This window comes from Pygocentrus nattereri, chromosome 16 (assembly GCF_015220715.1).
Source record: "Pygocentrus nattereri isolate fPygNat1 chromosome 16, fPygNat1.pri, whole genome shotgun sequence".
In the NCBI taxonomy this organism is placed as follows: domain Eukaryota; kingdom Metazoa; phylum Chordata; class Actinopteri; order Characiformes; family Serrasalmidae; genus Pygocentrus; species Pygocentrus nattereri.
This window is the reverse complement of record NC_051226.1, coordinates 31208506-31280594: the sequence shown is the minus strand read 5'-3', so window position 1 is coordinate 31280594 and position 72089 is coordinate 31208506. Positions and strand designations below refer to the sequence as shown.

Below are 72089 nucleotides of genomic sequence, written 5' to 3'. Positions count from 1 at the left end.
AGAGTTTTTCTTGTGAAAACAAATATGTTTGGTACATCAGTACATTCGGATTACTATTCCGATTGCAAAAATGGCCAGACATGACAGGTTAAAAAAAAAAAAGAAAAAAAAAGAAAGGACAAGACACTAAATAGAAGGTCTACAGTTAAAGATCTGATGTATTCTGTAGTGCAGTTTAGTGGTTTTCATTTGTAAAAAGAGGAGATGCAAAGTACACATCAAAAAAAAAATGACAAAATGTTGAAATAAAAGTATGTAGTCCTGACGGACAAAAATAATACTTTTAAATGTATTTGAGTATCAAGGTATCAGAAATGTCTAGGTATTTATTAATAATAATAATAATAATAATAATAATAATAATAATGAAAAAAATTATTATTGTAATGATTAGTAATTATTGTATATATTTGTTTTACTGCAGAGACATTATTTTGAATATCCATTAAGAATATACAACAGCTAGAGTTTGCAAAATACATACTTTCCTCTCCTGGTGTATTATTGACTAGTGACGTTCATTTCTGATTCTGGAGTACCTTTACAATTTAAATTCTGTAACATGATGGACAGTGGTAGTCCATAGACCAAGATAAACACAGTGCTTCAATTAATTGCTGAAAGTGTGCTTGGGAAGATTTACACCAATTGCTCTGCTACCCCAACATTTGATTAAAACCTGAAGGAAATAGATTTGAATATGGGGAAATGCAGGGTGTGTATATGTCACATGATGAAGCAGTAATAAGTGTTGTCGCAGTTTGATGCTTGGTTATTGTGAGAGTGAATACATGTGCTGTCATCAAACAGGGCTCGTGGTTTGTGCTTATTGACTCGCACGCACGAAACACACGCCCTGAAGGTAACGGTGTTTCTGTCACTGACGTTACGGAAACCCCACAGACGGGTGGTGTTGCACATCCAGTGGACTGTTTCTGTACAGTGATGCAGTGAAATGTAAACGCACAGCACCTAATGCTGAACATGTAGCTGTGATAAATACTGAAACTTGGTTGGTTGGTGTAATGGGTAACACCCCTGCCTTCTATGCTGTAGACGGGGGTTCAATCCCCTGCCTGGGTAACCACCCTGCACTATTGGCTCTTACTGGTAAGAGTCCTTTGGCAAGACTCCTAAAACTGCCTTAGCCTCCCTGTGTAAAATAATCAAATTGTAAGTCGCTCTGGATAAGAGCATCAGTCAAATACCATAAATGTAAAAATGAAACTAAAGTCTTGGCAGATGAATGAGCTAAACGGGACGGCCGCAGTGTGGAGGTGTTTGTCAGTGTCAGTGATTGTAAGTGAGAAAGAACATGGGAAAATCAGACGGTCTGCTGTTACATATATGATACAAAATGAATCCAAAATGAATCCATTATGTAGCTACTTCACGGATGAAATACGTGGGAACCTGGGCTACTGAAGTGGAAATCCAAGCTTTTGCTGATCTGCTGGGTGTTGATATATTTACCTACACTGAGAATAAATGACTAAAATACTCAAAATGTCATCATGACACACAACATTATGATCAAGGAGCAGGAATTTACCTGATAGACTGTAATCAGTGCCATTATGAAGTGTTTATATGTGTTAAGTGTAATTGTACAGAAACCTGTGCTTCTCTGTGCTCACAGTACTGCAACAACAAAATGCCAAACTGCCTCAACCCATCATGAACTTGCAAGGTGGAAAAAACAATATGAGTCAAATAAACAGAAAAAGAAGGAGAAAGTTCAGAACAGCTTGAGACGATATCATGAGGATGACCTTTACAGAAACCTTGTCATGAAAAGGACTGCTGATGAATACAGAACATATGAACAGTATAAGCAAGAAAAGAAGGACCTGAGCATTACCGAGTATGCTACAGACCTAGAATATAGAGAACGTATCAAGGAACAGAGTATAAGCAAGTATTCCACAAACCTGGAACACGGAGAACATGTCAAAGAGCTAAGTGTCTGCAAATATGTCACAAATGAAAGTCACAGGGAAGCTGTTAAAACACACTGTTTTGAAGCATACCATACAGATCCAGAGTACCAAGCAGCTAAAAAACAAAGTTGTGTGGACTTTTATGCTAATGCCACTAAAGTCCGAAATGTAGAAAGACGAAATAATGAAGTAAAATGAAGGAAAGAAATAGAATGTTACTGAACAATTTAGGCAGAAAATAAGAACAGGACTTGAACATGTCTGTTCAGTATGTCATCAAATGCTGTTCAAAAATCAAGTGCTAAAATACCAAAAAAGATTTTCTCAAAAAAAACCCACATTGCATCAGTGGCACAAAAGTGCTTTACAGACACCTATTTACATACATGCAATGACACCTGCACAGCTGACAGCACAAAGACAACTGGCGTTGCAGGATCACTCTGCTAGGATTTGCTACACATGTCAAAGAAAGATTCTTAGTGGTAAAACGCCAGAAAAGAGTGTTGCAAAGTCTGCAACCTGTCACTAGAGCCAATTCCTCCCAAGTTACACAGATTAAATTCTCTAGACCAGCATTTGGTTGGAATGCATATTCCATTCATGAGACTTGTGTGTTTGCCAAAAGGAGGGCAAAATGTTGTTCATGGTCCAGTAACATGTGTACCACCTAACATTACAGATGTCACCCAAGATCAGAAAATGCTGATCTCATGATTTGTGTGAAACTAAAGAGGAAATTAACATACAAAGAGCACTATGAATATGAATTTGTATGGCCAGAAAACATTAAGAATGCTTTGATGTACCTCAAAGCGCATAACAAATTCTAAAGTGATGAGCAGTTTAACAATGATTGGATTAATCCATTAAGTAAAGCTGAAGAGCACAATGATGAATGTGAGGAACATGTCAATGAAGACAGCACAGACAAAGACAGCTGTGAGGAAAGGATATGACACACAAAGACAAACTCACATTACCTCAGAAATGTTGACTAACAAAGAATCACTACAGAGAATTTTGAATTATGTTGAGGGCTACGAATTCATCAAACCCATAAGAGGCACGCCTGTTTTGTGGCAAAGTGTTCAGAAAGACTTGTTTGCCATGGTGAGGAAGCTGGATATTCCTACGTGGTTTTGTTCATTCTCCTCTGCTGATCTGCGATGGCCTGAACAACTGCAAACAATCCTGAAACGAGAGAAAAGAAGTAGCAATTGATGAGCTTGACTGGTCAGAACGATGTGCTCTGTTGAAGACCAACCCAGTGACAGCTGCCAGAATGTTTGACTATCGATTCCACTGTTCTCTTAAAGCCGTGATTGTCTGAAGCACAGCCAATCGGTAAAATTATTGATTACTTTTACAGAGTAGAATTTCAGCAACGTGGCTCACCTCATACTCACTGCTTGTTCTGGGTGGAAGATGCTCCTCAGACTTACAAAAATGTAGATCATGAAGTTGTTGCATTTGTTGATCATTATGTAACGTGAAATGCCAACAGAAGATGACACAGAAATGCAAGAAATTGTCTCAGGTATACAACAACACACCCAGAAACATGCAAAAAAAAGGGAACAACCTGTAGATTCAATTTCCCACGTCCTCCAAGTAACAGAACATTTATAACAAGATGTACAACTGATAATAAAAATGATGCTGTTGGGAGTTGTGACAAGGAACAGAACTCGTCAAACATAATCAGCCCTCAAATAGAAAAAGATTTAGCAGAAGCAATTATAAAAAAAGTTAAGGATGCTTTGCTAAACCCTGAGGTCAGCTTTAACTCTGTTGATGCTTTGTTTGCTTCAATTGGCATAAATCAAGAAATATTTGAAGCTGCTTACTTAAGGATGGCAAAGAAAATCAGTGTTGTTTAAAAGAGAACACCTTGTGATGTGTGGGTGAACCAGTATAATCGAGAGCTCTTACGTTGCTGGAGTGCCAATATGGATATACAATTTGTGGTTGATGCCTATTCCTGTATTGTGTACATCATCTAAATTTCAAAAGCAAAGAGAGAGATGGGATTGCTATTGTCATGCAGTCAGAAAGAGGCTTCAAGGCAAGGAAATATGGATGCAAAACAGGATTTGCAAAAGGTTGGTAGTGTTTTTCTGCACAATCTTGAGGTTCCAGCTCAGGAAAGTGTGTATCGTCTGACCAACATGAAGCATCTCGGAAAGTGCACTTTGTCCCAACTGGACATGCAATCAGATTGAGTCTACCTCTGAACATCATACAAAAGAAAGCAGAATGCAGTAATGAAAGACAGAAGATCTGGATGACCAGTATCACTAACAGATACAAAGAGAGACCAAAAAGTGAAGCATTTGCTAAAATGTGTCTGGCATCCTTTGTATCTGAGTACAGAGTATTGTCCAAATCTGAAGGCTCATCCACAGACAACATAAAGTTGGACCAAGGATTAGCATTTGTAAAGAAAAGAACACTCACTGATCCTGCTGTGATTCCGTATGCTCTGTTTTCAACCACAAAGGATCCAGAGAAATATTATCAAAGCATTTTGCAGCTCTTTTTGCCTCATTATTTGGATTGTCAGTTAAAACCATCTAAATTCAACACATCAGGAATTGTATGAAACAGGGTATATCAAATTTTGTGATGAACTTTGCTCACTAAAACTGATTGCCCTATTTGAGTCTACAATGTTTGACACAGCTGACATCATAGACTAGGCTCAAGAAGACCTAGAGATTCATGGGGTAATAGAAAATGCATGGACACAAATCTGTCCAGAGAGTGAAGTTGAACGGTTAGAGTGACTTGCTAGCAAGTCATATCAAACAACAGACATGGGAGAACATAGTGATGTGATACCATACCTACAACCAAAATCAACTTGTGCATGGTAAGATAATCCTTACTGTATGCCAAAGCAGCAAGCAATGGCTTTGATTTGTTCACTTAATGAGAAACAGTCTGAAATCTTTTATAAAATTCATCAGTGGTGTTTACAAAGGACACGTGGTGAAAATCCTGAGCCTTTTCGAGGATTCATATCTGGTCCTGGTGGTGTTGGAAAGTCTATGCTAATTAAGGCATTACATTATGAAGCATGTTGCATCCTGTCTCACTTGTCAGATAATCCTGAAGAGATTCATGTATTATTACAAGCTCCAATGGGTGTTAGTGCCTACAACATTGATGCTGCAACTATACATACCTGCCTTTCCATTGGAAAAGATGTAAAGCTGCATTATAAACCACTAGGAAGTGATAAAATAAACTCACTGAGATATAAACTAGGAAACCTGCAGATTTTAATAAGTGATGAAATTTCAATGGTCAATCACAATCTTCATGCTTACATACATAGTAGCCTGAGACAGATCTAACAAACAGGGGATTATTCATGGAAAGTTTCTATAATTGCAGTTGGAGACTTAACAGCTTGGTCCTGTAAAGGAAAAACTTCTGTATACTGAACATGCAGGTGTGAATCTATGGCAGAATCATTTTGCTTTGGCTGAGCTCACAGATATTATGAGACAAAAAGACACAGTTGCTCAGTCGGTTAAGGAAACACAAAAGAGGTGAGGATTTGCCAGAACAAGATATTAACATGCTGAAACAGTGTGAAACGGGTGAAGGAGAAGACAGTACTGATCTCCATATATATGCAACTAATGAAGAAATTGATGACTGCAACACGCATATGTTACGCAGAATGTGCTCAGATACTACTGTCATTCATGCCCAGGATTTTGAGAGGATTGCTAAAACTGGTCGACTGGAAAAGAAACATGGATATCATACCACAGTTCTCAACACGTCTGACACAGGCACTGCATATAGGTGTCAACGCACGTGTAATGCTGCTTAATTGATGTTTCAGATGGACTTGTAAACGGCACATTTGGTACAGTTAATGAAGTATGTTTCAGCAATGATCTGGATTTTCCATCAAAAATATCTTACATTTGACAATGAAAAAGCTGGCATAGCATTAAGAGCAAAATATCCTTGCTTAAAACCTGGACTGGTTAAAGCAACACCAGTGCAACCTGAAGAAGAAAGAGTAACGAAAAGTGGTGGTATACAGCGTCAGTTTCCTCTGAAATTGGCTTGAGCTTGCACTGTTCATAAAGTACAAGGCCTAATTGTGGAAAAGGCTCTTGTGTCACTTAAAAAGATATTTGCAGCAGGACAAGCATATGTGGCTTTAAGTTGTGTAACCTCTCTTGATGCACTCATAATACAGGATTTCAAAGAAAGTGCTATATATGCAAAAGAAGATATTGAACCAGTTTTTATTGAACCAGTGCTAGAAACAGCACCATCTCAGTCATCATGCAAAATTCTACTTCACAGTGTTCAAGGACTAACATGTCACCTCAAAGATATAAGGCAGAAACGTGGTTAAAATCACACAGTCCCAGGAAGGAAGTGCAACTTACTGGATTCATGTTTCATAAAGCTAAAGCAGACTGGGACCGTTTTGTTTTCACAATGCATAAATTAATCGAAAGACAAAACAAACTACAAGCGACCTGAACTGAGACCACCTCGACAGGCCGATTTTGGGCCATTTGAGTTTGTTTGGCGTGTTCACATATACAAAAGAAACCATGACTCAGTGTCCACTTCAGACGCTGAAATGACCCTGCTGGGTAGGATAGCCCTCCCACACCCCCACCCCCAATCACTAAACGCAATGCTATTCGGCGTAGGCGTCTGTTACCTGACATAACAATCTGACGGTTGCCACTTTCCTCCAAGCGATGTGAGCAGCAGATCTCCAAATTTTATGATTACTGATCAGGGCCTTTTAGCAAAGATGTTCATGGAGTTATATTCCGATTGCCATTTTTCCTGGCTATAATAAGCTGTAGTCTTTAAATAAAGTCAAAATGCCAAACAAGGAGTTCAATCTCTGACATAATATATAAAATTGAAATGATTAAGAATAGAAGCCTGAATCAAATGGCACCATTTTTTTACCAATAGACTTCAAAAAATAACTGTGATAGATTTTTATAATTGCTACATTAGTTTCTGAGTACTTTAGCTTCCCCAGAAGACTAATCTGGATCTTAATTTAGATACACTTTGTTGTTGATTTAGAAGTTACAAGGCAAAATGCATTTAGCTGTGGTTCTGCTTTATCAAATTGGTGTAGTTGTATAGGGACATGTACACAAGCTACACTTATTGAGCTGTGGTCTTTTAAAGCGATACATGCTTTTTGTATGCACTGGTCATTTGAAGTTTGTAGAGCAGTTGAAACATTCTCAACATAGATGTCAAAATGCATAACTTATGTTACATTTTCTGATATAGTTCAGTTTGCAAAGTAGTTTTGTTCCTAATGTTTAAGCCTTGCCATAATGAGTCCTAATGTACCCATAAGAGTTTTCCTCACATAAAGGAGTTAAGTAAAAGTGATTCAGAATTACTCAAAAGCTCTCACTATTATATGATTATTAATCAGGGACCATCAATGAAGAGGTTTACTGAGTTTTGTTCAGATTGACCTTTTGACCTGTGTATAATAAATGGTAGTCTTTGAAAGAATAAGCCAAAATACCAAAAACTAAGTGCAATTTCTGACATAATAAGCAATTACAAAAGTTATTCAGTTCAATGAACAGAATCAAACAGCACCACTTCTTTATCCGTAAACTTTGTAATAACCTTGTAATAGCACTTTAGCAGATTTTTTGAGTGTTTGAGTGCTAACGCTCCCTTCTAAAGGCGTATCTGGACGAAACTTTGCAGACCTCATCTGTGCCTCAATTTATATAAAGCCATGAAGTTTTGAGAGGATCAGCCCAAAGACTGTTGACTTATAACAAATCAAGCTAGCAATGCCATGGCCGCAGTGATGAATTGATAGACCAATATAAGGATGGGTTGAAAAGTCCAAATTTTATTGTTATTTACCTAGACACACACGAGAATATTTCCAGAACCAATTTCAAAAAGTTTACATCAAAAGCCAGAGACTAGTTCACGAAGCATGGTGTTCAAACAGTTAAAAATGACTAAAAACTACGCATTTTTGAAATGTAATTGCAAATTTGTTGGCACACTGTTGTACATTTGACTCATAGACTTTTGGACAAATTTATACATATGTCTTAATAACATGTGATGATTAAGTGATTTTCATGACTAGTGCTCCCCAGTGGCCAAATCTGTTGAAACTTGACTGGTTGTTAGAAAGTGACTATACAGAGATACCTTTCAAGTTTCATGATGGTTGGTCAATGTTAAGCATGTCAAAGGCCTGTCGAATGTTGTTTGGCTGATGGCGGCCATAAGTTTCAATGTATCAAATTGGCCTTCAATACTCACTTATCATATGTGTAGTAGATGATGTCTGCCAAGTTTCAGCTTGATCGGAAGCACAGATGCTGAGAAACTGTTAATTGGCAATTGCTTTTTTTTTTAGAAACTTTATTTTAGCAAAAAGTATAACAGTTTACAATTAACAAACAAACATCATCATTACATACAAAACATCAAAACAATTACAGACTTTATATTTTAAAAGGTCAGAAAGTCCCATTTCTTACCTTCTTGTTTTTTTGTATCAATAGTCCTTCTTCTTTTCAGTTCCCGTATAATATGACTAAAAACAATATCACTGGACACAAAAGCTTGATCAATCGTCATTTTCGTTCTTGTTTTCCACAGTTGACTTTTTACAATGCAAATGATTAGTCATAATAATTCCTTTTGTTGTTTTGGGAGAGAGTTTCCAAATAATCCATATGCTATTGTCTTCATATTCATTTGTATATTTATATTTAAGCTTTGTAATTTATTCCATGTTTCTTTAGATCTATAACAATCAAATAAAAAGTGTTCTAAAGTTTCTTCAGCGTCGCAGTTTGGCATGGGACATTTTATAGTCTTTACATAGCAGCTCCACCTGACTACAGTTCTTACGGGTAGTCTCCTAACAGAGATTAGCCACGATACATCTCTCAGATTTCCTGATAGAATTTTATTGTTAATATTATTGCATGCATTTTTATATTCATTTGGTTGTAAATCTTTGTAAATAATCATATTACCATATATAGAGTTACATAATAGTTTATATATTTCTTTACTATGATCATTTATCCAGTTTATATTGAGATGTTTGTTTTGCAATAAAATCTGAATACAGTAATTTAAAATATGGGAAATTGGATCTGTGGCATCCTCTTTTTTCTTTCCAGTTTGTTAATTTTCCTACCCAGGCTGCTTGTCTGTGAATGCCCCCTGCAATAACTTTGCAGGCTGCAATTTTAGTTTTGATTGCTAGGTCTATTGCTCCTAGACCTCTGAACTCAGTGCTTTTAAATAAAATATTTCTTTTGGTCACTTCTCTTGTGGTGTTCCATATAAAATTACAATTGGTCCATTTATCTGTAGGAGGAAATATAGAAGCTAAGAACATTATTTTAGATATTATATACGTTTTAATGACATTTATTCGGGTTTGGTAGCTAAAATTATGATTTTTAAACTTACCTATTTCATCTTTTATTTCTTTTTCCTTTTGTTCCCAGTTAAAATCGACACATCCTTTATTATTAAAAAATATTCCTAAGACTTTCATATTTTCTTTTTCTAAAACATTAATTGGGAATTTTTTACTTTCATCTCCAATCCATACACACTCTGATTTCTCTATATTTAATTGTGCTCCAGACACTTGTTCATATTCTTTAAACTGATTTCTTATTATGTCAAGTTCGATTTGTGATTTAATAAATACAGTAACATCATCTGCGTACGCTGTTATAATTATGTTTTTATCTCCAATATTTATTCCTTTTAATCTCAAGTCTTGTTTTATTTTTAGAATCAAAGGGTTAATGGCTAAGATGTAAAGAGCTGCACTAAGAGGACATCCCTGTTTTACTCCTCTACAAATTTTTAACTGGTCTGTCAAACTCCCATTGACATTAACTTGCACCTTGGAGTCAGAGTATAAACATTTGATCATTTTAATAAAATTTAAAGGGAAACCATACATTTCCAGAACTGCCCATAAATATTCTCTCGACACATAATCAAAAGCTTTTCTTTGATCCAGAGCTACAACATAAAAGGACTGTTTGTTTTTGTCACACACAAGTTCCCTTAAAGTGCTCAAATTGTCCCACATCCGTCTTCCTTTAATGGAGCACGTCTGTTCTTCTGTGATGACGTCATCCAGAACCTCATGTAGTCTGTTCATAATGATTTTAGCAAAGATTTTATAGTCCAAGTTCATCAGAGTCAGATGCCTCCAGTTATTAATGTCCCTTTTATCCCCTTTTTTATACAGCACTGAGAGTACACCTTCATAAAAACTGTTGTACATAAAACCCTGTTCAATTCCCTCATTATACACCCGTGTTAATAAATTGCTCAAATCACACATATTTTTACTATAAAATTCTGCTGGAAGGCCATCTTTACCTGGACATTTCTGGATTTACCTGGATTTAATTGTTTTATTGCTTCAGTGACTTCTTTTTCTAAAATTTTATCACCTAAGTATTCCAAATTATTATTATTAAATTGGATGTTTAAAAATTTGTTCATCATATTTTTGTCTATTTCTTTGTACATTTCTTCACACAAGGTTATACTCACATTTCTTATGTCTTTTGGATCAGCTATAATGTCACCATTAGTATTAAATATTTCCTGGATGTAAGAATTTTCTTTTCTTGATTTGTACAGAGACATAATTTTTTATGTTAGCTCCAGATAAAAACCTGAATATTATTATATATATTTTTATTCATTAAATCAATATTTTCTTTAAAATGTGCCAATTCGTTATTTTCAGATTCCGTTCTTATCTTTTTGCATTTTAAATCAATATATTGTCTTATCATAGAATCATATCTTTTATTATTATCTGAATTAATTTTCCGAGATTTTATTTTTAAGAAATCTTTCATTTGTATTTTTAAGGTTTCCCATAATTCTCTATTATTTCGGGCAAAAATTCCAAGAGATTTTATTCTATTAATTTCTGATTTTAACTCTAATAATACATAGTTATAATTTAATATATTTATATTTAATTTCCAATAATTATTTTTAATTTCACCCTTCAAATTAAGTTTACATATTACAGTCAAATGATCAGAATTTAGTAGCATTTTAGTTTCATATGAGCACACTTTGATTTCATTATTTATATAAATTCTGTCGATACGACTGTTACATGTAGAGCTAAACCTTGTAAAATCTATTTTATTAGGGTAAAGAATTCTAAAAGTATCATTACAGTTTTGTTCGTGCATCATGGATTTTAGAAAGGTGCCTTCTCGGCGTATTTCACACGGTTTATTAGTAAGTCTATCGTTCTGGTCTGTAACTGTATTAAAATCTCCACATACAATAACACAAAAACCTACACATAATAATACTTTAAGTTCTTTAAAAAGCTGCATTTTCCTTACTCTATCTTGAGCTGTATATATATTAATAATTCTATTTTTTTTTATAAAAACAATCCACATAGATCAATCTTCCTGGGATTAATTCCCTATAGTTTGTCATTTTAAACAGTTTGTTATAAAATAAAACACCTAAACCATCAGCCTTACAATCTCCAATAGAGAAAAAAGAGTCCCCTCTATTCCATTTATTTTTAAGATCCTCTATGTCTCTATGTGTTGATAACCTTGTTTCTTGTATACACAACACCTCTAATTTTCCATGACTTAATATATTCAATTTACTTTCTCTATTAATCTTTCATTTGTTGAGTTCCCATCTTCATCTTGATCCATGTTTCCAGCAGTTGAAATCATCAAAGTTGAAGAAGATGAGGATGTAAAAGTTGAAGAAGATGATGACAGGCATGAAGATCCTTCCTCCTTGTCCATGTTCCTTGCGCTCTTTGAATCATCCCCACTATCGTTCTCGAATGAGATGCTGATGTTGATGGGGGTCTCTGTTGTTGCTCCACCCACACAGTTGTTACTTGTGTCCAGAAGGTCTTCTTGTTCATCTTCACTTGGCTCATTTTCTTGATGACTGCTGGAACACTTTTTTTATTTAAAGGTTCACCTGGTGGAGTTTGCATAAGGCGGAAGATGCGTGGATCTTTCGCAGTCTTGTCTTTCCTCAGTTGAAGTTTTTTTTTTTCCTGGATCCCAGATACCTTCCTGGGAATCTTGTTCTTTATGTTCTGGAACAGGTACTGTAATCACCTTAGATCTGTTAGCATATGAATTTGGGCATGTGAAGTAGGTATGACCATCTTTAGCACAAAGAGTGCATTTGGCTGTAAGGGTGCACTCCTTGCCTTTATGTCCAAAAGTTCCACATTGCCAGCATTTCGTTTTGCCACAGTCTTTAGCTTGGTGATCTGTGTCTTGGCATATAAAACACCTCGAGACTTGGCCATGGTAAGTTATCTTCCCATTATGTGGACCCAAGGAAATGGAATTAGGGATACTGATCTCTCTTCCAAGATCATCATTTTTTATCTTAACTTGATATTTCCTAATTCCATACCATAAGCCATATTTGTCTACAGGTTTAATTACCGGTTTTAAAATAGTACAAAACCTGCTGAGGTAGGTTTCAATGTCTTCATCCAGGATCCGGCCAGTCCAGAACTTGACTATGATTGTCTTTTCGTCGATCTTCAAGGGGGAAAACAAGTCAAAATCTTTCCATGTTGTTGAATTCTTCTCATGGTGGTCTAAAAAGATTCTCAGGGCTCTCTCAGTCCTAAAGCATAACTCAAACTCATTTCTGTTAGGTAAACTAATAAAGGATTGAATATCCTGGACCTGGAGCCACTGAGACTGAAAAATCATGTCTGCGATAAAATCTCTGTTAGGGGTTTCTCCATGTCCATTAAAACTGATCTTCACCCAATATCTGACGCTCGCTGTATTGGCCGAGGCCATGCGGGACGCCATAATACCTTTCAAGTTTCATGATGGTTGGTCAATGTGAAGCATGTCAAAGGCCTGCCGAATGTTGTTTGGCTGATGGCCTCCATAAATTTCAATGTATCAACTTGGCCTTCAATACTCACTTATCATATGTGTAGTAGATGATGTCTGCCAAGTTTCAGCTTGATCGGAAGCACGGATGCGGAGAAACTGTTAATTGGCAATTGCCCCGCCCCTTAATGGCGTATGCTCACCGAAATTGAAAGGCATCCACACAATCTTCTCTTGAATAAGCAGATGAAGTTTCAATGATTTCAAATGTCAGGATTTTTTTTGTTGATTATAGATAAACAGACTCTTCTGACTTTTGTGATACCAGAAACATGAGGATTGAGTGAAAATTGTAGGACTAGTTCACAAAAGTAGGTTTCGCATATTATGCAAATTTGGCAAAAAAATGAAGTGGGCTCACACAGGGCATCGTTTGCTATAGGCCTAGCTGCTTGAACTGCAATTGTGCCGTCCACCACTTCATAGCTAAGTGCTCGTGTGGCACTGTACTTGGCCACACACTTGACCTTTATGAGTTCAGGACATCCATGTTGAGACTTTTGAAAACATTCTATGGAAAAAAGATAACTTAAAAAAAAACTGTCCATCGATCAAATCCATCTATAAATAAAGAAGTCGGGCTAGGGGAATAGTGACTGAGGAGATAGATCCAAGTCCATAGTATGCAAGATTGGAACCACTTTATTATAGATAATGTTGCAGTAAACTTGCTGAGAGGCCACATTTGAGTCACAATCACAGATGTTAAAATACATACGGAGCATATTCTCTTATTTGCTCATTGTTTTTGTTGTGGATTTAAGATTTTTTCAATGTAGTGATATGATTTGAAAATAAGACTTAATAAAGAGTGTTATTACTGAGCTTAACCAAAATGAACTGTGTTCTGTTCAAGTGAATGAAGAGAAAAGTCTTTGTCCTGCCCCCGTCTCCCAGGGCAACAACAGCATTTGAACAAACCCAAAACAGAACTGATTTTTAATTAAAACCAGCACATCCAAAATGTGACTAAGCTTAGAAAGTTCACAAGACAATCACATTTACAAAAATGCTCATAACTTTTGTATAATCTTGAAGGGGGCGTTATAACTGCTAACGTTTTGTGAAATGTTGTCTGCTTAAGGGGTAAGTGAGTGAGTTCCACCTCCAACTTACCAAAACTATGCTTGTGTCACCATGTAGTGACAGCAGAGTGGATACATAAAGTAGTATTAGTAGTAGTAATAGCCAAGAGTCTATGAAAACCTCAGTGTAGGGTGGGCAGCTAGTCCAAGGTAGGTTGTGGTAGCCGGGCGTGGGCAGCTTGTCTGAAGTGGGTAGCAGGAGGGCTCGACAGTCATCCTTCAGTGTCCAGCCGAACATGTGGGCGGTTGTATACTCGGAAAAAAGATGGAGAGGGAATTAGTTTTATTCGGTCTGTTTGTATGTAAAACAGGGAATGTGAACATTTCCAGAGTGTGGCTAACGACTCCAGCAGATCTGACTATGACAGCTTAGCCCAAAGGAGAGAACCAGAAGGAGACACGGACACGAGAGCGCTGTGAAACAGTTTGGCATCCCTCCGCTCCACCGTCCACAAACCTGAGTGACCGCTTACGAGCAGAGGGATGACAGCACCAGCGTCTCAGTTTACTATAATTCCCTGCTGCTGAGCCAGGTGTAACTGGAAAGTCAGCGAGATTTAAAATTATATATGGTAATTTATTTCTTGCTAATATTGGGCCCAGAAGGAGAACCTCTGTTTTGTTGCAGTTTAGTAGGAGGAAGTTCCGTAACATCCAGCTTTTCACATCTTTTACACGTTCTCTGTTTTCTTTAATCTGTATTTGTCATCAGGCTTGGCTGATATGTACAGTTGCGTATCGTCTGCGTCTAAAGTGACACTAATCATCCACACCAGCCTGCCTGTTAAACAAATGACTTTATCTGTAAGTCTTACATCACTTACGTCTAACAAGTTCTCTCTCTCATGCTTTCAAAGACTGCAGATGCTCAGTTTGAGAAAAAAGGCTTCAGTTCTTATTACAGGCAAAGTGCATTCAGCCTGGGCTTTAGGCTCTGGACCCAAAGGCAAATACAGTGTACAGAGTTTTACTTTTCAGAGATCATTAAACCATCATCCCATCATTTAACCAAAATGAATCACTTTTAGACCCAAATTTGACCCATCAAAACATCTAGGTGTGTGTGTGTGTGTGTATATTGTTTTATTTATTGTATATTATGTATTTTGTTATTTTCTGATCTTCTTGCAAAATATCTTTGGGTTTGAGGAAGGCACTTAATAATAATAGTAAAGTGCAGTTTATAATTTGTGTTTATCATATCTTGTTAAATACTTGTTAAAAAGGACAAGCTGCATCTTTGTTACTCAGAACCTTCATTGCTGCTTATAAACCACCAGTTTATACAATTGGCTACTTGTGGCTTAAGGTTCAAAGGGTTGACTTAAGTGTTCATCTTTGCTGCTTAGGAAAGTTCTGGTATTTTTCAACACACAGACAAAGTCTCAAGGGCTTTGCTGTCTTCTGTATATACCTTTTATTAATTATTATGGTTTTTTTAATCATATTTTTTTGTTTGTTTTTTACCTATTTGAATGTTCCTGACTCATTTCTTTTTATTTATTACTATTTGTTACCGCAAACAAATAAATAAAGGACACATTAAAAAGCTACATTGGTGTTATATCCTTTAATTGTGAATTGATGAGGTGGGATTGTATTGTCATTGATGACCAGAGTCCTCAGAGCACAGAGGATTATGTCCACATTCGGGGCAAGGCTGGGCCAGTGCTCTGGAGACCAGGCTGCTCAAGTCAGCGAGCACTGATGGTGGCATTGAAGGAATCAATGCAGCCAAGGTGCTCTGCAGCTGGGCAGCATTCACTTGGAGGTCTGTGCTGATGGTCTGGGCCAAATCAGTCATTTTCAGCAGAAGAGACAGCAGGATAGAGTCCAGGCTGGAATCAACAGAGGAGGTCAGGGATGGAGCATCACTGATGCCCAACTTTCCCAGAGTCCTCAGAGCACAGAGGATTGTGCCCACATTTGGGGCAAGGCTGGGCCAGTGCTCTGGAGACCAGGCTGCTCAAGTCAGCGAGCACTGATGGTGGCATTGAAGGAATCAATGCAGCCAAGGTGCTCTGCAGCTGGGCAGCATTCAGGTGGAGATCTGTCCTGGTGGTCTGGGCCAAATCAGTCATTTTGGCCAGAAGAGACTGCAGGGTAGAGTCCAGGCTGGAATCAACAGAGGAGGTCACAGGTGGAGCATCACTGATGGCTTCTTGGCTGAAGCTGAGATCCAAGGAGGTCTTGGAGGTATTACGGGTCTCCTCCTCAATCAGGCCTGACTGAGTTGTCTGACTTTGGGAGGTGCAGGCCAATGTCATGGACTTAGAAACAGAGTTCCGTTTTGCTTTGACCTGCAAACGGCGCTTCACATGGATGAGGAGCTCAGGGTGCTCTCTACGGAAGTATCCATTGTAGTACACTTCTTTCTGTGGTAAACATGGAGAGTGAATAGGTTACAGCTTGTTTACATGCTTAATATCTATTCAGCTGCAGTTGTTCTAATCCAGGGTTCACCAGTTCTCATCCTGAAGGGCCAGAGTCCAGCACAGTTTGATGATTTCCCCCACAAACTGAGAAATTAAACTGTACAGGTCTCCTCCCCCCAGGATGGGAACTGTTGGTCTCTATTCTTAGCCATCTTACCTTAAAAGTAGACTCCAGCTGATCCATACCGCTGCTCTCTAACCTGCCCTCCAAGGATCTGATCTTCTTAAAGCCATACAGGTTGAGCTGTCGCATGAAGCTCTTCATAACTGAAGTGTCAAAGATCTTTAGCTCTCCCTGTCGACTAAGAATTTCAGCTGAGAAAAGCTCTACATCAATGATGATGCAGGTTCCCCACTGGTGCCATCCGATGGACTTGTAGGTCTTGTTCCCTACTATGTGCCACAACTTCTGTGGGAAGGTGAGGGTGGAAAAGTTCACCTCCTTACCATCAGTGCGGGTCCTCTTGATCAGGAACATCTGGGCGAGGATCTGGTCATCAATACCTTCACTCGCTTTCCTCTTCATTGTGTTGGTAATTTTAGAGCATAAGTCAATCAACCTATCGCTACGAGTGATTAATCAAGAATGAGCTGCTGAACTGAAATGTGGGGTTTATATGCTTTCACTCACTTGTGATGTCACTGATGATGTCATAATGGAGCTGTGTGGCGACAAATGCTACATATATATGTATGTGAGTGAGTGAGTGAGTGAGTGAGTTAGTGAGAGAGAGAGAGAGAGAGAGAGAGAGAGAGAGAGAGAGAGACAGAGAGATAGAATGCTGATGACATCACAGTGAAGCCACTGGCTGCTGTAAAATGAATGCTTGTCTATGGACCCAATGTTAAGATGTTGTCAAAAATTGCTCATGTAACAAAAATGCACAGGTTTACTGTGTTTTTCTGCAGATAATCACAGTTTGATTTTTCACAAGACATTTCATGTGTAAGAATCCATGTAAAAGCTTTGTCTAATATAACGCAGCATAGATTATCTGATCTATAATTTCATATGAATGTATGAAGCTATTCAAATGTATGTACATCCAAGTACATTTTAGCATTCATGAAAATGTGTATTTCTGAAAAAGGCATGTGCAGGTTGGAATTAAAACAAACAAATAAATGAATTAGGGAGCAGTACATACCAGTACTGCAGAGTCCAAGGCCGTATCTTACACAATCCAAGGTCCTTCTAATAGCTTACATTCAACAACAAATGAAATGAGAAGTTATGCAGCCCTCCACATCACTCAGGGCTTTCTAGATGATGATGTAATACACACTTCATCCCATGAAGAAGAATATCTGAACGTAACGGTGTAGTGCAGTCCTCAACTGAGCTCCAAGATACAGCTTGAGGCTATGAGGTACATGGGTTCACCATCCAGGCACAAGATGGATCACAAGAAGTTATTTTAATACAGGTAGGCTCAGAAATTAAAATGGGAAAACCTCATTCCAAAAGCATTGATGATCTTGCATCAACAACTGAGTGGAATATTGAGCATAATGACCAGGATCTCACAAAGGTAATAATAATGAAAGACTAACTCTTGGTTTAGTTTGACTGGTAGCTGTACATCAAATTCACTTGTTTCATGTATTTGACCTTAAAGAATGCAGAGCCAAATGAAGTGCTTGATGTGGCATTAGCTGCAGGAAATGACCTTCTGCCACCACCATTGATACACCCAGTAAATGCTGAGAACTTCCAACATGTACAGGTATGTCAGACAACACTTGTGGGCTAATCCTGGCTTAATATTTCAGTTGATAATCATTTCTAAATTCTGTCTGCAAAATGTAGCTTTCACACATTACACACACCCCACATTTTATGTTTGTGTTTTTCCAACAGAGCGGCACAATGTAGTGGAGTGCTGTCGCCTCACAGCGAGGAGGGCCTGGGTTCGATTCTCCGGCCAGGCGACCAGGGTCCTCTCTGTGTGGAGTTTGCATGTTCTCCCTGTGTCTGCGTGGGTTTCTTCCGGGTTCTCTGGTTTCCTCCCACAGTCCAAAGTGATGCAGTCAGGCCAATTGGCCATGCTATATTGCCCCTAGGTGTGAGTGTCTGTCTGTCTGCCCTGTGATGGACTGGTGACCTGTCCAGGGTGTATCCTGCCTTCTGCCAGCTGCCTTATGCCCACACTGATGACGGCTGGGATAGGCTCCAGCATCCCCGTGAGACCCTGCGGGAGAAGCGGCTTAGAAAATGGATGGATGTATAATATACAAAGCATAAACAATTAAATTGCGGGCCAGATTTATGCTTATTTTGTTAACCCATGAGGGGCCGTATGAAACTGCGTCACGGGCCGGCACTTTGCGAGTCTAATGGCTAACCCCTTTTAATTCCATTCTCTTTTCCCCCTGTTAACTCATTATAATCTTGTCCTTTGACAATAAACTGGATTTTTTCTACAGCAGGCTGCAACTGAGAGAATCAGCATGTTTTGCATTGTTTCTACGTCATATTATCTGCATTTATATACACTATAATGGTAATGACATCAACACCTTAAGAAGATTTTCAAACCAGTATACCAGATGAACTGGTAAATCGCCCATTACTGTGCACCATCATTTCAAATTGATCATCATTTTCAAAATCACTCCACGTTGACATTAGATATAAAGTCTCATCCCTCATCCAGTCTCACGTTTTTTTTTTTTATTTCTTTGGAAACCAATGCTGATGACATTTTAACACTCGGTAACCAGCCCGAGGATAATTCTGTCCCAAGTGATTTTTGTTTGGAAGTGATTCTTGCCTGAATAGGAGAGCTTGTTGCTGCACACTAATGTTCATAACATGGTGACTGGCTTGGAGGACAGTCAGAGGACCACTAGTCTTGTATTAACATTGACCTGCACATTTCACTGCTTTCCCTGCTTTAGCATACCCATTAAAAATAGTCAGCAGTTATTATTTAGCTGGGCCAGATCTCTGAAATGATAATATTATTATTATTATTATTATTATTATTATAATAATAATAATACATTTTATTTCATGGCGCCTTTCAAAAACCCAAGGTCACCTTACAAAACAGGAAAAAGCAAGAATAATAATAAATGTGAGTCAACAATCATTTGAATACGTCAAAATAAAACAACACTAAAAGAGTCACGGTAAAACAACAAACCAGTTTAAAGAGAATATGCTTGCTTAAACAGGTATGTTTTCAATAGAGATTTAAAAGAGAGAAGAGATTCTGCATTCCTAATAACTGGGGGGAGGGAATTCCATAGCTGAGGGGCACAGCGACTAAAGGCTCTGTTGCCCATAGTAACAAGACGGGCAGAAGGAACAAAAAGATGAGTGGAGGATGAGGATCTGAGGGAACGGGATGGAGTAGAGATGTGTAACAGTTCAGACAGGTAAGGAGGAGCAAGGATTTGAATGTGAGAGTTAAAATTTTAAAATTAATTCTAGCTTCAATGGGTAACCAGTGGAGCTGTTGCAGAACCGGGGTGATGTGTTTTCTGGGTGGAGTACGAGTAATGACCCGGGCAGCAGAGTTCTGGAGAAGTTTCAGTTTATGGAGAGTCTTATTCGGGAGACCAAACAGAAGAGAGTTGCAGTAATCTAACTTGGATGTGATAAGACTATGGACAAGGACAGCAGCAGCATGAGAAGTAAGAAAGGGACGAAGTCGGTTAATGTTACGCAAGTGAAAGTAGGCAGAACGGGTGATAGAATTAATATGAGATGAAAAAGAAAGCGTACTATCAAGTATGACACCCAGACTCTTTACCTGAGGGGAAGGATATACATGAGAATCATCAATAATAATGGGGAAATTCAGAGATTTGGTTAAAATGGAAGGAGTGCCAACAAGTAAAACTTCTGTTTTCTTACTATTGAGTTTAAGAAAATTAAAGGAAAACCATGACTGAATTTCCATCAGACAGTCCGAAATGGAGGAAGGTGGTAGAGATGAAGTAGGTTTAGAGGAAATGTAGAGCTGGGTGTCATCAGCATAACAATGAAAATTGATATTATATTTGCGAAATATGTAGCCAAGGGGGAGCAAATAAATAATAAATAAAAGGGGCCCTAGTACGGAACCCTGGGGCACACCAGCAGCAACAAGAAACAAACTAGAGGAATGAGATTTAAACTGAAGAAACTGAGTGCGGCCAGAAAGATATGAACTAAACCATGCAAGCGGAGTTTGACTAATACCGATGGATGCTAATCTGTTCAGAAGGATATCATGAGAAATAGTATCAAATGCTGCGCTGAGATCCAGCAGGATGAGAATAGTGAGAAAACCAGAATCAGCTGCCATCAAAAGGTCATTGGTGATCCTTAACAAAGCTGTTTCAGTACTGTGGTGGGGGCGGAAACCAGATTGGAATTATAGAGATTATGTGTACTGAGGTATGAATGGAGCTGGGAAGCAACAACTTTCTCCAGAATTTTTGCAAGAAAAGGAAGATTGATAATCTTCGCCCAATATCTAAAGTTGTTAGGATCTAATCCAGGCTTTTTTAGAATTGGAGTGACGGAAGCTGTTTTCAAAGATAACGGAACAGTTCCATTATTAAGGGAAGAGCAAATGATAGTGGTAATGAGAGGAGCCAAGGTAGGTAGACAAGCTTTAACCAACTTTGTGGGAAGAGGGTCAAGCTGGCAGGTGGATGAGTTCGATTTATGAATAATATTTATTACATCAGATAAAGACGGAAGAGTGAAAGTTGAAAAGGAATGACAGACAGACAACGAGGAGAACAGGGAATCAGCTTCAGTATAGAGAGCTCTTACAGAGCTAAGTTGTTGGTGGATATTAGAGATTTTTTCAGAAAAGAAAGACAGGAGAGAATTGCAAAAATCAGGAGAGTGCATGTGAGAGGGAAATGGGTCAGGAGGCTTAGTTAGACTGGCAAACAGAGAAAACAGAGACTTGGAGTGACCTTCATTAGAGCTAACTAAACCAGAATAATATGCAGATTTTGCTGAGACAATACAGTCCTTATAATATAAAATATGGTTGTCATACATTTCTCTATGTATTGTAAGTCCAGTTTTTCTAAACAGACGTTCCAGTTGGCGTCCTTTGGCTTTGAGAAGCCGCAGGTTAGAAGTAAACCATGGAGCTGAGCGAGCAAATGAAACAGATCTGTGTTTGAGTGGAGCAAATGCATTTAGAAGGTTTTGAAGATTGACATTATAGTGGGAAATGAGTTCATCAAGAGTTGACAGACTGTGAACAAACGGAAGGTCAGATATAGCAGAAGAGAAAATGACAGGATCAATATCATTCATTTTCCGAAATGTAATGACACGAGGTACACAGATCTTCGAGGCTATTATATTAACATTAAAAGAAATGAGCTTATGATCAGAAAGGGAAAACAGATCAGCTTTACAGTGAGTAGGGGTGACACCGGAACAACAAACCAAATCCAGAATATGACCTTTAGAATGTGTCGGAAAATTGATGTCTTGTTGCAAACCAAAACTATCCAAACAGGAGGTGAAGTCTCTGGAGAGAAGGTTATTGCCATTGTCCATGTGGATATTAAAATCACCAACAATAATCATATTGGGAGAGAGAACAGAGAGATGCGTGAGAAGAGCAGCAAAGTCATATAAGAAATCCTTGTTAGGTTTAGGTGGTCGATAAACAGTACATAAAATAGTAGGAGCAGATCCAGGGAGATGTACTGCAGTGTATTCAAATGAGTGGAAGAGTGGAGCAGAGACAGGGAGGACTTTCCAGTGCTTTCGGTGAATTATCGCGAGACCGCCGCCCCTACCCGAATTGCGGGGCTGACAAATGTAAACAAACTCGGATGGAGTTGACTCGTTAAGAGAAACAAAGTCGTTGGGATGTTGCCAAGTTTCAGTCAAACAAAGAAAGTCCAACTTACAGTCGCGAAGGACATCCTGGATGAGATGACCCTTACCAGTAAGAGAGCGGACGTTTAGAAGACCGAAGTTCACGTTGGAACTGCGATGCTTGATGGAAGAGCCGACCTTGCCAGGTGGGCTAATACATCGCGGTTGACACCCCGGTCAGTATTGCGGGGAGGACGACGAGTTCTAGACCAGAAGGATTGTATAGAGTCACTGTCACTGGTAGTGAAGTTTAGCCGTGACCCACGGTGAATGTATTTGCGACGGGGATTGAAAGCGATGTCCAGATGGAGGTGAAGGGCCAGCCGGGTGGAAGCGGAGTCGAAGAAGCTCTGCAGCAGTGTACTGAAGGAGGGCCATCACCGGGTGATAAACAACGGATAAAAAAGCCCAGGTGAGCACCAACCAGACACACACTCTGTGGATCCACATCGTAATCCCGCCGACGTCAACAGTACAAAGACTCTACACAAACTTAGAAAGTCACAGCAAATAGCAACCGGTGAGCAGCGGCAGCCAGACACGCCAGCGTTCACTCAACCGGAAAGACTGAAAAAGACCGAAAATATTGTTTAGATTATCATATTAATACTGGCAGAGTGTGTTAGTGTTCACAGTGATGCTTGATCCACCATTTAACAGAAATCTTTGTGCTAAGAGGCTCTCAGAAAATATTCTGGATAGTGTTCCAATTTACAAAGCATAGTAGATAAAACATTTCAAAAAGTGATATCACAGGTGTGTACTTAGTGGGCAAAGATATGCGGCACTGAAACTTTTTCACATGTTCACTGTTTCAGAAAGAGTTTACGTAAAATGAATTTTTACGTAAGCATACAAGGGTATCATAATTTTGCATATTTTTTTCTTAAACTTAGGATACCGATCCATAGGATTCTTACACAAGCAGAGCAAATATGATCATCGTTGAAGTGGTAGAGAATGAACTTGCTCAGGCAACACCACAGACACTTGTGAACCTACAGCCTTTGTGATTATGCTTTTTTATTGTTGTATGCGCTGAAGGTGGATGACTTCAAATATCTTGGGTCAACCATCCAGAGCAATGGACAGTGCAAAAAAGAGGTGAGGAAGAGGGTGCAGGCAGGATGGAGTGGGTGGAGACAGATGTCAGGGTTGATGTGTGACAGAAGAATAGCAGCAATAGTGAAGGGGAAGGTTTACAAGACAATAGTGCGTCCTGCTATAATGTATGGTTTGGAGACTGTGCTCTGTCTAAAAGACAGGAGGCTGAGGTGGAGGTGGCGGAGATGAAGTTGCTAAGATGTTCGTTGGGAGTGACAAGGCTGGACAAGATTAGAAATGAGCAGATCAGAGAGACAGTGAAGGTGGAGCAGTTTGCAGATAAAGCCAGAGAGGCCAGGTTGAGATGGTTTGGACATGTGTTGAGGGGGAATAGTGGATATATTGGGCAAAGAATGTTGGAGATGGAGCGGCCGTGTAGAAGGAGAAGAGGTAGACCTCAGAGAAGTTTTATGGATGTAGTGAAGGTGGACATGGAGATGGTTGGTGTGAAAGTAGAGGAGGCAATGGATAGGGCAAGATGGAGGCAGATGATCCGCTGTGGCGACCCCTAAAGGGAGCAGCCGAAAGAAGAAGAAAGAAATTGTTGTATGCGCTGAACATGGAATATCCAAAAGGGATTAAAATACACTTTTGAGGCAGTGCAAAACATCATTGTCGGACTAGGAGACTGAGGAGGTGCACCAGAGGAGTTCAGACAGAGAAAGTGTTACTGTTCAGTTGGTTGGTATTTTACCCACATTTATCACTGTGAAGTCCATTATTTAAGAGGAATTAAGTCTTTTTTAAGAGAACTGTTGTGTTGTTGGGTTGGTAGCTGCACAACCTTGGACCCTGTTTTGAATTGAGCAGCCTCAAAAACAGAGCAGGCAGATTGTCTGGTTTTGTTGTTTGTTGGCTGCAACATTGGAAAGTCTTGTGTTATTGGTAAATTCAGGAATAGCTCAACAGCAGTTTTTGTTCATTTTCTGCTTAACTTGTCATAGGATATTGATGCTCCCTTAACAATTTTTATTTTTTAGTTTTTTTAAACTTCAAATTAAATGTTTTCAGATGTGGACTGAAGTTAAAATATTTCTATGTAATAGTTGGTGTTTTTATTTTACTCTTCTAAACTAAATACACAGTCACACTAATAATTTGCTGTTTTTCTCCTCTTGATGGTGGAGGAAATGAAAGGATTGCTGATGGAAAGAGGTTCGGGCAGGGTTGGTGTTAGATTTATACATTCATGTTGCATCTGCTGAGACTGTGAGATTAATAAAACAAAGCTTGTTTCTTGTAAAGAATAGTGTCTCTTCTGTGTCTTCACACACCAACTATGTTCAGTGACAAACCTAATATTCCTTAGTACTGATTTCTAATTACTGTTTTTAGTTAAGGCAACTTTAGGCAGCTTTGTTCAGTAAACAAGAATGTAACTAAATTATTAGTTATATAGTTTGTTATGCAACGAAAGGAAAATGAATGCAACTAAAAGAGCTTTGATCAAGACCAGTTGAACTTATTACCACAAAGGTTCTAATGTTGGCTCGACTAAATATTTATTTTAGCGTTGACAAAATATCAATCAGTATAACTACTAATTTACAAAAGTTGAGTGAACAAAAAAAAAATTTTTTTTACAGTGCAAGTGGCCTATAAACTTTGCTCACATATATTATTAATAGATCTTTGCCAACAGGTGTGGTACCATCACTTATTAAAATGGCTGCAGTGAAACCTCTGCAGAAATGAAGATGATCTTAAGTGCTCTATCTTATTTAACTATACACTCTTATAAATATGGTTCTTCAAGAGTTCTTAAGTAAAGTTGATGGTTCTAAATAGGATCAAGAACACTCAAGAAAACATCCTATTATGTCCAACGATGTATGGTTTACGTTTTTTTTCCCCTCATTCGTTGCTTGGACAAGCTTCCACTCTTGTCAGCTTCTTGCTCTTCTGTCGATCATCGCCATCGGGTGTTGCTGCTGAGGGAAGTGTAATGGAGTGTGCTGATTGGCTGTACTGAGATTGGGGCGAGCTTATAAACCTGATGACCAGCTACCTAAGGGCTCCTCCTCCTGATGTTGTTGCCAGAGCAGCCAGACCAAGAAGTTGTAACAGTTCGGTCTACTCTGTGTAGTTGCTAGTCTAATATGTTGTGTGAAACTGTCTAATGTGGTGGCATGTGAAGCCTTTTCTTGGACTCCATTAGACCCCTGAAGGTGTGCTGTTGTATCCGTTTCCAAGACATGAGCAGCAGATCCTTTAACTCATGCAAATCGCAAGGTGTGGCCTCCATGGATCGAACTTCTTTGTCCATCACATCCCACAGATGCTCGATTGGATTGAGATCTGGGGAATTTGGAAGCAACGTCAATACCTCAAACTCGTTGTTGTGCTCCTCAACCCATTCCTGAACCTTTTTGTTTTGTGGCAGGGTGCATTATCCTGCTGGATAATGAGAGGCTACAGCCATCAGGGAACATGGTTTCCTTTAAAGGGAGTACATTGTCTACAACAATGCTTAGGGAGGTAATGCATGTCAAAGTAACATCCACATGGATGGCAGGACCCAAGGTTTCCCAGCAGAACATTGACCAAAGCATCACACTGTCTCCACCAGCTTGCCTTCTTCCCATAGTTCATCCTGGTCCATATGTTCCCCAGGAAAGCGACACACACGCAGTTGACCACCCACGTGATGTAAAGGAAAACATGATTCATCAGACTAGGCCACCTTCTTCTATTGCTCCTGTAAGCTGTGAGGCCGAGGCCCACAAAACACTTCCCTTAAATTGTCCCAAAAACAGTTAAACAGCAGCTATACTGCCACCTTTAGGTTATAGAGAGTCACCCAAACTAGTGCTTTCCCACTCAGGGTTGGTAAGCCATTTGGTGAGTTACCAAGAGTGAATTAAGGAGAGTGGTGACTGATTTTACACAATAATTTTATTAGAATAATCCTTGGCTCATAAAATATACAACACACAATAAAACTTGACCAGGACCAGAGTTGACGGTATAGCAATGACACAAATTTAGGAGTCAGTGGCCATGTAGCAAGAGTATGTTGGAAGGCCAGTAGTACAACCATAAAACAAAAACAAAACAAGGATTTACAAGGATTAAGGGCCCAAATGCAAACAAAAACTCCAAAACAAAATATACATAAATTAAATGAATCAAAAACATGAGTAAACAACAAAATTAAGCAAAACACCAAATGAATTATATAAATTTAAATAAACACTGCACTCCACAAAAAAAAGGAACCCTCAAGCTTGTTTCTCAGCTTAGTTTATATTACTGTGGTAGAAGTAAGCTACTGGTTTCCTCCCCGTAACTGGCCTCCCACAGTCAGAACTGTTAATAAAAAAAATGCGACACTGACTAAAACAAGAATGGTTGGCACTTGACTCATTTAAGGCGTAGTTCAGTTAAAAATCCATCTTTAATAAATCTATTTTCTATTAAGACTTAATGGTAAGGAAAGAACAGTGATTAACTTTTTTTTCCACATGCCAGGGATACCACTCCTAAAACAGAAGACACACTATTAGTGCTATACAATTTTGCTGAAAGCCCTGAACCCATTGAATAAAATCACATACCTGTCTGTATACTTGAACAATTTAATGCGTTTGCCTTGAAAGGGCTCCACTTCCCCCTTGTCAATGAAACTGCTGTCCAATACCGGATACTGCTACCCACTGTAACCAATGAGCATGTTTTAAAGCCAGCCAAACAGCAATGTTCTATGACTTATTAACCTAGTCTCAGAACAGAGAACAGCAAATACCTGCATCTGGGCTTCCACAGCACGTACCGGATTCACTGTGCACAAAACAGCTCACTTTTCCAGCTCCAACCAACCCGAATGAAGTATTAACAGCTGTGCTGAAGTTTTAAGAGCTCCTCACGCTGCCCGCACGTGTCCCTGGCAGTGAACCAAACGATATCTGGGCTAAATCTCACGAGACTTTAAAGCCCAGCATCTCGCTCGCAGCGAGCCAAACGAGAATTTACTCAGCTCCCACGAGACTTCAAACAAAGCCTGCAGGCACGAAGCATTCACAGTGCACCGCCCCCCCTCTGCTGGTCAGGTGTGGGAGTGCCCCAATGCACATATCCCTAGTACAGGCTACATCCACCACCCCTTTAACCGAACACCGTCCCGGTGTCATTTTATTGCTGCCATGGCCTAAAATAAGCCCCAACAGACAATGATGCTACTGGGCGAGCTGCAGCCCCACTCACTCCACCCTGTGGTCTCCCAGCCGGGCGAGGAACGTTATAAGGATTGGAATGTTGGCCCGCTGTCTTCCTGGTAGTCCGCCTCACCTGACGAGCTGGTGTATTGCCGCTGGTCACGACTACCCTAGGGGATTGTGGCAGGTCAGACTCACCACTAGATCTCAACCACTGTCCAGCAAAGGGATGACCCTCCTCACTACTAATACTACTACTCCTTGAAGGATACACTTGAAATGGACTTTCGTCTTCACTTATGGGGCTAATACTCCTCAGAGGAGAAATTTGAAGCTGACCTCCATTTTCTTGTTCAGCTGGACAACTGACTAGAGGATGTCCAGGTACCACTTTCAGTTCTGAATGGTGCAAATTCTTCTCTGGGCCAGGATTCTCTATAGGACGGACTGAATACACCCTTCCTTCTCCATCAAAGCACTGAGTGATACAGTATTTTGTGCTGGCCCATTTATCCTGAATCTTATTGCGACCTTGCAAATTATTCTTTCTGTAGACTACCGTTCCAACCGGTAAAATATCGCACCCACCAAGTTCAATCTGCCGTGCACGCTGAGCTGCAGCAGTCTCCAGTTGTTTCTTGGCATGAACATAGACAGTGCGAAGGTGTTCCTGGTGGTGTTCAACCCATTCTTCTACCGTGCCCTCAACGAGGTCTTCTCCTACTCCTAAAAGAGAGTCTACTGGTAGCCGTGGCTCACGACCAAACATAAGTTCATAAGGGGAGTGGGAAGTGGCCTGATGTACCGTGGTGTTGTATGCAAAAAGTAGTTGCGGTAGGTGCTTGGGCCATCATTTCTTTTGCTCAGATGGAAGTGTACGCAACAAGTCATGCATTGTGCGATTAAATCATTCACACTGTCCGTTTCCTTGTGGCCGATATGGGGTGGTGCGGCTCTTTTAAACACCATAGATTTTACACAGACTTTTCAGAAGATCACTTTCAAAGTTTCGTCCCTGGTCAGAATGTATACGCTGGGGAACACCATACACATAAAACCATTTCTCCACCAAGATTTGAGCAACCGTGCTGGCTCGTTGATCCGGTCTAGGGAAAGCCTGTGTAAACTTGGAAAACACATCTGTAATCACAAGCACATTTTCTCTCCCATCACTAGCCCGATCCATCAAATTGAAATCAATGCCTATAATCTCCAATGGTCTGGAAGCAGATAAACTGCCCATGAATGTTCGTATTTTGGGTTGCCCCATTTTTGCCACCACACAGCGAGAACACTCTTTGCACCACTGTTCGATCTTCTTCCACATGTGAGGCCAGAAACATCTCCGCCTTACCAAACTTGCTGTTCTTTCTGCTCCTTGATGACCATGGTTATCGTGAAGGGCAGTGAGAACTTCATTCTGTAGACACTCTGGTAGCACTAACTGCCAACATTCTTCCACTCCATCCGGTGTCCTTGTCAAGCGGTACAACACACCATCACATTCTCTTAACTTACTCCATTGACGCACCAGTTCCAGGACTTCTTTAGATTCTTGTGTTTGCTCCACAGCAGTTGGAGGCTCATGTCTTTGCCAATATTGCAGGAAGGGCCCGATGACTGGGTCAGCTGATTGTAGTCTTTGCAAGTCTGCCTTGGGACGAAGAGGGACAGCATCTACCGTGGATACCGTAACTTTTGTTGCACCGCCTTGCACTGGAATGCAAATGCCAGGAGCGGTTTCCTTGAAAGACGATGGTGTTAAACAAGCTGATAGCCGAGACAAAGCATCTGCATTTCGATTGGACAGTCCAGGCCGATACTTAATATCAAAATCGAACAAAGCCAATTGGGACACCCAACGTTGCTCCACCGCCCCGAGTTTAGCTGTCTGCAGGTAACTTAAGGGGTTATTTTCCGTGAAAACTGTGAACTTTGCACATAATAGGTACTCTCGTAACTTTTCAGTGACAGCCCACTTCAGGCCAAGCAGTTCCAACTTCATGGAGCTATAATTAGACATGTTTTTCTCACTCTCTCGCAATCCACGACTAGCATAAGCTATTGGTCTGCGTCCACCTTCTTGATCTTGTGATAACACCGCCCCAAGTCCCACATGGCTAGCATCAATCTCCAACACAAAGGGTTTTGAAAAGTCAGCATAACCCAAGACAGGCGCACACTAGCTTTGATTTCAAGGACTTGAAAGCTTCTTCACAGGCCTCACTCCAATGGCCCTCCAGAGGCTTTGACTTGGCTTTCCTTTTCCCCCCCTGCAGCACAGCCATGAGTCGATGAAGAGGGCTGGCATGTTTAGCAAAGCCTTCCACAAACCTACGATAGTAGGATGCAAAACCAAGGAAAGATCGGAGTTGTGTTACAGTCCGGGGACGCTCCCACTCAGACACTGCTTTGATTTTCTCTGGATCAGTTGCCACACCAGCTGATGAGATCACATGCCCCAAATATTTGACCTGAGACTGGAAAAAGTGGCACTTTGCCAACTTAAGCTTCAGATTGTTTTGCTGTAACCGCTTGAGCACAGTTTCTAGGCGCTGGAGATGCAAGTCAAATGTGGAAGAAAATATTACGATGTCGTCCAAATACAAAAGCAAGGATTGAAAGCGTTCATTGCAGAATATACGCTCCATTAATTGCTGAAATGTACTTGGAGCATTGCAGAGGCCGAAAGGCATTCTATTGAACTCGAAAAGTCCAAATGGTGTGCAAAAAGCAGTCTTAGCTTTGTCATGTTCAGCCATAGGGACTTGATTATAGCCACTGGCTAAGTCCAAAGTTGAAAAGAACTGGGCACCCCCTAATGCATCTAATGACTCGTCGATGCGTGGGAGGGGATAAGCATCCCTCCGAGTCTTTGAGTTGAGTTGTCTGTAATCCACACAAAGCCTGATGGTACCATCCTTCTTTTGGACTACCACAACAGGTGAAGAGTAGGGACTGCAACTCGCCCGAATTACCTTACGGTCTAAGAGCTCTTGGATATGACCTTTAACTAACTCGTACTGGGAAGGGGGAAGGTGTCTATATCGCTGTTTAACTGGAGCGTCGTCAAAAAAAGGAATCTCATGCTTAGTAAGACTGGTACAACCCAACTCTCCCTCATTCTGACTAAAAACAGAACTATAACGTTGCAAAAGGCCTTTCCCCAGCTGCACTTGCTCAGGAGTAAGAGTAGACCACGAAACACCAGTCAAATCAAGAGAATTTTCAGCTATAGTCAAAGACTGAACTACGGCCACCTGTTCAGGGCACTGAAAAACTTCATCTACCTTGCCAGTTGATGTTGGCTGCAATTCCACAGTGAACAGCTGTCCCAACGCAGCTCTAGGTGGAAGCCAAATGTCTCGATGTTCTACATTGACAACTGGGACAGCTACTGAACCTGAGTCAATAGAAAGAAGAGCACGAGACATAAGCAGACCATCTGGTAATGTATGTGCATGTGGCTCAAAAAGTGCAGATGACAAGACTGCTCCAAAGCTTGGATTACACACTGCTACGACCAACTTAACTGAACCAGCTGGAACTCGCACTACTGCTCGACCACGGACCATCACCTGACCCAGAAAGCCTGTATGAGGCAAACACTCCAGGCGGTGACATTCAGTAAGTGCTTGTCTCCAAGGTTCACCTGCAGACTGAAAAAGGACTCTGGAAGAGGGCAGACCCATGCTGAGAGAACAAGTCAGAATAACACTTGTTAATAACATTCATTCCCAACAGCCCTGGTACCTTGGCTTTCTGCTGTCGGAATGACAAGTCGCTGGAATCCCTCACGACCAACACTCCCATGCGTGGTAGCACTTTACCCAAAACTTGAATATCCAGTTCAAGATAGCCCAGGTAGGGAATATCTAAACCATTGGCAGCCTTAAGCTGCAACCAATGACAGGCTTGTAAAGCCCTACCACCCCTATCCTGTTTACGGAAGGCCTCTTCAGTTATAGTAGTGACCATTGACCCAGTATCAAAAAGGCAAGACATGGCTACCCCACCCATATTAACCTCCACCAATGGACAGGTACCAACAAACTTATTAAAACAAACTGAACTACCCCTAGAGCCCTGAACATTCCCGTCCGATGCCTGGCTCTGAACACCAGCGGGAATTAGTTTTCCGGAAAAGTAGGAGTTCTAACTGTGGGCCTAATCTGTCTCTCAGGTGTCCCACCTACTGACACCTTATGCCCTCTAGTGGATGGTGAATGTCTTACTCTGCTAGGACAGGACCTTACCATATGACCAGGCTGTTGGCAGTTCAAACAAATAGGCCGACCATCAGGATGGAAACGATAGGGCCGTACATTTGATGTTTGTCCTCTACCCACAGAAGTACTAGAGGAGTCTAAACGTTTTAAAATAGCATGAAGCTGAGCTTGCTGCTTCTTAAAACACTCCTTTAATTCTAGCAACTCATTACTTTGATGTATTTGGGGACCATTATCCACTCTAGGACTATCCATAAATCTCACCAGCGAATCACAGGAATAAACCCTACTCCTTGGAGCCACCAGTCGTTCTCCATCTTCTACCCAGCGAATAGCCTCACCACGAATATCTAAAAGAGAAGCTTCAGGATTTAAACGTACAAAAAGCTTCAACTCTCTACGAAGGAGACCATCTCTGACATGTTCTACAAATTGGTCTCGAACTAATGCATCAGAGTTTGGAAAACCTTCAGGGCTATTTCGCTTTACAGCCTCCATTAGTGACAGCAAACCATGAGAAAATTCACGAAGAGACTCCCCCTCCAATTGCTTACGCTGAAAAAATTGTTTTTGTAACCCAATGTAAGACTGTGAACACCCAAATATCTCTAATAATACAGTGAGAATTTTCTCAGGGTCATTCCTGTCACCAACTGGGCGAAACTTAATCTCATTCTTTGCTTCTCCATCCAAATGATCAAGTAAAAATAATGCCTGTTCTGGCCGAGACATATAGCGAGTTTCCAAGCACCGACGGGCTTCTTCTACCCATTCCTCCACTGGTAAAGATTCCCTACTATTGTCAGAAAATTTGGGACATTTCCTTTCTCTCGGTACGTACACATAACGCTCTGGGCCTACTTCACGAATAGGATGAACAGTGCTCGTACTAGGCACCCTTGGATTTTTAAGCTTATCATTTTCAGCCTGTAACTGTTGAATTTTCTCAGTTAGCTGTCTTAACTGTTCTGCCATATTACCCTCTGAAGTAGACATATTTAACAAAACAGACAAAAAAAAAAAAAAGACAAATAAAACAAAAGAAGAAAACTCCCGCTTCTTGATAGTCCGATGCTGCAGTGCCAATACTCCCAAGATTAACCACTGTTCTTTCCTTCACCCTAAACGAGTGCCAACTCTCAAAATACTTGTAAAAATAAAATAAACAGTCATCAAACTCTCAATTCACCTTTAAAAAAAAAAAATCCTGCCGACTACGCCAATTGTAAGCCGTGAGGCCGAGGCCCACAAAACACTTCCCTTAAATTGTCCCAAAAACAGTTAAACAGCAGCTATACTGCCACCTTTAGGTTATAGAAAGTCACCCATACTAGTGCTTTCCCACTCAGGGTTGGTAAGCCATTTGGTGAATTACCAAGAGTGAATTAAGGAGAGTGATGACTGATTTTACACAATAATTTTATTAGAATAATCCTCGGCTCATAAAATATACAACACACAATAAAACTTGACCAGGACCAGAGTTGACGGTATAGCAATGACACAAATTTAGGAGTCAGTGGCCATGTAGCAAGAGTATGTTGGAAGGCCAGTAGTACAACCATAAAACAAAAACAAAACAAGGATTTACAAGGATTAAGGGCCCAAATGCAAACAAACACTCCAAAACAAAATATACATAAATTAAATGAATCAAAAACATGAGTAAACAACAAAATTAAGCAAAACACCAAATGAATTATATAAATTTAAATAAACACTGCACTCCACAAAAAAAAGGAACCCTCAAGCTTGTTTCTCAGCTTAGTTTATATTACTGTGGTAGAAGTAAGCTACTGGTTTCCTCCCCGTAACTGGCCTCCCACAGTCAGAACTGTTAATAAAAAAAATGCGACACTGACTAAAACAAGAATGGTTGGCACTTGACTCATTTAAGGCGTAGTTCAGTTAAAAATCCATCTTTAATAAATCTATTTTCTATTAAGACTTAATGGTAAGGAAAGAACAGTGATTAACTTTTTTTTCCACATGCCAGGGATACCACTCCTAAAACAGAAGACACACTATTAGTGCTATACAATTTTGCTGAAAGCCCTGAACCCATTGAATAAAATCACATACCTGTCTGTATACTTGAACAATTTAATGCGTTTGCCTTGAAAGGGCTCCACTTCCCCCTTGTCAATGAAACTGCTGTCCAATACCGGATACTGCTACCCACTGTAACCAATGAGCATGTTTTAAAGCCAGCCAAACAGCAATGTTCTATGACTTATTAACCTAGTCTCAGAACAGAGAACAGCAAATACCTGCATCTGGGCTTCCACAGCACGTACCGGATTCACTGTGCACAAAACAGCTCACTTTTCCAGCTCCAATTAGTATAGCAGCATCTACTCCAACCAACCCGAATGAAGTATTAACAGCTGTGCTGAAGTTTTAAGAGCTCCTCACGCTGCCCGCATGTGTCCCTGGCAGTGAACCAAACGATATCTGGGCTAAATCTCACGAGACTTTACTTTAAAGCCCAGCATCTCGCTCGCAGCGAGCCAAACGAGAATTTACTCAGCTCCCACGAGACTTCAAACAAAGCCTGCAGGCACGAAGCATTCACAGTGCACCGCCCCCCTCTGCTGGTCAGGTGTGGGAGTGCCCCAATGCACATATCCCTAGTACAGGCTACACTCCGTTGTCCAGTTCTGATGCTCACATGCCCATTATTGGAGCTTTCGGCAGTAGACGGGGTCAGTATGGACACCCTGACTGATGCGCAACAAACTGTGATGCACTGTGTATTCTGGCACCTTTCTATCAGAGCCAGGATTAATTTCTTGAGCAATCTGAGCTACAGTGTTGAATTGGACCACACGGTTGTTATGCCTGACATCAAAGCCATCTTCATCTTGGTAACCTGAAATTGAACAGGAAAAGATATTTGTTCATATCTTCCATCTAATTTGGTTTAGATTTGGGTTTTTCAAATTGTTCAGCATTTTGAATGTAGCTTTTTTTTGTGTTGAGAGTAGTGGGTCCAACATGTGTTTACTATTGATCTAGAAGATTGGATTGCACACATTCTTTACTAATTTAGCACTGGTTACACATGATCGGTCTGCATCCCAGTACCAGGACAGGCTGCATGTGTGTTTGCAATGCATTTTTAATTTAAAGGAGCTTTGCCAGCTTTACGGAGGTGAATCTGTGCTATCTTCACATAGCCTGATGGTCTCTTCATCTGCACGACACCTGATATTTCTGTCTAGGGTAACAACGTTTTACTATAGAGCATTTTACCCAAATATGTTGTCAAATACGTGTTGAAAACTGAAGGAAGTGGTCTAATGATAATACAGAGAGATTCCCTTGAAAGAGGGAAGTGAATGCCAGATGTGGATTTCAAGTGAATGCCAGATGTGGATGATGCCCTTTGATAGTTTTTTTCTCTGATGAGAATCTAATAAAAATCTAAAGAAAAAGAAATGAAATTATGATCCTGTCCAAGTTAGTTGGTATAATATTCATGAAAATGTTGGTACATTTATTCTCAATGTCCAGCTTCTCCAGCTCAAACCTTGTAAAATACACACAAGTTTGAGAATTCGAAGTCATTTTCCATTTGAGTTGGTTTCATTGCTGACGACATCCCCATCATGTTCTTCATAGCGTCCCTGCCCCTCTTTGGGTTCTCGGTAGTAAAAGCATCTTCCAGTCTCTTTCTATACATTATTTTTGCAGAATGCATTCGAATCCCCAAAATAAATAGAAAGGCCTCAATGTTATGTCCACAATTTCAACACTTCTGAGGAATATTGTCTCATGAACTGTGTAGAGTCAACACCATCGGTCGCTGATGTACGCACAGATGCCCCCTCCTTTACTTTTCCTAAACTGGTGCTTCTGCAAAGACACTTCACAAAATTCAAAGCAGTAACTGACATACGCTTGTATCTCCTCCCTCTTGTTGTTTATTGAGTGCAGGTTGGTGAGTATGATAGGTGGAAGAGGAGGTATTTTATATCTTTGCTGCATGCTTCCTTGATTTCCTCCTCTCTTTCCCCTTCTCCTCCTTCTCCCCTCTTTCCTCAACTCAATTCGGAACAGAATCCACAATCACTTTAGTCCACTAATGTGCTATACTCCAGGAAGATGCAGACGGTAAGAGTCTTAACAGCATGTCTGTCACAACACACAGAGTCGTGTCCCATCACCATCTTTGTTTGACATAGTTCCCACTGATATCGTTGCTGTTGCAAACTTTTATCATTTGCACAACACAAACAACAAACAAGACCATGATACTTATGGCCCTCATTTTTCCATATATACATATGCAATCAGACATACACTTAGGGGCAACGTAGCATGTCCAATTGGCCTAACAGCATGTCTTTAAACTGTGGGAGGAAACCCACGCAGACACAGGGAGAACATGCAAACTCCACACAGAGAGGACCCTGGTCGCCTGGCCGGAGAATCGAACCCAGGCCCTCCTCGCTGTGAGGCGACAGCGCTCCACTCCATTGTGCCGCTCTGTTGGAAAAACACAAACATAAAATGTGGGGTGTGTGTAATGTGTGAAAGCTACATTTTGCAGACAGAATTTAGAAATGATTATCAACTGGAATATTAAGCCAGGATTAGCCCACAAGTGTCGTCTGACATACCTGTATATGTTGGAAGTTCTTAGCATTTACTGGGTGTATCAATGGTGGTGGCAGAAGGTCATTTCCTGCACCTAATGCCACATCAAGCACTTCATTTGGCTCTGCATTCTTTAAGGTCAAATACATGAAACAAGTGAATTTGATGTACAGCTACCAGACAAACTAAACCAAGAGTTAGTCTTTCATTATTATTACCTTTGTGAGATCCTGGTCATTATGCTCAAAATTCCACTCAATTGTTGCAAGATCATCAACGCTTTTGGAATGAGGTTTTCCCATTTTAATTTCTGAGCCTTCCTGTATTAAAATAACTTCTTGTGATCCATCTTGTGCCTGGATGGTGAACCCATGTACTTCATAGCCTCTAGCTGTATCTTGGAGCTCAGTTGAGGACTGCAGATATTCTTCTTCATGGGATGAAATGTGTATTACATCATCATCTAGAAAGCCCTGGATGATGTGGAGGGCTGCATAACTTCTCATTTCATTTGTTGTTGAATGTAAGCTATTAGAAGGACCTTGGATTGTGTAAGATATGGCCTTGGAGTCTGCAGTACTGGTATGTACTGCTCCCTAATTCATTTATTTGTTTGTTTTAATTCCAACCTGCACATGCCTTTTTCAGAAATACACAGTGATTTACATGAATGCTAAAATGTACTTGGATGTACATACATTTGAATAGCTTCATACATTCATATGAAATTATAAATCAGATAATCTATACTGCGTTATATTAGATAAAGCTTTTACATGGATTCTTACACATGAAATGTCTTGTGAAAAATCAAACTGTGATTATCTGCAGAAAAACACAGTAAACCTGAGCATTTTTGTTACATGAGCAATTTTTGAGAACATCTTAACATTGCGTCCATAGACAAGCATTAATTTTACAGCAGCCAGTGGCTTCACTGTGATGTCATCAGCATTCTATCTCTCTCTCTCTCTCTCTCTCTCTCTCTCTCTCCCTCCCTCACTCACTCACTCACTCACATACATATATATGTAGCATTTGTCGCCACACAGCTCCATTATGACATCATCAGTGACATCACAAGTGAGTGAAAGCATATAAACCCCACATTTCAGTTCAGCAGCTCATTCTTGATTAATCACTCGTAGCGATAGGTTGATTGACTTATGCTCTAAAATTACCAACACAATGAAGAGGAAAGCGAGTGAAGGAATTGATGACCAGATCCTCGCCCAGATGTTCCTGATCAAGAGGACCCGCACTGATGGTAATGAGGTGAACTTTTCCACCCTCACCTTCCCACAGAAGTTGTGGCACATAGTAGGGAACAAGACCTACAAGTCCATCGGATGGCACCAGTGGGGAACCTGCATCATCATTGATGTAGAGCTTTTCTCAGCTGAAATTCTTAGTCGACAGGGAGAGCTGAAGATCTTTGACACTTCAGTTATGAAGAGCTTCATGCGACAGCTCAACCTGTATGGCTTTAAGAAGATCAGATCCTTGGAGGGCAGGTTAGAGAGCAACGGTATGGATCAGCTGGAGACTACTTTTAAGGTAAGATGGCTAAGAATAGAGACCAACAGTTCCCATCCTGGGGGGAGGAGACCTGTACAGTTTAATTTCTCAGTTTGTGGGGGAAATCACCAAACTGTGCTGGACTCTGGCCCTTCAGGATGAGAACTGGTGAACCCTGGATTAGAACAACTGCAGCTGAATAGATATTAAGCATGTAAACAAGCTGTAACCTATTCACTCTCCATGTTTACCACAGAAAGAAGTGTCCTACAATGGATACTTCCGTAGAGAGCACCCTGAGCTCCTCATCCATGTGAAGCGCCGTTTGCAGGTCAAAGCAAAACGGAACTCTGTTTCTAAGTCCATGACATTGGCCTGCACCTCCCAAAGTCAGACCCCTCAGTCAGGCCTGATTGAGGAGGAGACCCGTAACACCTCCAAGACCTCCTTGGATCTCAGCTTCAGCCAAGAAGCCATCAGTGATGCTCCACCTGTGACCTCCTCTGTTGATTCCAGCCTGGACTCTACCCTGCAGTCTTTTCTGGCCAAAATGACTGATTTGGCCCAGACCACCAGGACAGATCCCCACCTGAATGCTGCCCAGCTGCAGAGCACCTTGGCTGCATTGATTCCTTCAATGCCACCATCAGTGCTCGCTGACTTGAGCAGCCTGGTCTCCAGAGCACTGGCCCAGCCTTGCCCCAAATGTGGACATAATCCTTTCTGCTCTGAGGACTCTGGTCATCAATGACAATACAATCCCACCTCATCAATTCACAATTAAAGGATACAACACCAATGTAGCTTTTAAATGTGTCCTTTATTTATTTGTTTGCGGTAACAAAAAGTTATAAATAAAAAGAAATGAGTCAGGAACATTCAAATAGGTAAAAAACAAACAAACAAACAAACAAAAAAATATGATTAAAAAACCATAATAATTAATAAAAGGTATATACATAAGACAGCAAAGCCCTTGAGACTTTGTCTGTGTGTTGAAAAATACCAGAACTTTCCTAAGCAGCAATGATGAACACTTAAGTCAACCCTTTGAACCTTAAGCCACAAGTAGCCAATTGTATAAACTGGTGGTTTATAAGCAGCAATGAAGGTTCTGAGTAACAAAGATGCAGCTTGTCCTTTTTAACAAGTATTTAACAAGATATGATAAACACAAATTATAAACTGCACTTTACTATTATTATTAAGTGCCTTCCTCAAACCCAAAGATACTTTACAAGAAGATCAGAAAATAACAAAATACATAATATACAATAAATAAAACAGTATATATATACACACACACACACACACACACACACACACACACCTAGATGTTTTGATGGGTCAAGACGTGAAAAGCTGGATGTTACAGAACTTCCTCCTACTAAACTGCAACAAAACAGAGGTTATCCTTCTGGGCTCAATATTAGCAAGAAATAAATTACCATATATAATTTTAAATCTCGCTGACTTTCCAGTTACACCTGGCTCAGCAGCAGGGAATTATAGTAAACTGAGACGCTGGTGCTGTCGTCCCTCTGCTCGTATGCCAAACTGTTTCAGAGCGCTCTCGTGTCTGTCTCCTTCTGGTTCTCTCCTTTTAGCTAAGCTGTCATAGTCAGATCTGCTGGAGTCGTTAGCCACACTCTGGAAATGTTCACATTCCCTGTTTTACATACAAACAGACCGAATAAAACTAATTCCCTCTCCGTCTTTTTTCCGAGTATACAACCGCCCACATGTTGGGCCGGACACTGAAGGATGACTGTTGAGCCCTCCTGCTACCCACTTCAGACAAGCTGCCCACGCCCGGCTACCACAACCTACCTTGGACTGCCCACCCTACACTGATGTTTTCATAGACTCCTGGCTATTACTACTACTAATACTACTTCATGTATCCACTCTGCTGTCACTACAAGCATAGTTTTGGTAAGTTGGAGGTGGAACTCACTCATTTAACCTTTAAGCAGACAACATTTCACAAAACGTTAGCAGTTATAACGCCCCCTTCAAGATTATAGAAAAGTTATGAGCATTTTTGTAAATGTGATTGTCTTGTGAACTTTCTAAGCTGAGTCACATTTTGGATGTGCTGGTTTTAATTAAAAATCAGTTCTGTTTTGGGTTTGTTCAAATGCTGTTGTTGCCCTGGGAGACGGGGGCAGGACAAAGACTTTTCTCTTCATTCACTTGAACAGAACACAGTTCATTTTGGTTAAGCACAGTAATAACACTCTTTATTAAGTCTTATTTTCAAATCATATCACTACATTGAAAAAATCTTAAATCCACAACAAAAACAATGAGCAAAAAAGAGAATATGCTCCGTATGTATTTTAACATCTGTGGTTGTGACTCAAATGTGGCCTCTCAGCAAGTTTACTGTAACATGATCTATAATAAAGTGGTTCCAATCTTGCACACTATGGACTTGGATCTATCTCCTCAGTCACTATTCCCCTAGCCCGACTTCTTTATTTATAGATGGATTTGATCGATGGACAGTTTTTTTTTAAGTTATCTTTTTTCCATAGAATGTTTTCAAAAGTCTCAACATGGATGTCCTGAACTCATAAAGGTCAAGTGTGTGGCCAAGTACAGTGCCACACGAGCATTCTGCTATGAAGTGGTGGACGGCACAATTGCAGTTCAAGCAGCTAGGCCTATAGCAAACGGTGCCCTGTGTGAGCCCACTTCATTTTTTTGCCAAATTTGCATAATATGCGAAACCTACTTTTGTGAACTAGTCCTACAATTTTCACTCAATCCTCATGTTTCTGGTATCACAAAAGTCAGAAGAGTCTGTTTATCTATAATCAACAAAAAAATCCTGACATTTGAAATCATTGAAACTTCATCTGCTTATTCAAGAGAAGATTGTGTGGATGCCTTTCAATTTCGGTGAGCATACGCCATTAAGGGGCGGGGCAATTGCCAATTAACAGTTTCTCAGCATCCGTGCTTCCGATCAAGCTGAAACTTGGCAGACATCATCTACTACACATATGATAAGTGAGTATTGAAGGCCAAGTTGATACATTGAAATTTATGGAGGCCATCAGCCAAACAACATTCAGCAGGCCTTTGCTTCACATTGACCAACCATCATGAAACTTGAAAGGTATTATGGCGTCCTGCATGGTCTCGGCCAATACAGCGAGCGTCAGATATTGGGTGAAGATCAGTTTTAATGGACAAGGAGAAACCCCTAACAGAGATTTTATCGCAGACATGATTTTTCAGTCTCAGTGGCTCCAGGTCCAGGATATTCACTCCTTTATTAGTTTACCTAACAGAAATGAGTTTGAGTTATGCTTTAGGACTGAGAGAGCCCTGAGAATCTTTTTAGACCACCATGAGAAGAATTCAACAACATGGAAAGATTTTGACTTGTTTTCCCCCTTGAAGATCGACGAAAAGACAATCATAGTCAAGTTCTGGACTGGCCGGATCCTGGATGAAGACATTGAAACCTACCTCAGCAGGTTTTGTACTATTTTAAAACCGGTAATTAAACCTGTAGACAAATATGGCTTATGGTATGGAATTAGGAAATATCAAGTTAAGATAAAAAATGATGATCTTGGAAGAGAGATCAGTATCCCTAATTCCATTTCCTTGGGTCCACATAATGGGAAGATAACTTACCATGGCCAAGTCTCGAGGTGTTTTATATGCCAAGACACAGATCACCAAGCTAAAGACTGTGGCAAAACGAAATGCTGGCAATGTGGAACTTTTGGACATAAAGGCAAAGAGTGCACCCTTACAGCCAAATGCACTCTTTGTGCTAAAGATGGTCATACCTACTTCACATGCCCAAATTCATATGCTAACAGATCTAAGGTGATTACAGTACCTGTTCCAGAACATAAAGAACAAGATTCCCAGGAAGGTATCTGGGATCCAGGAAAAAAAAAAACTTCAACTGAGGAAAGACAAGACTGCGAAAGATCCACGCATCTTCCGCCTTATGCAAACTCCACCAGGTGAACCTTTAAATAAAAAAAGTGTTCCAGCAGTCATCAAGAAAATGAGCCAAGTGAAGATGAACAAGAAGACCTTCTGGACACAAGTAACAACTGTGTGGGTGGAGCAACAACAGAGACCCCCATCAACATCAGCATCTCATTCGAGAACGATAGTGGGGATGATTCAAAGAGCGCAAGGAACATGGACAAGGAGGAAGGATCTTCATGCCTGTCATCATCTTCTTCAACTTTTACATCCTCATCTTCTTCAACTTTGATGATTTCAACTGCTGGAAACATGGATCAAGATGAAGATGGGAACTCAACAAATGAAAGATTAATAGAGAATGTCACGGCATTGGAACCTTTTTGGGTTTTGGCGCCACCTAGTGTTTTCTAGTGGGGGAAATATTCATTTTTAAGCCTGCTTTTATTTTGACACTTACCTTCAGTTGATGTAACTTCCTGTGATGTCATGTTCAGCTAGAGGAGGAAGTTCATTACTTCAGTTGAGTCAGACCATGCCAAGGTGAAGAGGTGCTCATCCTTAGGTTGTTCTTGCCCTTGGAAAGGCTTTGCTTGTAAGTTAATAATGTTTGTAATTTTGTGTAAATAGAATGTCTGAAGAGTTTCAGCAAGTCATGTAGCGCTAGCAAGCTAGCATGTTCGTTTCCTCATACAATGTGTATGCTACTGTGAGTGTATGTAGAAAGACAAAGCAAACATACTTTTATGTACATTTCTGTTTGTTTATTTAGTTTTACGAATCCCAAGGAAGAATTCTGTGTATCTGAAGATTGGAGTAAACTTTCAAAACTCACTTCTGCCTCAGGAATTCATTCCGTCGTTAGCTGTCTGTCTAGTCAAGTAAATGAGCGCCTGATAAGGACAGAACAGTAAAAAAGCATCCAGCACAGCGGGCAGAACTTTACAAGGAGAGTAATCTTCAATTGTCGTCCTACTTCTCATCATCATCACCGCTGCTCATACCCAGTTCGCACATCTGAATGATGGATGGGAAAAAAGCATTGGAAGGGTCAGCACATCACTCTACTGTGGAAACAAGGTCAGTTGCTCGTGCATCTTCCAGTAAATCTTCGTCAAGCAAATCATCAGCTAGCAGCAGAGCCATAGCCGCAGCTTATGCTAAGGTGGAGGCAGCCCGCGCAAGGGCTGAATTTGCTAAGAAGGAGTCAGATGTTCTGATTGAAAAAGCACGAATCGAAGCTAGATTGAACACACTCAGACATGAAAAGGAGGTGATAGCTGCCTTAGCAGAAGCTAGTGCGCTTGAAGCAGCAGAGGAGTCTGAAGTGGTTGATGATAAATCATTCCTGCAAGAAGTGGAAGAGAGAACACGTCAGTATGTTCAGCTACAGCTAACAGAAGATGTTAAGCCACACGCACAACCCATATCACCAATAATTCATGTGCTGAAAACTGAGTCTCCCCCAAGACAGCGTCTTACTGAGTTCACAGTTGAAGCTCATTCTTCTAAAACGCCTGAACTTGCCAGACCAGCACCGCAACCCACCAAGACTATACCTCATCACACATCTCCATGGCGATCTACAGCTGGTGCAGGACAATTCTCACCTCTCAAAGGTGTTTCACAACAGCCAGTAGATGGCAGTCCAGACATTAGCGATGTAGCTAGATACTTGGCACGCAGAGATCTGATTACCTCCGGCCTCTCACAGTTTGATGATTCTCCTGAGACCTATTGGGCGTGGAAATCATCATTCATCAACGCCATCGTTGGATTACACCTCAGTGCCAGTGAAGAGCTGGACCTCCTGATTAAGTGGTTAGGGCGAGAATCTGCACAGCATGTCAGGAGAATACGAGCTGTGCATGTAGGTAACCCCTCTACCGGATTGACCAAGGCTTGGGAACGCTTGGAGGAATGCTTCGGTTCTCCAGAGATTATAGAGAAGTCACTCTTCGACAGGCTCACAAACTTCCCAAAGGTCACCAACAAGGATCCAGTGAAGCTGAGAGAACTCAGTGACCTCCTTCATGAGTTAGAAGCCGCAAAGCTAGAAGGCTATCTCCCTGGCCTTAGCTACTTAGACACTGCACGTGGTGTCGCTCCTATAGTGGAGAAATTACCATACAACCTCCAAGAGCGGTGGCTTAGACAGGGCTTCAAGTACAAGGCCACTCATGGTGTAACCTTCCCTCCGTTCTCCTTCTTCTGTGAGTTCGTCTGTGATGAGGCACGAGCACGCAATGATCCGGGTTTCAGGCTGCAACCTGGTAACACAGAGTACCTAAAGCAAAGCGCTACTGCTAAGAAACCGCAGAAGAGTCTAGTGTTTGCCCACAAGACAGGTATATCACAGGAGAAAGTGAAGTGGGAGGTTTCAGGCCACAAAGCTGGTGATGTTGAGAAGCAATGTCCCCTTCACAAGAAGCCGCACCCTCTCAAGCGCTGCAGAGGGTTCCGCAGCAAACCCTTAGAGGAACGTAAAGCCCTTTTGAAGGACATCGGTGTCTGTTTTAGATGTTGCTCCTCAACAAGTCACATGGCCAAAGAGTGCACCGCAGTCATTAAGTGTAGGGAGTGTGATAGTGAGAATCACGTCTCAGCTCTCCATCCTGGACCGCCACCGGCGACATCTGGGCATGGCGGGGAGAGCACGGAAGAAACACCACCATTAACTGTCGAGTCAAGCTGCACAGAGGTGTGCGGAGAGGGTCAAAGTCCACGGTCCTGCTCCAAGATCTGCTTAGTAAAGGTCTTTCCTGAAGCACACCCAGAGAGAGTGACAAGAGCTTATGCGGTTCTAGATGACCAAAGTAACCGGTCTCTTGCAAGACCTGACTTCTTTGACATGTACAACATCAAGGGATCAGACTCACCCTTCACACTGCGTACATGTGCTGGGACAACAGAGATGATGGGTAGAAGAGCCACAGGGTTCATTGTGCAGTCACTAGATGGAACTACAACGCTCACCTTGCCCACGCTAATTGAATGCAGCAACATTCCAAGCGACCGTGCTGAGATCCCAACTCCTGAAGCGGCTTTATATCACACTCACCTCAAACCCATAGCTCACTCCATCCCATCACTGGATCCTGAGGCCAAGATCCTCCTGTTGTTGGGTCGCGACTTACTAAGAGTCCACAAAGTGAGAGAGCAGCGGAATGGTCCACATGATACTCCATATGCACAGAGAGTGGACCTGGGATGGGTCATCGTAGGTGACGTCTGCTTAGGGAGCACCCACAGGCCTGCAGCTATTCAAACTTACCACACCAACATCCTAGAAAACAAACGCCCTTCCTTCTTCAGCCCTTGTCCTAACAAGCTTCATGTCAAAGAAAAGTTTGGGTCCCTGTCTGAACAGACAGCCGTTCCAGCCCTTCGCAGATCTTTCAAGTGTACACTAGGAAGCACAGTCTTTGAAACAACCAAAGATGACAGCAAGATAGGACTTTCGGTGGAAGACAGACTGTTCCTAGAGCTTATGGGGAAAGAGATGTTCATGGACAATGCAAACAGCTGGGTTGCCCCACTTCCATTCAGAACACCTCGCGAACGCCTACCTCACAGTCGCGACCAGGCACTCACGCGGCTGGCTTCTGTCCAACGCACTCTGGAGAAAAGACCTGAAATGAAGAAGCACTTTGTCACTTTCATGCAGAACATCTTGGATCGTGACCACGCTGAGCAGGCTCCTCCTCTCCCAGCTGGGAAAGAGTGCTGGTATTTACCGATCTTTGGAGTTTACCACCCGCAGAAACCTGACCAAATCAGGGTGGTCTTTGACTCAAGTGCGAAGAGCCATGGCGTTTCACTCAATGACGTCCTGCTGTCTGGACCTGACCTAAATAACAGCTTGGTCGGTGTTTTGTTGCGGTTCAGACGTGAAGCCGTTGCAGTGACTGTGGACATAGAACAGATGTTTCATAGTTTTGTTGTCAGGGAGGACCACCGAGATTTCCTGCGATTCTTCTGGCACAAGCACAATGATCCCGCCGATGACCTCTGTGAGTATCGCATGAAGGTTCATGTATTCGGCAACAGTCCTTCTCCTTCAGTTGCCATATACGGACTTCGACGCGCTGCAGCTCATGGCGAAGAGGAATTTGGCTCTGATGCGCGCTGCTTCACTGAGAGGGAGTTCTATGTGGATGATGGGCTTCTGTCACGACCCACAGCCAGCGAGGCAATCGATCTATTGAAACGGACACAGAAGATGCTTGCCATATCTAACATCCGTCTCCACAAAGTGGCATCCAACAGCAGGGAAGTTATGGAAGCATTTCCTGTCGACGACCACGCCAAAGGGCTCAAAGAACTCAACCTAGATGCTGATGATGAACACCTATTCAGCGAAGCCTAGGCCTAAGGTGGAACTTAACTGAGGACACGTTCACCTTCCAAGTGACTGACACAGTCAAGCCCTACACACGGAGAGGTGTCCTAGCCACCATCAACGGACTATTTGATCCACTGGGGTTTGCTGCGCCAGTCACAATTCAGGGAAAGATGCTGCTCAGGGAACTCTCCAGGAAGGCTTTGGATTGGGACTCTCCTCTTCCTGCAGACAGGGAAGCTGAATGGAGCGCATGGAGAGATTCTCTCAGTGATCTTCAGCAGTTACAGATTCGAAGACCTTATGCTGCTACTTCAGTGTCAACGGCTACAAGGAAAGAGTTACATGTTTTCGCAGATGCTTCAGTGAAAGCTATTGCAGCTGTCGCCTATCTCAAAGTCATTGATGCAGAAGAGAAGCCTCATGTTGGATTTGTACTGGGCAAAGCTAAACTAGCTCCACAGTCTGCGCACACCATCCCCAGATTAGAACTGGGTGCTGCTGTTTTAGCTGTGGAAATCGCAGAGGTCATCACCAGTGAATTGGACATCGATCTGAATGCTGTTGAATTCTACACAGACAGTCGTGTAGTCCTTGGATACATTAGTAACCAGACCAGGAGGTTCTATGTATATGTTGGCAACAGGGTGCAACGTATCAGAAGATCGTCAGAACCCAAGCAGTGGCACTATGTCTCCACAAACTCTAACCCAGCCGACATAGGCACTCGGTCTGTGTCTGCAGCCATGTTGAGTGACAGCGCCTGGCTCAAGAGACCTGCCTTCTTGTCACATGCCAACAGAGACCCAGACACAGACGCCTATGAACTCATTGACGCTGATTGGGATGCAGAGGTACAAGCAACTGCCACTCACCTGCTCATCAATTGGCCTCAGCTTGGATGTCAGAGGTTCGAACGGTTTTCTTCATGGAAGAGGCTGATTAGGGCCATGAGCTTGCTAGTCCACATTGTCCAATCCGTCAAAAACAAAGCTCAGGATCAGACATGCCGTTCATGGCATTACTGCAAACAGCCACGCAGCGTTGAAGAGCTGGCAAAAGCAGTAAAAGTAATCATCAAAAGTGTGCAGAAAGAGGCCTTCAAGGAAAAACTTACCTGCATAGCTGGTGGAAAAGACATTCCCACTCACAGTCCTCTGCACAAACTCAGTCCCTACTGTGATGAAGAAGGAATGCTTAGAATAGGAGGACGGCTCAGACATGGCGATCTGGAATACAAAGAGAAACATCCTCTTGTTCTTCCAGGGGGTCACGTTGCGAAACTGCTCGTAGAGCACCATCACCAGCGAGTGATGCACCAGGGTCGAGTTTTCACTGAAGGAGCAGTGCGATCTGCTGGATATTGGATCATTGGAGCAAGAAGATTGATCAAGCATGTCCTGCACAACTGCATCACCTGCAGAAAACTCAGAGGCCGAGCAAACACTCAGCTGATGGCAGACCTACCACCTGATCGCTTGAGCATGGAACCTCCCTTTACCTTTGTGGGCCTAGATGTATTTGGTCCTTGGCCAGTTGTCACGCGGCGCACCAGGGGAGGCCATGCAAACAGCAAGCGGTGGGCCGTCCTTTTCACGTGTCTTAGTACACGCGCCATCCACATTGAGCTGATTGAGTCAATGGACTCCTCAAGTTTCATTAATGCCTTCCGGAGGTTCATCAGCTTGCGTGGACCTGCCAAACAGATCCGATCAGACTGTGGTACCAATTTTGTTGGTGCTTGCAGGGAGCTGGGGTTCCTGCAGACAGACCCGAACCTGTCCAACATCAGAAGGTACCTCGGAGAAGAAGGTTGCACGTGGGTCTTCAACCCACCTCATTCCTCTCACATGGGAGGCAGCTGGGAGAGAATGATTGGGATATCCAGACGCATCCTAGATGCAATGTTTCTCCAGTCTAGCCATGTTCAATTGACACATGAAGTGCTTTCCACTCTCATGGCAGAGATAACAGCCATAATCAACGCCAGACCATTGTCCCCTATCACGACAGACCCAGACTCACCTTTCCTGCTCACGCCAGCGATGCTCCTTACCCAAAAGGTCTACTCTCCTCCTCCTTTCCCAGGTGGTTTTGACGGAAAAGATCTGCACAGGCAGCAATGGAGGCAGGTGCAGCATCTCGCGGACATATTTTGGAACAGATGGAGACGGGAGTATCTTGGGACGCTTCAGAGCCGGAGGAAGTGGCAGGCCGACCGGCCAAACCTCCAAGTTGGGGATTTGGTGTTGCTGAAAGACCAGCAAGTGAATCGCAACGAATGGCCAATTGGGCTCATCCACAACACCTTTCCAGACAAAGATGGTAAGGTCAGAAAAGTCGAGATCAAGATCTTCAAGAATGGAGCAGCTAAGACCTACCAGAGGCCTGTATCTGAAACGGTGCTTCTCATGTCCCGTGACACCTTAGAGTCCCAGGACTGTGTTTAGAGACTTTAATTGTGCGTTCACGTGAGATAGTTTGCAGTTGTAGTGGTATCTCACAATACCAGGCGGGGAGTGTCACGGCATTGGAACCTTTTTGGGTTTTGGCGCCACCTAGTGTTTTCTAGTGGGGGAAATATTCATTATTAAGCCTGCTTTTATTTTGACACTTACCTTCAGTTGATGTAACTTCCTGTGATGTCATGTTCAGCTAGAGGAGGAAGTTCATTACTTCAGTTGAGTCAGACCATGCCAAGGTGAAGAGGTGCTCATCCTTAGGTTGTTCTTGCCCTTGGAAAGGCTTTGCTTGTAAGTTAATAATGTTTGTAATTTTGTGTAAATAGAATGTCTGAAGAGTTTCAGCAAGTCATGTAGCGCTAGCAAGCTAGCATGTTCGTTTCCTCATACAATGTGTATGCTACTGTGAGTGTATGTAGAAAGACAAAGCAAACATACTTTTATGTACATTTCTGTTTGTTTATTTAGTTTTACGAATCCCAAGGAAGAATTCTGTGTATCTGAAGATTGGAGTAAACTTTCAAAACTCACTTCTGCCTCAGGAATTCATTCCGTCGTTAGCTGTCTGTCTAGTCAAGTAAATGAGCGCCTGATAAGGACAGAACAGAGAAAGTAAATTGAATATATTAAGTCATGGAAAATTAGAGGTGTTGTGTATACAAGAAACAAGGTTATCAACACATAGAGACATAGAGGATGTTAAAAATAAATGGAATAGAGGGGACTCTTTTTTCTCTATTGGAGATTGTAAGGCTGATGGTTTAGGTGTTTTATTTTATAACAAACTGTTTAAAATGACAAACTATAGGGAATTAATCCCAGGAAGATTGATCTATGTGGATTGTTTTTATAAAAAAAAAAATAGAATTATTAATATATATACAGCTCAAGATAGAGTAAGGAAAATGCAGCTTTTTAAAGAACTTAAAGTATTATTATGTGTAGGTTTTTGTGTTATTGTATGTGGAGATTTTAATACAGTTACAGACCAGAACGATAGACTTACTAATAAACCGTGTGAAATACGCCGAGAAGGCACCTTTCTAAAATCCATGATGCACGAACAAAACTGTAATGATACTTTTAGAATTCTTTACCCTAATAAAATAGATTTTACAAGGTTTAGCTCTACATGTAACAGTCGTATCGACAGAATTTATATAAATAATGAAATCAAAGTGTGCTCATATGAAACTAAAATGCTACTAAATTCTGATCATTTGACTGTAATATGTAAACTTAATTTGAAGGGTGAAATTAAAAATAATTATTGGAAATTAAATATAAATATATTAAATTATAACTATGTATTATTAGAGTTAAAATCAGAAATTAATAGAATAAAATCTCTTGGAATTTTTGCCCGAAATAATAGAGAATTATGGGAAACCTTAAAAATACAAATGAAAGATTTCTTAAAAATAAAATCTCGGAAAATTAATTCAGATAATAATAAAAGATATGATTCTATGATAAGACAATATATTGATTTAAAATGCAAAAAGATAAGAACGGAATCTGAAAATAACAAATTGGCACATTTTAAAGAAAATATTGATTTAATGAATAAAAATATATATAATAATATTCAGGTTTTTATCTGGAGCTAACTCTGAAGAAATCCAGAACAATGAAAAATTATGTCTCTGTACAAATCAAGAAAAGAAAATTCTTACATCCAGGAAATATTTAATACTAATGGTGATGTTATAGCTGATCCAAAAGAGATAAGAAATGTGATTTGAACCTTGTGTGAAGAAATGTACAAAGAAATTAAAAAATATGATGAACAAATTTTTAAACATCCAATTTAACAATAATAATAATTTGGAATGCTTAGGTGATAAAATTTTAGAAAAAGAAGTCACTGAAGCAATAAAACAATTAAATCTTAAGAAATGTCCAGGTAAAGATGGCCTTCCAGCAGAATTTTATAGTAAAAATATGTGTGATTTGAGCAATTTATTAACACGGGTGTATAATGAGGGAATTGAACAGGGTTTTATGTACAACAGTTTTTATGAAGGTGTGCTCTCAGTGCTGTATAAAAAAGGGGATAAAAGGGACATTAATAACTGGAGGCATCTGACTCTGATGAACTTGGACTATAAAATCTTTGCTAAAATCATTATGAACAGACTACATGAGGTTCTGGATGACGTCATCACAGAAGAACAGACGTGCTCCATTAAAGGAAGACGGATGTGGGACAATTTGAGTACTTTAAGAGAACTTGTGTGTGACAAAAACAAACAGTCCTTTTATGTTGTAGCTCTGGATCAAAGAAAAGCTTTTGATTATGTGTGGAGAGAATATTTATGGGCAGTTCTGGAAATGTATTATTTTCCTTTAAATTTTATTAATATGATCAAATGTTTATACTCTGACTCCAAGGTGCAAGTTAATGGGAGTTTGACAGACCAGTTTAAAATTTTTAGAGGAGTAAAACAGGGATGTCCTCTTAGTGCAGCTCTTTACATCTTAGCCATTAACCCTTTGATTCTAAAAATAAAACAAGACTTGAGATTAAAAGGAGTAAATATTGGAGATAAAAACAATTATAACAGCGTACGCAGATGATGTTACTGTATTTATTAAGTCACAAATCGAACTTGACATAATAAGAAATCATTTTAAAGAATATGAACAAGTGTCTGGAGCACAATTAAATATAGAGAAATCAGAGTGTGTATGGATTGGAGATGAAAGTAAAAAATTCCCAATTAATGTTTTAAAAAAAGAAAATATGAAAGTCTTAGGAATATTTTTTAATAATAAAGGATGTGTCGATTTTAACTGGGAACAAAAGGAAAAAGAAATAAAAGATGAAATAGGTAAGTTTAAAAATCATAATTTTAGCTACCAAACCCGAATAAATGTCATTAAAACATACATAATATCTAAAATAATGTTCTTAGCTTCTATATTTCCTCCTACAGATAAATGGACGAAAAAACTAAATAAAATTTGTTGTAATTTTATATGGAACACCACAAGAGAAGTGACCAAAAGAAATATTTTATTTAAAAGCACTGAGTTCGCAGGTCTAGGAGCAATAGACCTAGCAATCAAAACTAAAATTGCAGCCTGCAAAGTTATTGCAGGGGCATTCACAGACAAGCAGCCTGGGTCTGAAAATTAACAAACTGGAAAGAAAAAAGAGGATGCCAAAGATCCAATTTCCCATATTTTAAATTACTGTATTCAGATTTTATTGCAAAACATAAACATCTCAATATAAACTGGATAAATGATCATAGTAAAGAAATATATAAACTAATGGTACCACTTTAAAATAAGACTACCTTTATAAAGGGTTTATAAATGGTTTACAAATGCGTTTATTAATGGTTATTAATTAGGTTGTAAACACATTAAAAACCATTAATAAACAGTTATAACACATAGATAGAAAGGGCAACAGCGGACTGTTGTTTGCCAAATAGTGAGCCAACATCCATTTTTACTGTTAAACTTCAGATCTTGCCGGATTCAAATCTTACTTTGTTTTTTCCCCATCAGTCAGCATTTGACCTGTCAGCATCATCACATATTTGTTGATAAGTTTAACTATTTAATGACCATTCGATATTAATAATGATGAGACGTACATTAACATCTGAAATGACTAAATTCATAATCACAAGGTCTTAGCACTATTCTGTACCTTGACATTTTCAGCATACTGTCTGACATCTTCCTCCTGATTGTCACAGGTATTGATATAATGCTGCCATATGCTAATTTACACCAGCTATTGAGATCCCCAGGGTTAAGTGGCATCTTCTTTAGGACAGCACTCCAGGTGTAACATTCTGTGACCTGTTTAAAACATCTTGAGGTATTACTTACTCTGCTTCAAGACCATTATGCAGTTTCTAATGTAGTAGTTGTTGATTTCAGGCTTTCATGTTGGGTTTGATGTTTCTTTGCATCTCAAATGGTCTATAACCATTTGTTAATGAGTTACTAACACTTATAACCTCCAAAAGGGAGCCTTATTTTAAAGTGTAAAACATTTCACCATTTGTTAATGAGTTACTAACACTTATAACCGCCAAAAGGGAGCCTTATTTTAAAGTGTAAAACATTTCACCATTTATTAATGAGTTACTAACACTTATAACCGCCAAAAGGGAGCCTTATTTTAAAGTGTAAAACATTTCACCATTTGTTAATGAGTTACTAACACTTATAACGGCCAAAAGGGAGCCTTATTTTAAAGTGTAAAACATTTCACCATTTGTTAATGAGTTACTAACACTTATAACCGCCGGAAGGGAGCCTTATTTTAAAGTGTAAAACATTTCACCATTTATTAATGAGTTACTAACACTTATTTAGTAAGAGTTTACATTTATGCGTTAAAAATCTTCACAATGTCATGACAACAAAAGTGAGAAAAACACTTTTATTTGCACAAAAGACACAGTTCAAAGGAGACTGACATTTAAACTGTCATAACTAAAATTGTATAAACCTATATTATGGTAATTTACTCCTTAAATAAAAGTGTCTGAAATAAAAATAAAATGTTACTCACCACATTCCTTAAATCAGATTCTAAATTAAACCTGTCTAAATGCTTACCAAGTCTACAAAATCAGTTTTCAGAAAAAAAAAAAACTAAACAAACCAAAAATAAACCTCACATTTTAAATTTTTGTTTTCACTTGAACTTAAAACAACACGCCAGCTAAACTTTTAACACAACCAAGTGCAAACAGCCATTAAACAGGCTTGCTTCTCCTGATGGGAAGAAGTGTACCCCTAGCCTTCATGCTTTCCATTTTCTCTTTCACATCTTCATCTCCTTGAATAGCAGCCTCACACCGCTTAGCAAAGGCCAGCACTGTCTCTCCACAAGGCTTCTTGGCCAGTAACTCTTCATATACCTCAGGAGCAGCAATAGCGAGCTCTCCAATCGCTGAAGTGGACACCACAGTGTTCCTGTCAATGGCATGCTTCTGGAAGGCCCTGGTCATGGTCTTTGCTTTTGGTAATGTTTTAAGGATGGATTTGTAGCGGCGTATAATTTCACTTGGTGTTTGTACTAGACAGGAAAGAACAGAGAAAAGTTGTAAAAGGGTTTCACTGCAGAGAAAATCATAATAGTCAATCATGCTTCTACTAAAGGGCAATATGATTAGTTAGACAGACAAACAGGTGTCAAGTTACACAGCAAAACAGGACTAATTTTGCCCTCTTTGCAGTCAAACACGCAGCTGAAATCATTTTAAGTATTACAAATATCCGCAATATGCCCAGAAAAGCTTCTTGTGAAATACTGTGACACAGAATGAGAATTTAATACTTTCCGTATCCTGTTCTCTATTACAGTCATTCTTTCAACTTCTTAGTTTTTGGTCATGTAATTACAATTGCATAGCTAACTACCACCTATGAACAATACCTTAGAAGGCTAATAGCAACAGGCTGAATTCTGAAATCAAGACCTAACTCTAAACATAAAGAAGAATGTTTTTGGATGACCTACACCTGCTATGGGAGGCAAATCCTGCCAAAAAGGAAAGCAAAATGAAAACAAAAAAATGTAAATGCAAACCTCTTTTTTCCATTTATTTTTCCAAACATCTGCGCAAATATCCTGCCAAAATTGAAAATGACATGAAATACTTTAATTTGCAATTTCATTATTCACATGAGCACAGGCTGTTTGTGACAAAAATTTAAATAAATTGAAAACGCTTATTCGTCGTTTCATTTTAGTCGTTATTCTGGTTTTTCATGGCCAAATCTAAAACAAAAAAGCTAACAGACAAAAGAGAACGCAAACTTCACGCTGGCTTTGGCTTTTCTTCATGAAACACAGAATACGTGTCAAAACTAAAATCAAAATGCAAAGTTTACTTTCTTATGATATCAGGATCATTTCATTTTCAATTTTGGCAGGATATTTGTGCAGATGTTTGGAAAAATAAATGGCAAAAAGAGGTTTGCATTTACATTTTATTGTTTTCATTTTCATTTCCTTTTTGGCAGGATTTGCCTCCCATACACATGATGCCAATGCACAGACACCGCTGTAAACATTATTTGCTGCTTACCACGCTGTCGAAACTTCTTGTGCTCTTTCTTGTGTTTCTTGCTGTGTTTCTTTTTGAATTTGTGCTTGCGCTTCTTGGAGGTTGAAGACGAGGATGAGGATAAAGAGGATGAAGATATGGATGATGTATCAGAGCTTTCAGAATCATTCACAGCGACTGGATTGTCCAGTGTTTCTTCCTTTGTTTTTACTGAAAAGTACAAAAAAAGAATCACTGAGATTGCAGCCTGCACACAAATTTTTAACACGTTACCTATTATTATAGGAAGAAATTGTCTGAACGTTACTTCAAAAAAATGTTACAGTTTAGAACAATTAATTGAATACAGCTCTGATTACCTCCCCTAGTGATCTGTTGTCAAAAACTCTTGACATTCTCGCGCCAGTCGAATGGAAGCAAACTTGCATACTTATAAAAATGGATTAATAAGGAAATACCCAGCTCAAGAGAAAGTGTTATAAATCAGAGCGCTTATGGAGGAAAACTAAACTGCACATACATTATTCTCAAAGAGCAGATCTCCACCTGCAATACTGCAAAAATTTAAATATTCACAGTCATATTTCCCTAGTGTCATTAATAAACACATAGATAATAACAACATGCTTTTTTCTTATCACAGACCAACTATTTAACCCTAACTTGTATGCTATTGTGTCTCATGGTGATTTGTCTTCTAAAAGTTGTTACGTTTGCAATTTAATTTTCAAAATAAAAGGAATGAACAGATTTCCTTCCATAAAAGACAGAAAATGTGGAGAGACCTTCTAATCTGTGGAGCTCAGTTTATTTTATTAGACAGTCAAGCTCAGTGCTAACCTTTGAAACATTTGAAAATGCATCTCTTCAGTGTTTAACAAAAATTCTAAGTCTATCTGAATTCTTTTAATTTGATTTGTATTACTGTCTTTTCTAATGCTACATAATTTTAAATTAATATTCAGAATTTCTACAGATTATTATTATTATTATTATTATTATTATTATATACACATACTGTAAATACCTTTATATTCACAGAAGGTAATTTACTTAAAAGTGAGGCTAGGTTATTTTCTATTGCCCCGTACATATCATATAACACTTATAAAACCAACTCCTTTGCTCATGTCTGAAACTAGCTAATTCTAGCCATGTACCTGTGTGGGCAGACAAATGTCCACGGAGAAAATCTCTCTCTTCTTCCAGTTCTTCAATTTTCTTCTTCTGCCATTCCAACTTCTCCTTTAGAAAGGTCAGTTCTTGTTTCTCCTTGTTAAGAAGTACTGTTGCAGTAGGGTCTAGGTCAGAAGCTGAGCCTAAAAATTAGAATGGCAGAACATTTGCTTAATTCAAACTCTACATTGTAATTTTTGCTCTTCTCATCTGACTGCAATAGACTGGTTGACTATTAAAAAAAACTCAATCAAAAACAATTACTGAGCATCAATTTTCAGGATTTTTTATATAAATGTAAAAAAAAAGACTCACATCCACAAAACGTTTTAACAACTGGGACCAGACTGTACTAGTCAGTTAGTTACGGTCTTGAAAAACACATAGCTATAAACTTATTAGATAGTCAGACTTGTAAAATATTCTAATTGGTCTAAGGTCACACAAATGTAATTATTTTTTTGCCTGAAAATTACTGTGGGCACATCCTTCTTATGGTACAGTTTGTAATTTGTATTTCAATTTGTTGCAGTATTTCATTTCAAATTAAGCTGATTCTTTGCAAAATATTACAGGTGTCCACACTAATTATGAAACAAATTGTGGAAATCTTAAGTTGTTGTAAGGTAACCACCCCAATGTACAGGATAATTACCAATTGGGTCTATAATTGTTATTAAAGCTCATGACACATCCTCCTTTTCCTGACACACAGGTGTCAACACCAATTCTGAATCAATGGTGGAAATGATTAGTTTTGGCCATTTAACTCAACTGAATGTATACTGTATTTATAAATATATGCATATATAGCAGACCATATACATTCATGTCACATGATTTGTTCTTTATTCTAACTTGAATCTATTGTACTATATCAAAGTGTCAACACTAGGTTTGAGCCAGATCTTTAGAAACATAAACTGACATCATTAATGCATGCCAATACATTTCTAAACATATCTTTCTACAACCTCAGAATATACCACCCATTCCAAGCTTTTTTGGCCATTTGAGGCACTCATACTGTATGCAAACATGCACACAACTTTCACGTTCCACAGTTACAAGCTGTAGTCCCTTTGGCTCTATGCATACTTTCTTACCCTGTTCTTCAGTGATCCAGACCCCCATGGACCCCCACAGAGCAAGTACTATTTGGGTGGTGGATCATTCTCAGCACTGCAGTAGCACTGACGTGGTGGTAGTGTGTTAGTGTGTTGCCCTGGTACGAGTACACAATGTACAAGACTATATAGCGAGCTGTTTAAAATTAAATTAGTTATCTAGTTCTCCCAGTTCTCTTTCCCAACATGATGATTATAAAAAAAACATTAACACTTTCTTTTGATTTTCAGCTGAATGTGTCCTGAATTATGATTTCAAGAATAAAATTTTCACTACTTGCAGATACAGCTATTAGATACCTGGTTACCTTAACACAACTAAACACTTAAACTGATTTCGAAACAGAGACATGGCGAATCATCTAGCAAAGCGTCAGTTTCCTTTAAATATAAAATTCTGCCACACGTTTAAACACAAATCTAAACTAATCTAAATTAAATTTAAACGCCATTTTAAGCTGTTAGAAAGAGAAACTTTTACACCTTAAAACTGCGGCATAATGCTATTATTGTAATTACTGTTAATGCTGTTATCATTATTATTAGTAACATATTTCATTGCAAAAGCATAGGCTGGAAGTTGCAGTCAGGAAACACAAGACCTTTGCAAAGCTTTACCATTATATTCCTAATATTTCAACACATGATGTTGGTGCAAAAAACAACCTAAATATACCTACAAAACCACACTATGGACGAATACGTTCACTTATTTGCCTCTGTGGAAAGCTATTTCACTACAGTGGCACTGAACTATAAAAGCATATGCATGAAAACCGTTAAGCATGTTAGCGTTATAGCTAATGTTAGCTAACTAGCCAGCTTACCAACCTCTGTGGCGAACTAGCTAGCTAACTGCTACTCAGCTTAGACAGCTACCAAATAATTTAATTAGCTGATGGACAGATAATAAAATAACATGAAAAACTTACTTTCTCGCTCATCTGTGGAGACTTGGCCCGTCTGCTGACGCCTTGGGACCCTCTTTGAACGAGTACTGGCAGCAACGGTTGCAGAGGAGCGCGACTCTTTCCCATCGAGATTTTCCATGATTCTTTAAAAAAAGCCTAGCGGCTTAGGAGGCGGCAGCGAGCGTCATCAACACGGTTGCCTGTGATTGGCTGTTTCTGTATCATCGTCTGTGGTTGGATCTTTACTTTCTAGCCGCCAAAATCGTGTCTGGTTTGTATTTTCTTCGCCTGAATCGACTGGACGCAGGCGGCACCGTCTACCGTGCGCTAGGACACATCCACAACAGGTAAGCTTAACAATTTATTAATCTGAATGACTTTTCAAACAGCACAATATATACAATGAGATGAATAAAGTAAAGGGTGACATGAGCCAATTCTATGATTCTGATATGCACCTACTTCAATTCAGCAATACTATTCTACATACATGCTATAATACCAGTATTTTTCACAGTAATGTTACTGGTGTGCACAACGCAAGGCTAACTTCACTCTGTTTCTGGTTATTATTGAAAAGATTCTCATAAAATTGTTTCATTTTATTATCAAAAGTCCATTTATTAATCCATTACCCCCCCGCCCCCCCCCCCCCCCCCCCCCACTGTGAACACATTTAATATTTTTTTTTATTCTGGGTTCTATTATATTGTATTTTAGTGTGTAGTATTTCTAGTGTGAAAGGTTTTACCATATAAAGAGAAAATTTTAATTATACCTAAAAACTGAAAAGCTTGTTTCGTAACAATGTTCCAGGCATATTTTTGTTAATTGAAAGTGTGTACTCCCTCAGCAGAATGTCTCTGGAAACTAAGTTGAGGACCCAGATTGAAGGAAAACAAACAAAAAGCAAGACACTGAAGTTAATTAAGTGGTTGCAGAAAAAACACCTTCTAAAGGAGAAGCTCAAATGCATTCTTTGCCATCACAAGATGAAAATGGTATCTGTGACAAAGAAGGACCAGTACATCTGGTATGTGATATGGCCTGTTAATTTCCACTGAGCATCACACTTATACTAAGCTTATCATAAATCATATTATCATATTATTATTATTGTTGTTGTTGTTATTATTATTAATGAATAAATTAATAAATCCAATGTTTAATTGCTGCTAAATCATTAATAGTAACGCAGTGTGAAGTGTGTGCAATATATCACAGCAAGGTGTAATGTAAAAAACAATGATACATGGCATGTTTGCAGGTGCTGTAAAAGAGCAGGTCATAGAAGAGTCTCAAAAACTATCAGAGCTGGCTCCCTGTTTGAAAAGTCTAAATCATCTCTCTTCAGTTGGATGAAGTATATTTACAGGTGCTATACTGTGTTTTTGTATAATGAAAAATAGCAATATAACACTTTCTTTTATAAATACATTATAAACACATACTTTTAAGGTACGCACATGCTACAGAGGTCTTGTTAGTGTGTATTACATTATTTCTTTCTACTACAGATTCTCACAAGGACTCAGGCTCAGACAGATTGATATGATCAGTGATGATATTGCTGGCAGCTCCACAACACTGACAAAAATGGCAAGGTGCATTCGAGAGGTTTGTATTCGCGCAATGGACAGACACAGGAGGAAGAGCAGGCAGTGTCTTGGTGGTCGAAAAGAATTTGTTGTGATAGATGAGAGTTGCTTCCGTCATCAGCGAAAGGTTTGTACACCTTTTAAGTTTGTTTAAAAAGAGCTTATTAAAGACACTGCTGTTTGGTAGCCCACACATACACATAATAGGTCTGTCACAACATGAAATTTTATATATATATATATATATATATATATATATATATATATATATATATATATAATCATTTAGCTCCCAACTAATGACAGAAACATTTTCAGCGTAAACAAACACTACTCACCACCTCCCACTAAAAACATTAAATAAACAAACTCACCGCTTTCTATATACTTTCTATAGTTTATGTTCATTATATTGATTGTTTTAAAATGTGTTGTTTTTTTTGTTTTTTTTTTAGTATGCTCGAGGACGATTTGGAAATACCTGGAGGAGGAAGAAATGGGTCTTTGGAATGATGGGAGTTAAAGACAAAAGACGGAGACTAGTGTTGAAACTAGTGGAGAAACGATCAAGACGTCACCTTATCCCTCTGATCAGAGGCCATGTTAAGGCAGGAATTAGCATAATCAGTGATAAGTGGAGGGCATACAGGGTTGTTCTGAGGAACATGGGGTACAAACACTATACCATAAACCACAGCAGGTGGTTTGTGGATCCCTGGTCTGGAAGCCACACACAACATATTGAAAGAGCTTGGGGGACCATCAAAGGACATATCCGTAGACTGAGAGGGAATCGCACAGAGACTTTGTTGAAGGAGCACCTCATGGTTCTTGAATGGTCATCCTGGCTTGGCTCTTGTCACCCTGATGGGCCACTTGGACGCTTGTTCAAGGATGTACAGAAAGTCTTTCCGGTCTGAATTTCAAGACTTATTTTCCAGTGCTCTAATTATCATTCAGTAAAGACTGCTTTAATGTCTGAATTTGGAGATCAACCATGCTTAACTGTTTCATTATAATGAAAAGAGTTTCAGCATGTATGAATGAAAATGTTTGCTTGTTTCTGTTGTATCTTTCTTTGTACTTTATGTGACAAAATTAGATTAGCTAAATGTAAATGTTTGTAGCACATGAATAAACAGTGAAGTTTTGCACTTTACAGTAAGTACTCCCTTTTGGCGGTTATAAGTGTTAGTAACTCATTAACAAATGGTGAAATGTTTTACACTTTAAAATAAGGCTCCCTTCTGGCGGTTATAAGTGTTAGTAACTCATTAACAAATGGTGAAATGTTTTACACTTTAAAATAAGGCTCCCTTTTGGTGGTTATAAGTGTTAGTAACTCATTAACAAATGGTGAAATGTTTTACACTTTAAAATAAGGCTCCCTTTTGGCGGTTATCAAATCAAATCAAATTAAATTTATTTGTATAGCGCTTTTTTACAACGGATGTTGTCACAAAGCAGCTTTACAGAGTTTCAGAAAAGAAAAAGTTTCAAGAGAACTCTAAGAATGTACAGAAACCCCCCGGTGGGCAAGCCAGAGGCAACAGTGGCAAGGAAAAACTCCCTCAGAACTGAGGAAGAAACCTTGGGAGGAACCAGGCTCACCAGGGGGGACCCATCCTCCTCTGGTCAAACTACCTACAAGTGATTTTATTACTAATATTAACAGCAGTAATATTGGTATTATGAATAACTAGGAGTCTATGAAAACATCAGCGTAGGGTGGGCAGCTCATCCGAGGTAGGTGGTTGGGGCATGGGCAGCTGGTCTGAAGTAGGTAGCAGGAGGGCTCGGCAGTCGGTCGTCCTTCAGTGTCCAGCCGGTCATATGGGTGATTGTGTACTCGGAAAGAAAGTAGGTAAATGGAATTAGTTTTGTTCTATCCATTTGTACATAAACAGGGAATGTAAACATTTACAGAGTGTGGCTAACGACTCCGGCAGATCTGACTATGACAGCTTAACTGAAAGGAGAGAACCAGAAGGACACACAGACACGGCAGCACTCTGAAACAGTTCGGCATCCCTCCACTCCACCGTCCACAAACTTGAGTGACCGCGTGCGAGCAGCGGGACGACAGCACCAGCGTCTCAGTTTACTATAATTCCCTGTGTCCATGGACCCCTGGATCTGCTACCTTTATCTAAGGGGGGACATTAGCTACCAAAAGCTAAACTGAACAAGTGAGTTTTCAGCCTAGTCTTAAAGATTGAGACTGTGTCTGAGTCCCGAACAGTTTCTGGAAGGTCATTCCAGAGTTTGGGGGCTTTATAAGAAAAAGCTCTTCCCCCAGCTGAAACCTTCTGAATTTTGGGGACTATTAATAATCCAGCGCTCTGGGATCTGAGTGGTCGTGATGGCTCATAATGAGAAATAAGGTCTTGCAGGTACTCGGGAGCGAGACCATGTAGGGCTTTATACGTCAATAAAAGGATTTTATAATCAATACGGAATTTAATAGGTAGCCAATGAAGTGATGATAGCACTGGACTGATATGTTCAAATTTTCTAGTTTTAGTGAGGACCCTGGCTGCGGCGTTTTGGACTAATTGGAGTTTGTTTAAATTCCTGCTCGTGCATCCTGACAGTAGTGCGTTACAGTAGTCTAGCCTAGAAGTAATAAAGGCGTGTACTAGTGTTTCTGCATCACGCAGGGACAGGGCATTTCTGATCTTGGCAATGTTGCGAAGATGTAGAAAAGCTGTCCTAGTGATGCTGCCTATGTGTTGATCGAATGATAAATCTGAATCTATTATAACGTCGAGATTTTTTGCTGCTGATCCAGGTGTGGCTGGAAAGTCGGCGAGATTTAAGATTAAATCTGGTGATTTACTTCTTGCTAATTTTGGACCCAGAAGGAGAACCTCTGTTTTGTTACTGTTTAGTAGGAGGAAGTTCTGTGACATCCAGCCTTTCACGTCTTTTACACAGTCCTCCATTTTCTTTAACCTGTATTGGTCATCAGGCTTGGCTGATATGTACAGTTGAGTATCGTCTGCATAACAATGAAAGTTTACGCCATGGTTACTTATAACTGTGCCTAACGGTAACATGTATAGGGTAAATAATAAAGGTCCTAATATAGAGCCCTGCGGAACTCCAAATCTCACTTTTGAATAAGTGGAAGAAAAATTGTTTACCCTAACGAACTGATAACGTTCTGATAGGTAAGATCTGAACCATGATAGGGCCGTCCCTGTGACTCCAACCATGTTTTCTAACCTTTCTAAGAGAATATTGTGGTCTATTGTATCAAAAGCCGCGCTGAGGTCAAGTAGCACTAACAGGGATACGCAGCCTTGATCAGAGGCAAGAAAAAGATCATTAGTTATCTTAACTAGAGCCGTCTCAGTGCTGTGGTGTGGCCTGAATCCAGACTGGAATTTTTCATATATATGGTTCTTATGTAGATATGAACTAAGTTGTTGGGCCACAGCTTTTTCTAAGATCTTAGATATAAACGGTAAGTTAGAGACAGGCCTGTAATTAGACAAAACGGTGACATCAAGATTTGGTTTCTTGATCAGAGGTTTGATAACTGCTAGTTTAAAAGCTTTGGGTACATGGCCCAGACTAAGGGACGAGTTTACTATAGTTAAAATAGGGTTTTTAATGGCTGGCAGTACTTCTTTAAGTAATTTTGATGGAATTGCATCGAGTGTGCAGGTTGTGCAATTTGCAGAGGAGATAATCTTCTCTAGCTCCAGCTGTGGGAGTGGGTAAAAGGTTTCCAGATTCTTTTCTACAGCTGTGTTTTGTTCTATATCAGCCAAGTCAGATGACAGCCAAGCTGGATTTGAATTTGATACTGTGGGTTGAATTTGTTGTCTAATATTATCAATTTTATTATTAAAGAAGTCCATAAAAACTTCACTGGTGAGAGTTGCTGGGATTTCTGGTTCATTACCTGCCTGATTTTGTGTGATTTGGGAAATCACATTAAACAGAACTCTAGGATTATACTTATTATTCTCGATCAGCGAGGCCAGATATGCTGAGCGAGCTTCAGTGAGAGCATTTCTATACTCTATAAGGCTGTCCTTCCAGGCAGTGTGAAACACTTCTAGTTTGGTATGACGCCATTTCCGCTCTAATTTCCGAGCTGTTTGTTTTAAGGTCCGGGTTTTATCGTTGTACCACGAGCTTTTTCTGCCTTATTCTTTTTATTTTAAGTGGGGCCACATTTTCTAAAGTGGATCGTGATGTATTTTCTAAATAATCGGTTAGTGAATCTAGTTCCACTGGATCTGATGGAGTGGAGACTGGGGTTGATAACTCTGGGAGATTTTCTATAAATTGTAGGGCGGTAAAAGGTTTTATTGTGCGCTTTGTTGAATAACGAGGGGACGTATATATATTATGGCTAAATTGTAGCTCATACGAAATTAAGTAATGGTCGGAGATCACTGTGGTTTGCGGTAGGATATTCAGCTTGTCTATGTTAAGACCTAGTGTCAAAACCAAATCTAACGTATGACTACAGTCGTGTGTCGGCCCGGTTACATTTTGGGTAAGACCAACTGAGTCTAGGATTGAGGTAAATGCCCTTTTTAATGGGTCGTCTACCTTCTCAAAGTGAATATTAAAATCCCCTACAATTATTACTTTATCGTTGCACACAGCCAGGTTTGCAGCGAAGTCACTAAATTCTTTTATAAATTCAGAGTATGGCCCTGGTGGTCTGTAAATGTTAAATAATGAGAACGCCTTCTTTTTTGTGACCGGATTTGTGACGTGAATAGAGAGGACCTCAAAGGAAGTGAAAGTGTCACATTGTTTCTGACTAATATCGAGAGTATTTTGGTATATTATACAGACTCCACCTCCCTTGCCTGATAGTCTTGGCCTATGTGCATAATTATAGCCTACAGGTGTGGCTTCATTTAAAGCTAAATATTCGTCTGGTCTAACCCACGTTTCAGTAAGACAAAAAAAGTCAAATTTATGATCGCTTATAATTTCATTTACGACGACTGCTTTAGAGTTTAGTGATCTTATATTAAGTAGTCCAAGTTTTAGATTTAAGGTGCTAGTGCTATCATCAGAACATGGATATATGTTGATAAGGTTATTTAAGCGGACTGATTGAGTTTTTCTATGATTAAATTTAGTTTTAATTCGGGGTTAGGGTTAGACACAGACACAGTCTCAATACGATTAATCTTGGGTGACGCCTCAAGGCGGATCGCAGATGGTCGGTTTAGCCTGTCTGTCTGCGGCCTGGTCCCGGCTCTGGACTGTCAGCAGCGGTTTACACTACTCTGCCGACTAACTAAAAGACTATGTGCTATGCTGCACGAAAGTAAGGCAGCACCCTCCCGCGTGGGGTGGACACCATCCCTACCTATGAGACCAGGCTTGCCCTCAAAACGTAACCAATTATCTATAAAGCCCACTTGATTTTCGGAACACCACTTGGACATCCATCAGTTTAACGCCGTAAGCCTGCTGTAGGCCTCAGCGCCGCGCTGGGATGGGGCCAGAGCAGATTACGGCATCGGACATCGTCTGGGCCTGTTTAACCATCTCTCTAATATTAGCCTTAGTTACCTCTCACTGCCGCAGACGGATATCGTTGGCCCCTACATGAATAACTATCCTCGAATATCTCTTAGCAGCTAATCTAAGGTTGCCACTAATGTCCGGCGCTCTGGCTCCCGATAAACATCTAACTGTAACCGCTGGTGCCCCTAAAGGAGTAGCTAACTTCACGTGTCGAACAATCGAGTCTCCTATGACCAGAGTGCTTTTAACAGGCTTCACAGTGGGGGCTTCACTGAGCGGGGCAAACCTGTTTGACACACGAATGGGAGGAGCGTGGTGTTCCGGTGGGCTAGCTTTGGCCTCAGCATTAGCGTTAGCCTTAGCTTTCCGGCTAGACCGCCGAGTCGTCACCCAATCGCCCCGCTGTGAGGGCTCTGACGCCGGAGTCAAGGGGGTGCTAACTCTCCCTAGGGTACCGGGGGTTGCTAACGCTGCCTCTGGCTGCCTATCCCTTAATAATCCCCGGATACGCACTTCTAACTGGTCGACCTTCTCCACCAGACAGCTAACTAGCTGGCACTTAGTACAAACGCTATCGCTATCACTAGAGGCGGAAAAGGGCATTAAGCTAAACATGCCACACTCTGCGCAGACGAAGCAACCAGGAGAAGCCATGATATTTAGCCACTTACCGCTTCTTGTTGATTTAAATGCTAATACAACAAACGTTACCGCACTGACTCGCTCTCAGTCGCTCGCAGTGACGCGCTCTCAGTCGCTCTCAGTCGCTCGCAGTGACGCGGTTATAAGTGTTAGTAACTCATTAATAAATGGTGAAATGTTTTACATTTTAAAATAAGGCTACCTTCAGGCGGTTATAAGTGTTAGTAACTCATTAATAAATGGTGAAATGTTTTACACTTTAAAATAAGGCTCCCTTTTGGAGGTTATAAGTGTTAGTAACTCGTTAATAAATGGTTATTGACCATTTGAGATGCAAAGAAACATCAAACCAAACACGAAAGCCTGAAATCTTTGAATCAACAACTGCAACACTGGACACTACATGATGGTCTTGAAGCAGAGTAAGTAATACCTCAGGATGTTTTAAACAGGCCACAGAATGTTACACCTGGAATGCTGTCCTAAAGAAGATGCCACTCAACCCCAGGGATCTCAATAGGGCCTTCACGCCTGGTGTACATTAGCATATGGCAGCATTATATCAATACCTGTGACGATGAGGAAGATGTCAGACAGTATGCTGAAAATGTCAATGTACAGAATAGTGCTAAGACCTTGTGAATATGAATTTAGTCATTAAATAGTTAAACTTATCAACAAATATGTGATGATGCTGACAGGTCAAATGCTGACTGATGGGAAAAAACAAACTAAGATTAGAATCTGGCAAGATCTGAAGTCTAACAGTAAAAATGGATGTTGGCTCACTATTTGGCAAACAGCAGGCCGCTGTTGCCCTTTCTATATATGTTTTATGTTAATAACTGCTTATTAATGGTTTTTAACGTGTTTACAACCTAATTAATAACATTAATAAACACATTTGTAAACCATTTATAAACCTTTTATAAAGGTAGTCTTATTTTAAACCAAACTAATATGTAACTCTCTATGGTAATATGATTATTTACAAAGATTTACAACCAAATGAATATAAAAACGCATGCAATAATATTAACAATAAAATTCTATCAGGAAATCTGAGAGATGTATCATGGCTAATCTCTGTTAGGAGACTACCCGTAAGAACTGTAGTCAGGTGGAGCTGCTATGTAAAGACTATAAAATGTCCCATGCCAAACTGCGACGCTGAAGAAACTTTAGAACACTTTTTATTTGATTGTTATAGATCTAAAGAAACATGGAATAAATTACAAAGCTTAAATATAAATATACAAATGAATATGAAGACAATAGCATATGGATTATTTGGAAACTCTCCCAAAACAACAAAAGGAATTATTATGGCTAATCATTTGCATTGTAAAAAGTCAACTGTGGAAAACAAGAACGAAAATGACGATTGATCAAGCTTTTGTGTCCAGTGATATTGTTTTTAGTCATATTATACGGGAACTGAAAAGAAGAAGGACTATTGATACAAAAAAACAAGAAGGTAAGAAATGGGACTTTCTGACCTTTTAAAATATAAAGTCTGTAATTGTTTTGATGTTTTGTATGTAATGATGATGTTTGTTTGTTAATTGTAAACTGTTATACTTTTTGCTAAAATAAAGTTTCTAAAAAAAAAAGCAATTGCCAATTAACAGTTTCTCAGCATCTGTGCTTCCGATCAAGCTGAAACTTGGCAGACATCATCTACTACACATATGATAAGTGAGTATTGAAGGCCAATTTGATACATTGAAATTTATGGCCGCCATCAGCTAAACAACATTCAACAGGCCTTTGACATGCTTAACATTGACCAACCATCATGAAACTTGAAAGGTATCTCTGTATAGTCACTTTCTAACAACCAGTCAAGTTTCAACAGATTTGGCCACTGGGGAGTACTAGTCATGAAAACCACTTAATCATCACATGTTATTAACACTAGCCCTCCTGAGATTTCAAGATCCTCAGGACATCACCCCTCCTTCTTGCCAGCAATTAGCAGGACCATACATCACCCTTTATTATGTTAATTCACAGAGGAGGACTGAGACAGCAGCTCTGTGTGTGAACCTTGTTTGCTGGCTAGTTCACTTCGACCTTGCCAACAGTATGAACGACTGACTGAACAAACTAACGAAAACGAAATTAAACTCGTACAAGGAAATGTTGAAATTATGTTAAACTGAAACAAGGAAATACTAGGAGTGTGTTTTATTTACACAATGAACAACGGAAATGCACAAGTAATTTCACCAAGTAAACGCCAAGAAATGGGTTGCAGTTTGTCTTTTGACGTAAATGGGTAAAAATAGCTGTCAATCAAAACAGGATTCAGCCTTTCTTCTGATCCTTCAATCATTTTGCAGAAGCTCCGCGTCCAGACCCGCCCACAGCTCCATTCACCACAGAGACGCTCTACGTTCGGGGGCGGGACAAAATCGTGGCATTTATCCAATGACCGGCGAGTTTCGAAGCAATGAAAAGCAATGGGCTTTTAACGCATTTGTAGTGAATGAAATGTTAACACAACTGAACATATTTGACATTTTAGGGGAAGCTGAGCTTCCCTTGCAGTCTTAGAGAAATCGCCGCTGCTCCGTCCATCGTTACTACGTGCCCTTGAATTATAACTTTTGAAACACGATTCTACAGATTCTCCGTCGCGCTGTCGGATCGGTAACATATACACTCGGGTTGTAACTTGAAGTTCACCTTCAAGTTGTGTCATGTTAGGTGCTTTGGGAACTGTAGGAGCTTTCTGTGGGCATGGGGGGTTTCCACTTCCACCGCACTCCATATCATTACCAAGACAATGGGTGTTAATCGCTTCACAGCAGGGGAGTGGGCTACATGGTCGCTGGTTTCCCTTACGAAAATTTTCGTAGCTCGCGGAAGATTAGTGTTAAGACATAAGTACAAATTCGTCCAAAAGTCTATGAGTCAAATGTACAACAGTGGGCTAACAAATTTGCAATTACATTTCAAAAATGCATAGTTTTTAGTCTCTGGCTTTTGATGTAAACTTATTGAAATTGGTCTGGAAATATTCTCGAGTGTGTCTAGGTAAAAAAATAACAATAACATTTGGACTTTTCCACCCGTCCTTATATTGGTTTATCAATTCATCACTGCGGCCATGGCATTGCTAGCTTGATTTGTTATAAGTCAACAGTCTTTGGCCTGATCCTCTCAAAACTTCATGGCTTTATATAAATTGAGACACAGATGAGGTCTGCAAAGTTTGGTCCAGATACGCCTTTAGAAGGGAGCGTTAGCACGCAAACACTCAAAAAATCTGCTAAAATGCTATTACAAGGTTATTACAAAGTTTACAGTTAAAGAAGTGGTGCAGTATGATTCTGTTCATTGAACTGAATAACTTTTGTAAGTGCTTATTATGTCAGAAATTTCACTTAGTTTTTGGTATTTTGGCTTATTCTTTCAAAGACTACCATTTATTATACACAGGTCAAAAGGTCAATCTGAACAAAACTCAGTAAACCTCTTCATTGATGGTCCCTGATTAATAATCATATAATAGTGAGAGCTTTTGAGTAATTCTGAATCACTTTTACTTAACTCCTTTATGTGAGGAACACTCTTATGGGTACATTAGGACTCATTATGGCAAGGCTTAAACTTTATGAACAAAACTACTTTGCAAACTGAACTATATCAGAAAATGTAACATTAGTTATGTATTTTGACATCTATGTTGAGAATGTTTCAACTGCTCTACAAACTTCAAATGACCAGTGCATACAAAAAGCATGTATCGCTTTAAAAGACCACAGCTCAATAAGTGTAGCTTGTGTACATGTCCCTATACAACTACACGAATTTGATAAAGCAGAACCACAGCTAAATGCTTTTTGCCTTGTAACTTCTAAATCAACATTTAAGGCATTTTTTTTCCAGAGTCTTTAGTTCAAAATAAATGACAATTTGGACCGTTAAGCTGTACCTTCTTAGATTTTTTGCTAATTTGCACCTCACAATTTGAAGCTGTCATATGAATAGAGACTCTGATAAGTGTGTGTAAATTAAGGTCCAGATTAGTCTTCTGGGGGAGCTAAAGTACTCAGAAACTAATGTAGCAATTAAAAAATCTATCACAATTATATTTTGAAGTCTATTGGTAAAAAATGGTGCCATTTGATTCAGGCTTCTGTTCTTAACCATTTCAATTTTATATATTATGTCAGAGATTGAACTCCTTGTTTGGCATTTTGACTTTATTGAAAGACTACAGCTTATTATAGCCAGGAAAAATGGCAATCTGAATATAACTCAGTGAACATCTTTGCTAGAAGGCCCTGATCAGTAATCATAAAATTTGGAGATCTGCTGCTCACGTCGCTTGGAGGAAAGTGGCAACCGTCAGATTGTTATGTCAGGTAACAGACGCCTACGCCGAATAGCATTGTGTTTAGTGATTGGGGTGGGGGTGTGGGAGGGCTATCCTACCCACCAGGGTCACTTCAGCGTCTGAAGTGGACACTGAGTCATGGTTTCTTTTGTATATGTGAACACGCCAAACAAACTCAAATGGCCCAAAATCGGCCTGTCGAGGTGGTCTCAGTTCAGGTCGCTTATAGTTTGTTTTGTCATTCGATTAATTTATGCATTGTGAAAACAAAACGGTCCCAGTCTGCTTTAGCTTTATGAAACATGAATCCAGTAAGTTGCACTTCCTTCCTGGGACTGTGTGATTTTAACCACGTTTCTGCCTTATATCTTTGAGGTGACATGTTAGTCCTTGAACACTGTGCAGTAGAATTTTGCATGATGACTGAGATGGTGCTGTTTCTAGCACTGGTTCAATAAATGCAGGCATGCTTTGCATCAAAGTGTCAATATCTTCTTTTGCATATATAGCACTTTCTTTGAAATCCTGTATTATAAGTGCATCAAGAGAGGTTACACAACTTAAAGCCACATATGCTTGTCCTGCTGCAAATATCTTTTTAAGTGACACAACAGCCTTTTCCACAATGAGGCCTTGTACTTTATGAACAGTGCAAGCCCAAGCCAATTTCAGAGGAAACTGACGCTGTATACCACCACTTTTCGTTACTCTTTCTTCTTCAGGTTGCACTGGTGTTGCTTGAACAGTCCAGGTTTTAAGCAAGGATATTTTGCTCTTAATGCTATGCCAGCTTTTTCATTGTCAAATGTAAGATATTTTTGATGTCTTTCTAGTTCACAAAGCATGGTTTTCAAACAGTTAAAAATGACTAAAAACTATGCATTTTTGAAATGTAATTGCAAATTTCTTGGCAACTGATGTTTTTGTCTTAACTGCAAAGCATAAGATCAAGTCACATCCTACTTGATTACAAAGTGTGAACAGTTTAATATTGTTTTATTATTCCATACTTAAAGATTTTTGTATCTGCAGTTTGTTTAGTAGCCTTGTTTATATTCATAATACTGCAGTACTACAAACTATCTTTGGGTTTGGTTATTTAGTTTTAACATAAGCACACAATATTTGATTGAGTAATACTGAGTGCATGCATTATTTGTAGTTTCTGCTGTACCATTTTAGACATATTTAATAATTTAATTTATAAGTAAGATTACCTTTTGTATTGACATTTAGAAGCCGCAGCAAAGGTACGACCCAGAAGTGTTATCCAGTAAACGCTCTGAAGACACATGTTACCTCAGTCGTGGCATCTCACTGCCAAGCTGATGTAGGAAGTAATGAATTTTCTCAAGAAGGGCAGTGGACTTGCAATGCCCTTATATTTGTTGCTGTACACAGTGAGAATGACAACTTGAACAGTCTCGATCTTGAAAACATTTTCATGAAGGGTGATGTGCTGTGCACTAAGGTCAAACGGTCATTACTGAATGAAGGGAGGTATGTATATGATCTACTGACTTTTGACGAGTTGCCACGTACATGTCACGATTGGCCCTGCAGTTACCCCTCCTGCCCACAGGAGGTCACTCTCGCCCCAGTTCTAGCACTCACTCACCTGCATCTCATCTGTAATTAGCTCAGTATTTAAGCACGCTGCTCTGAACTCACCTTGCGACGTCTTGTCTTCCCATAGCCATTTCGAAGTGTTTGTCCTTTCTCTGTGTTTTTTGTGTATGACCTTGCTCTGTTTGAACTTGACCACGATTTAGGATTTCCCTTTGTTTGTATGCCTCTGGATGATCTTTCTTCTGTGTACCCCGACTACGATGATTGGATTCCCCTCTGTTTGTATGTTTTTTGGATTGGTTTAACCTTATCCTCAATAAACCTGCGATTGGATTCTACCCTGGTCTCGCGTTACATAAGACGTCGCCTAAAATGGATCCAGCAGGTTTGGAACAACGGCTGACTTCCCAGGACCAGAAACTGGACGAGTTGGCACAGCTAGTCCAGGGTTTGTTGCAGCGAATTTCCACGCCGGCAGCCCCAC

The 72089-nt window shown here is 39.9% G+C and overlaps 4 protein-coding genes and 1 long non-coding RNA gene across 5 annotated transcripts; 3 read left to right on the top strand and 2 right to left on the bottom strand.

Annotated features, from left to right (window-relative positions):
- Positions 1 to 15632: 15632 nt before the first annotated feature.
- On the bottom strand, positions 15633 to 17156 carry LOC108413764 (heat shock transcription factor, X-linked-like). Its single transcript, XM_017686430.1, has 2 exons — positions 16609 to 17156; positions 15633 to 16391 (listed from the first exon to the last, which is right to left on the bottom strand). The coding sequence occupies exons 1-2, from the start codon at positions 16975 to 16977 to the stop codon at positions 15888 to 15890; spliced, it is 873 nt and encodes a 290-aa protein (XP_017541919.1). The 5' UTR covers positions 16978 to 17156; the 3' UTR covers positions 15633 to 15887.
- Positions 17157 to 42328: 25172 nt separating this feature from the next.
- Positions 42329 to 46241, top strand: LOC119265427. Its single transcript, XM_037546108.1, has 2 exons — positions 42329 to 42467; positions 42645 to 46241. Exon 2 carries the CDS (start codon positions 42894 to 42896, stop codon positions 46239 to 46241), a length of 3348 nt encoding a protein of 1115 aa, XP_037402005.1. The 5' UTR covers positions 42329 to 42467; positions 42645 to 42893.
- Positions 46242 to 46387: 146 nt separating this feature from the next.
- Positions 46388 to 48664, top strand: LOC119265426. The gene has a single exon (XM_037546106.1). It carries the CDS (start codon positions 46388 to 46390, stop codon positions 48662 to 48664), a length of 2277 nt encoding a protein of 758 aa, XP_037402003.1.
- A 48-nt stretch (positions 48665 to 48712) lies between these two features.
- LOC119265361 lies at positions 48713 to 49206 on the top strand. Its single transcript, XR_005131597.1, has 2 exons — positions 48713 to 48967; positions 49145 to 49206. It is a non-coding gene; the product is annotated as an uncharacterized LOC119265361 (long non-coding RNA).
- Positions 49207 to 53406: 4200 nt separating this feature from the next.
- Positions 53407 to 58076, bottom strand: LOC108416223 (coiled-coil domain-containing protein 106-like). Its single transcript, XM_017689251.2, has 4 exons — positions 57959 to 58076; positions 55884 to 56042; positions 54745 to 54933; positions 53407 to 53729 (listed from the first exon to the last, which is right to left on the bottom strand). The coding sequence occupies exons 1-4, from the start codon at positions 58074 to 58076 to the stop codon at positions 53407 to 53409; spliced, it is 789 nt and encodes a 262-aa protein (XP_017544740.2).
- Between the last annotated feature and the right edge of the window lie 14013 nt (positions 58077 to 72089).

What these genes read in the sequence shown, in the direction of transcription:
- LOC108416223 (XM_017689251.2), bottom strand. Translation starts at nt 58,076, where the DNA reads ATGGAAAATCTCGATGGGAAAGAGTCGCGCTCCTCTGCAACCGTTGCT. An exon ending in CTCCACAGATGAGCGAGAAA is followed by an intron (nt 56,043 to 57,958) that starts GTAAGTTTTTCA and finishes TCTAATTTTTAG; the next exon opens with GCTCAGCTTCTGACCTAGAC. An exon ending in ACATTTGTCTGCCCACACAG is followed by an intron (nt 54,934 to 55,883) that starts GTACATGGCTAG and finishes TGTACTTTTCAG; the next exon opens with TAAAAACAAAGGAAGAAACA.
- LOC108413764 (XM_017686430.1), bottom strand. Translation starts at nt 16,977, where the DNA reads ATGAAGAGGAAAGCGAGTGAAGGTATTGATGACCAGATCCTCGCCCAG. An exon ending in AGCTGGAGTCTACTTTTAAG is followed by an intron (nt 16,392 to 16,608) that starts GTAAGATGGCTA and finishes TGTTTACCACAG; the next exon opens with AAAGAAGTGTACTACAATGG.
- LOC119265426 (XM_037546106.1), top strand. Translation starts at nt 46,388, where the DNA reads ATGCTGCTCAGGGAACTCTCCAGGAAGGCTTTGGATTGGGACTCTCCT.
- LOC119265427 (XM_037546108.1), top strand. Translation starts at nt 42,894, where the DNA reads ATGATGGATGGGAAAAAAGCATTGGAAGGGTCAGCACATCACTCTACT.